The following is a 71,909-nucleotide window of genomic DNA, read 5'->3' on the forward strand; positions in this document are numbered from 1 at the left end:
GCGCAGACTAAAAAATTAGGAATCGATTTGTCTTTTCTCGAAGTATATATATCAACATCTAATTAAACCCTTGTTTGGTTTCTGCCTTATTTATTGAATTATTATTTTTTAAACTTCTGTAAAAGAAAAAAGTTTAAAATTTGAATTATTTTCTTGTAAAGTTTATATATATAACTATATTAAACATAACAAGGAAATAGAAAATAATAGAAACAGAAAGAATTAATTAAAGATGATACAATGCACGCAATCTCAATTATTAAGTCTCAAGTAGTCCAACCTTTTGACTTCATCGTCTTGAAGTCAATAAAGACATTAACATAGCAAATTAATTAAGGTCAATAGTGGCATCTTGGACGGAGTGAACAATAGTTTACATAAAGGGGAATAATGGAGATTTCCTTAGCTGCTTCTTTGTTTTTTCTTCTAAACTTTTAGTGTGGTGTATGTTTGGCCTGCTTGACGGGTTTCATTTTTCAAAAGAAATATTGTAATGAGGAAATTAATAAAGAAATATTGTAATGTGAGTGTATGTGAGCATTGATAGTTATGAAGTGCAAATCAATCTTCACGTGTATTTTGGTTTCATCTCATGTTATTTAAACATATAATAATATAGTCTCAATTCTCAAACTACTTGATACTCATTAATATCTATCTATTAATCTATGTATATGTATATATATGCCATTTTGTTAGATGTATTGCACGATCATCTATAAAACCTTCTTCCTGAGATTAAAGGAAGACATGTTCTTAATCCACACTTGAGCACCATACATAAGTTTCACATAATTAGCAAAATATTGATTATTTATTTCTAATCAGCATTGTGTTTTAACATTCAAAATTAAAGAGACCAACTTCATATAACTATCAATACAAACGAATTTTCTTATAATATAACATAATAATTAAGTCAGATAGATACTCAATATAGTCAGATAGATAGTATACACCGAGGTGGTCTAATTGCAAGTAGGGGTGGAAGTGAGTCAAGCCAGCTCATGAACTAGTTCGAGCTCGATTCGTTAATAGTTCGATAAGTTAAGCTCGTGAGCTAGTGAGCCAAGCTTGAGCTTGAAATTGGGCTCATAAATTAAATGAGCCGAGCTTGAGCTTGGATAAGCTCAACTCATTAGCTCGTGAGCTGACTCGATTATATATATATAATTATTAATACACATATCTTATATGCATTTAATCTATATTTTTAATATTATATATATACATATGAAGTAGTACTATATATATATATATATATATATATATATATATATTAATGATCTTAATTATTTAAAATTTTATATTTATTTTTTACATATAATTTTGACGTAGGACATAAATAAAAAATTTATAATTTATTGATAAATAACAATATATAAAATTAATCTTTTAAATATTTTTTAAAATATATAAGTTATAATTTATTGATATAGAATTATAGATTATGTATGTATTTATGTTTCTATTATTTGAGCCAACTCGTGAGCTCGAGCCTGCTCGTGAGCTTTCGGTGAGTCGAGCTTGAGCTTAAGAAATAGGTTCAATTGTTAATGAGTCGAACCGTGAGCCAAACTCAATTATTGTGAGTCGAGCTTGAGTTTGGTCTAGCTCGACTCAGCTCGGCTCACTTCCAGCCCTAATTACAAGGAAAACAAAATTTAGATTTGTGTTTGTGTATATTTTATGTTATATATATATATATATATATATATATATATATATATATATATATATATATATTTGGTTGTGATTTTTGTGTTTCTTCTGTCGCTCACCTCCTCTATTGGAAATTTTGTGAGTTTAACAAAAAACAGGAAGACTTGAATGCCGATTTTTAAGTGAGTATGAAGAGACTATAACATTTGAATTATAGTCGTTGGCAAAAAAATTGTATGTTATATAAATGTCAAAAGGGTAAAATTATATATTGGTACTACATTTAACAAAGTTGTATAAGCACAATCGTTTGATTGGACAATAGTGTACGTATCAGAAGTTCTTACAGTGTACATATCATATTTTCCTTTGTTCCTATATTTTAGAACTTTTTATTAGTATAAAATATACATTAAAATATAAAAGATACATAAAAAGATATTCAAAATAATGTATATATATATATATAGTTACTTATTTAATAGCTTATTTTTAATATACATATAATATTTCTTTTTTTGGACTGTAATATTTTTATTTTTCAAATAAATCTTTGTTCGGTTATAGTATAATACCGAACAAAATCTCTATCTAAACAAAAAGGAGAAATTGCCATCAGTTTGTTACTTTTTGGGCCAGGATTATTATGGTTCGGATCATAAATGGGCTATTACACAGAATTCAGAAATAAACAGGCCCATAAAGATGCAAGTTTTAGAACCCGGCCCATAGTGGGTGATAGCATCAGGGTGTTTTGGAGACTGAGCTCACACAGCTCCCCAAAAACAGCATCTCTTTGCCTTTGCCGTTTGGTGGCCGAGAAAATCAGCGAGAAAATTTCAGAGCGACAGAAAAGAAAAGTAAAGAAAGAGGAAGGAAAAATGAGCGGATCGGTGAAGAAGGTTACCGATGTGGTGTTCAAGGCCGGAAAGAACATCGACTGGGACGGAATGGCGAGGCTCATCGTCTCCGACGAGGCTCGCAGGGAGTTCAATAACCTTCGTCGTACCTTCGACGAGGTTAACTCGCAGCTCCAAACCAAGTTTAGTCAGGTTCGATTTCTTCTCTGATCCTCACGGATCTCTCTCGTTTTCCTCGCATTGAATAATTTCGATTGTGTATACAAAAATTCGTATTGTTCCTGTTACTTTTAGATCGATTATATTCTAGAGCGAAAATGAAAAAGTAATCACTTATTTAGAGTGATTTCTGACTTGTGTGTTATTCTGATGTGAATTCGGAAATATTACCAATTCGTTAGTGTTCTTCGTCATTAGTTATTATTATTCTAGGGATTAGATGTTTGGGACACATTTCTGAATGATTGTTGTACATAATTTATTTGCTGTTATTTTTATTGTTTTCATTTGATATTAGGGTTTTGTCATTGGACGTGATTAACTGATTACGCTAGAAATTTTTTAGGACCAATGGAGACTTAATTGAAAAATCAGAAGATCTTGTGTGTGTAACGGAGGTTGCTTAGTTAATCATTGTTCAGGGGAAAAAGGTTATTACTTTTTTTTATTGTTATTTTGGATTGTGCAGGAGCCAGAGCCCATAGATTGGGAGTATTATAGGAAGGGAATTGGCTCTCGTTTGGTGGACATGTACAAGGAGCATTACGAGAGTATGTTCATGAACTCTGTTTGTGAATGCCCTTTCATATGTGTTTGTTGCTTTCTTTTAACATTCATAATATATTGTTTATTTAAATGACCAATTTAGTGGGGACTGGAATTTGAAATGCATGTGGTTTCATGTAAGCTCGGGTATTTCTTGTTACTTCAATGCTGAGTAGTACTTCAGCATTATACTCTGATTTCCTAGCAGGCTAGTGCCTAATACCAGGCTCTAATTTGGTTTGGATCTGCATTTGAATTTTGAATCCAGTGATGGATCTAAAAAATTTTGACTGTGGGGGCAAATAATTATCATAATAATTTAATATAGTGTGGTCAAATTTAATAACATAATAGGGACAAATAAATATCACTATTATGTACTACTAAATAAATTTCCAAATCCTAGTGGAATTACTTGCCCCACAATGTTACACATGAATCCGTCTCTGTTTGAATCCCTATCAGGCAAAAGTTTGTTCATTGTTCAAACTTGGGCCTGATATATATGGATATTCCTACGAAGGGTACCAAATACCCTCTATTGAATGGTGGATAAGGTTTAGTAAACTAGTGGTGAATTTTCTAACTTGAAACATATTTTAATGTACATTGAAAGAAATTGTTAATGTGGCTTAATGTAGCAAACTAAACTAGCAATTAATTAAGATTGGGATGCTTGTGAAAATGAGAGTACAAACATTCTTACACGCATGAGATTATTGACACAACCAATCGGATCTAGATTTGTGAGGTAGTTATCGAAGAGGTACAAAGCTTTGTTGATGTTATAATAGTGTTGGATAACTTTTTTACAAATTTTTTTTTTGCTTTTTCTTTTAAGGCAGTTAAAATTGGATCTTTGTACATATTTATATACCAACCAATTCAAGTTCTGATGTTTTTTGACGGTTCTCCGCAGGCATAGAGATCCCCAAATATGTTGACACAGTGACTCCTCAATATAAAACTAAATTCGATCAACTAGTAAGAACTTTTGTCTAAACGATAATAGTTGTTCATGTCTCTCAGTGAAAGACATTGTCAATTTAAGTGCTGTATGTGTAATTCTGACGCAGTTAGTTGAGCTTAAAGAAGCCGAGCAGAAGTCTCTCAAGGAGTCAGAGCGTTTAGAGAAGGAAATAGCTGATGTACAAGAAATGAAGGTAATTAGAAATCACTACACAAACTTTTTCATGTTTAATAAAATTGAATGTTTTCTCACACGTCTTTTTGACAGGCCAAGATTAATACCATGACATATGATGAGTACTTTGCCAAGCATCCTGAACTGTTGAAGAAGTATGAAGATGAAATCAGGAACGATTACTGGGGCTATTAAATTGTTCAAAACTTCAGTGTGTAGCAAAACATCAGAAGCTGGTGTTCCCATGCTGGTTTAATAATAATTACTGCAGTGATTTCTTTGTAACTCTGTTCTCTTTTTTAACTTCCAAGTTCTTTATATAAACCCATTTTCGGAGTTACCATAATTTTTGTGCATCATTTCAAGAAAATACTGCTTTGCGCTGCTCTCAATAAAATTGTTTTTTCTTTCGGGTCTGTTCAACCGATTAGAAATCGTAGATTCGGCTCAAGCTGGCAATGTTTCAAGAGATGATTATAATTGTTATTAAATAAATACGGAGGTTGACATTCTGATGGCAATGGAGAGAAGTTTTCGAAAGAAAACATATTTAATTGAAACAGAAAAGGTTGAATACATTTTCCGGACGTCTTAATCGTTACTAGGCTTAAATTCATGAAATAGGATTCTATGGATGTTGTCAACATTCTTCAACTATCGATATCAGTAGAAGCAATCTCCCCCAACAACTTGGTTAAAACTATCATGATGGCCTTCCAAGGGTAATTGAGAAAACCCTTTCCTTCTCTCGTTCGAATATAAATGGCTGATATTTAACCACAGTTCTGACAGGTTTGGTTTAGTTTACAATAAGCGAAGCAGTCTACTTGCTGGTTTTAATTCCTACTTACTGTTATTTGGCTATTTAGTTCATTTTGGGCTAAACTAGCAGGCATGAGGGCAGTAATCTTAGTTCTAGCTGTTGTCTATAAATAGTAAATACTAGTTCATTAGTTAGTTTTTAATTTTGTGAATTTTCTATTAATTTGTTCGAACTAGAGAGGTTGAACTCCCTCTACAATTGGTAGTTCCAACTGTGTATTCCATTAGGGGACTGTGATGTGCAATCTCTAGTTCATTAATAAAGCCTAGCGATTCTGTTAATCTCTAAACCTTTCAACTGGTATCAGAAGTCCTCGGATCTTGAAAGCTTGTGGTGAAAAGTGCAACGACGATCGCAAAAAATGGAAGAGCGAATTATGTGATGGAATTGCGATTTGATCGCCGAAGATCTCTGTCGTGCATTGCAGGAGATGTTGCAGTGGATCGACGCGCGCGTGGATTCCATGGAGAATAGCCAGTCCATCACGAGTGGGGATCTTCGGGGTTGCATTAGATTGTCGGTTGCTCACAGGAAACTAGAGGCGCGCCAGAGCAATGGCGGAAACTCGAGCTTCCGATCTTTGTGGCTAGGATGCGATGACGTAGATCGAGCGTATGGAGCAGTTCTTCTTTCTCAGAGCAGTGCCGAAGGAGGAGTAGCTCGTGGTGGTGACGTTCGCCATGGAAGGTCGGGAGTTCACGTGATTTCGGTGGTGGGAGGCAACTGCGCCGACGCTGCAATGGCAGTCCCTCCGCATGGCGTTTCTGCGTCATTTTCAACCTGAGCGGTTGCAATGTCCCTATCGATCGTTTTTGAAACTAAAACAAGTATGGTTCGAGACTACGTCAATCAGTTTGTGTTGCACGCTCGTCCCCTTCGAGGTCTGGCTCCAAAATTGTTGATTGACTTGTTCTTGAATGAGTTGAGACTTGAGGTGAGTGAAGAATGCAGGTTGTTCTCGTTCCAGATCGTGGATGAGTTGATGGAATTGGCGCAGAAGGTGGAGAATCGTAGCATGGCACTGCGGTCCCAGCATCTGTAGCACCACAGAACTTCGTTATTAACATGCCGGTGCTTGCATCTGTAGCGACGGTCCCAGCAAGCAAGGATGTGGAATCATTGATGGAGCCTCCGAAACGGCGGGAAGTGAGGCATCTTAACAATGAGGATTACAAAGCTAAACGTGCACGAGGGGGATGCATTTTCTGCAGTGAACCTTACTCAGCGAAGCATGTGTGCAAGAACAAGGAATTCAAGTTGCTGATTATGGAACCTGAGGCTGAGGAGGGGATTGGTTGGAGCAAGAAGCTGTTCCGAAGGCAGTGGAGCAATTAAAGCTTAAACTTCCGAGCTCTAATTGCCACCATAGGTCGTTCAAGGCGTGGGACGAGGTGAAGGGGTGTCGTGTGCGGGTGCTGGTGTATTGTGGTGCCTTGAATAACTTTATAGAACCAGAAATCACAGCGGAGTTGGGTCTGATTGTAGATACCACACCTAGGTTCTCGGTAAAGGTGGCAGATCGGTGCAATTCAGGGGACAGGGCAGATGCAAGGAGGTAACACTGAGCTTCCAGGGGCTGTCCATAACCGAGGTTTTTTACCTATTTCCCATCAATGAGGCTGAGTTTGTTTTGGGGCTGGCGTGGATAAATAAGCTCGGGGTCATTTGAGCCAATTTTAAGGATTTTCGGATAGAGATATTCAAGGGTGGGGAGGCTTTGACCTTGAAGGGTGATCCGGAACTGTTTTATGGTGGTCTAACTCTGCACTCAGTCTCAGTCACAAGTGTTCCACAACCAATACAAATGGTGTTGGATGCACATGATGCAGTCTTTCAACCCTACTAGGTTTACCGCCGCATCAGTCACATGATCATGCTATTCCTTCAAAGGAAGAAGCTGCAGTCCCTAATTAATATTAGGCCTTACTGCTTTCCACACCACCAAAAAGCGGTGATTGAAGAAATGGTTTGGAAAAGGTTGGCTTTGGGAATCATCTGGCCTAACATGAGCCCTTATGCTAGTCCCATCTTGCTGGTCAAGGAGAAAGATGGGTGTTGCAGGTTTTGTGTGGACTACTGCGCTTTAAATGGGATAATCTTGCCAGACAAGTTTCCGATTTCGGTCATTGATGAACTTGTGGATGAAATGGCTTGAGCCACAGTTTTTTCAAAGCTGGATTTAAAGTCGGGCTATCACCAAATTAGGATGCGCAGCAAGGATATTCAAAAAACTGCTTTCTAGACGCATGAGCAACACTACGAGTTCATGGTATGCACCGAGTTCATTTTAAGCATTAATGAATGACATCCTTAAGCCACTGTTACGGAAGTTTGTGTTGGTCTTTTTGATGATATTTTTATCTACAACCGAGACATTGAGAGCCATGCCGATCACTTGCAACAAGTCTTTCACATATTAATCGCTAATAAGCTTGTGTTAAATGCCAAGAAGTGCACTTTGACAGTAGTTTCTATTGAATATCTAGGTCATATCGTCTCGATTGAGGGAATTGCTGCAAATCCTAGCAAAACTGAAGCCATGTATGCTTGGGCGCCTCCTAAGGACCTACGTGCCTTGCGGGATTTTTAGTCCTCATAGTGCACTATGGTCAGTTTGTGCAAGGGTATGGCACTATTGCCAAACCATTGATAGATCTGACAAAGAATGCTTTTGAATGGAATGATCGGGCTATGACGGCTTTTGAAAACTTAAATCCCTCATGGCAGCACTTCCTACATTGGTTGTCCCAAATTTTACACGAGAATTTGTCATAGAGACCATCGCCTCAAGCGAAGGGTGGGGGCTATGTTATCTCAAGAGGGGAGACTGATTGTATTTTTAAGTCAAGCCTTGTCACCAAGAGCTCACCCAAAATCTACTTATAAGAGGGAATTAGTGGTGGTTGTGCTTGCTGTCCAGAAATGGCGGTACTACTTGATGGGAAGTCACTTCACTGTGCTTACTGACCAGAGGAGTTTGAAATCCTCACTGATCAGCGGTGATGGAACCGACTCATCTCAAATGGACAACAAAGCTGCTGGACTTGGACTTTGAAATCAAATATCGTCTGGGGATGGAAAATAAGGCTGCAGATGCTCTTTCCCGGCAGATGATGGCCAATGCTGCTTCGGTAATGCACGTGAGTCTATGGAAAAATGTGGATGCTGAGATACAAGGAGATCTAGAGCTGCAAAAAATAACAATGGCTTTGCAGCAGGAATCTGAGGATTTTTCAGGCTATTCCTTAAAGAAGGGGAGGTTGTTCTGCTTCTATCAGGGAAGAGCAATTTTGCCGGCAAATTCTGCTCAAATACCCTCCTTATTGCCCGAGCATCATGACAGTGGGTTGGAAGACATTCTGGATATTTTCGAACTTACAAGAGACTCATTGTGGCTATCTATTGGTAAGGGATGCGGCAACGTGTGAAAGATTATGTTGCAACTTGTTCTACTTGCCAACAAGGCAAGTCACAAGTGTGCCGCTCTTAAGCCGGCAGGGATGCTGCAGCCCTTACTGGTTTCGGAGACGATATGAGAACATGTGATGATGGACTTCGTGGTCTGTTTACCCAAGTCGAAGGGCATAGACACCATTTTTGTGGTGGTCAAACGGCTGAGCAAATATGCTCATTTTATTTCATTATCACACCTTTTCTTGGCGAAGGAAGTGGCTGCGTTTTCATTGAGGAAATGGTGAAGCTTCATGGGTTTCCAAAATTGATTGTTTTGATTGTGAGGGTTTCATGAGCAGATTCTGGTCGGAATTGTTTCATGCCGCAGGCACTAAGCTGAAATACAACACCGCATTTCATCCGCAGACCGACGGTTAGACAGAGGTGGTGAATAGGTGCCTCGAGACTTACTTCCAATGATTTGTGGGTGGTGTCCGAAGAGGTAGTTGAGTGGTTACTATGGGAAGAATATTGGTTTAACACGACCTTTAACGTATCCGCCCAGACTATGCCATTTTAGACCGTGTAGTGTCTCCCCCGATTATATTCCGTGGAAAAACATACCCTTTGCATGTCAAGGATGCGATTTTAGCTGAATTAAAACAGCATTTGGCTCAAGCTTAATTAGAAAGAAGCAAGCAGCGGATAAGAAGTGAAGGGATGCGGAGTTCGAGTTAGGTGATTAGGTCTATCTCAAGCTTCAACCTTACCGAATGTGTTCTTTAGGTCTATCTCAAGCTACAACCTTACCGAATGTGTTCTTTAGCTCGGAGGATGAATGAAAAGCTCAGTCCCTGCTTTTATGGACCCTTTCAAGTAGTGGCGTATAAAAGTTGGCACTCCCAAAAGGGTGCAAGCTCCACCCAGTCTTCCATGTGAGCAAATTAAAGAAGATTGTCCCGAAACCACAGCAACCTTAGGTTTCACCCTTAATGATGGCAGAAGATGGCGAACTAATCATGCAACCCTCGTTTTTTGGCGTCTCGATCGGAAAGGGATAGTTCCTTGGAGTACTTGGTCCGCTGGCAGGGACTTCAGTTGTGCGAATACAACTGGAAAGAGGTTGCCGCACTGCGGTGCTCCTTTCCTGAGTTCCACCTTGAGGACAAGGTGGTTGTCCAAGGGGGAGTAATGATAGAAACAAGTTTTATTTAGTTTACAAGGAGAGGTAAATAGTCTACTTGCTAGTTTTAGTTCCTACTTGCTGTTATTTTGTTTGTTCTATTTGAGCTAAACTAGTAGCCCTGGGGCAGTAGTCTTAATCCTAGCTGCGGCCTATAAATACTAATTGATTAGTTAGTTTTTAGTTTTGTGAATTTTCTGTTAGAACTCGAGAGGTTGAACTCCCTCCACAGTTGGTAGTTCCAACCGTGTATTCTAATAAGGGGTTGTGATTTGCAATTCCTAGTTCATCAATAAAACCTACCAATTCTATTAATCTCTAAACCTATCAAGTAGACAGTAGTCTCATGTTAATTAATTAACAATTTTGATTGCATAGTACATACTACATACAGTGCATAAGATGTTCATAGTGAAGATCACTAATGCTCTAATAATAATAATAATAATAACAATGACTTCAGGCAGTGCAAAATCAGACGACAATTAAGTGAGCCAGGAAATCAAAAAGAAGAAACCTGAGAAAGATTATGATAGATTTAAAATCTATACATTAGATGAAGAAATCAATTGGAAGTACAAGAAAATTTTGTTGATTCTGCTGCTACAAATGGCAGACTCAAAAAAAGTACAAAATGAACAAAGGAAACAAAATGTGAATTTCAGTGCAGCATCAATGACCAGCAGATTAAAGAAAATCCAGGCATGAGCTGCAATTAACTCAGTAAGTGCTAAAAAATTTCCCAGTAAGAAATTCCCCAAGGGCTGCAGCTAAATTCAGGTTTTAATTAACATTACTCCGAAGCCTTACCAGCTAGCTCCTCATTCTTATTCATGGCCTTCCTTGCTAACTCATAGCCTGCAAAGTTCATGGCACCTAGGGGAGCTATCCAAAAGAATCTTGGCACTGCTCCTTTAAACAACCCCAGGGGGCCCTCATGCCGTAGTATAGAGAAGGCTATTATGGTCATCGACACAGACCGACCCTGCGCAGTCATCATTCTAGTTTTCATGACATCAAATGGCGTCGTGACAACGGCAGCCAACCCCCCGGATAAAGCTCCGACTGCTATTGTTTCCCAGGCCTCTAGTTCCCGCCCCAACAGTTTTTGGACACCCTAAAATCAAAATGAAATACCAGCATGACACATTGTCAAAAATATCAATTACCACAAACCATTATATTTATACCATTTCAGTGTGGAAATATATAAGGATACATATAAGGCCAAGTCTTCAAGCATCTTTTATTTTTATCTTTTTTAGGTTTGCTCTGCCACTTGCCAAGAGGGGACTTCTTAAGTGATTGCATTGATGCAGTTTGTTGCATAGGGAATATATGGAATAACTAAACAATAAGATACTATTTGTTATTGTCATAACTTTTTGTTGTACCAACTTTACATCACTTCAACTACTTCATTTGTAGGACCCTCTAAAGGGGGGACCAATAAGCACCATCCAACATGATTAATGAATAAAATTTATCTTAAACAATTGACAATGACCTCCATATAATGAATACTAATATAGGACCCTCTAAAGGGAAAGACTTGACTTACCTAAAGAAAAGAGGGAACAAAAATGTGTAATAGGCTAATAGCTTAGTTCAGTGAATAACTTGAAAGTGTTTTTTCATGACAGTCAAAATTCTTATACATAATCCAGCTGAAGTTCCTCTTTATTTGGATGAACATGAAGGTTCATTTTAATATACATACAAGAGCTTCAAACAATTTTATAATTCATAAACCTCTCAAAGTGAATTCCAAAAACAAACGCTAAGATCATGAAGCAAGCTGATGAAGGAAATTAGATACCTTTTTAGACTCTGCATAAAGTCCCATGCCGGCAACATAAAATGGAACCTCACGACAAAGGGTAGCCCCGGTTCCACGAAAGAAACCCCTAAGACCATCCTGCTGCCAAGTCCCAACAAGAGCCTCACCAACATTATCAAAAAGACCAGCTTGCAACCGCTGCTTTAATACTTCACATGGAATCCGCACAGCTGTTCCCAAAAACGTGCTACAAAATGATGCTATAGATTGTACCTACATAAATGATAATGTGCAAAGCTTATAAGTATAATTAGCTGAATGCAAAGGAATGGAGGTCATTTACTTTATGCTCTCTGCATTTCAGACATCATGGAACTAAGAACGTAATGCATAATCAGGAATTGCCGAGTATATAAGTAACAGCAAATAGGATATACAAATTACCTGGAGTTCCGGTAGGTTAGGAGCTACATTTACCAACACCAATTTACTTGCTTCAAATATCCCAGTTCGAAGGCCATGGCTACAGTATAAATAAATAAATAAATAAAACTAACATGAGCTTGCAAGGAAAATAACATCATTATGCGATGATTGATTGAAAGCATTAAAGAAGTTATCTCCTATGTAAAAATACCTTGAAAACTGTCCAAGAATTGCAGGGATTGATCCCCTATATAAACCCCGAACTCCAATCTGTGGCAGCTTGGCAATGATTTCAGGGAAGGACATGGTTGATGCTTGTACTCGAGTCTAGCATGCCAAATAAGACAATGATGAGGTCTCTCAAAGGAAACAACAGATCATACAACTATAAGAGAAATACGGAATCAAGGGTCCATATTGAAACACGATATTCCTAAGAACAAAGGAAGCCATCTAGTTAGAGAATTTACCTTGATTGAATCAACTGGATGCAGTAATGCACAAGAGAGGGCACAAGAAAGGCCACCAGCCAGTGCAGATCTTAAAACACTTCCAGCAGGAATTTCGACAGGTGGTGGGACAGCGACTACAGTTGCAGCTTCAAACCATATACTCCTGAATATATAGCCATAAGCACATAACAATATTTCATGAATCTTAACCAGTGACTGATGGTAGATTGGATAATAAGGAAATTAAAATATGTAATGTTCTTAATGTAATTTCCTTGCATTTTAAGGTAACCACTACTTAATGAAATAATATTAGTCCTGCAACAAAAAAGGGGACACACACTTTGAAAGATCTTTGTGAGCACTAGCAAGAGCCATTTTGTTGGTTCATTGTTGAAAAGATAGGGACGCCCTTCTTAAAGCACTTTCTAAGAGTTATTTTGGAAAGGCACAAGAGAGGGCAAGGATTGAGTTGTCTTCGTGTAACTTCACTTGAAGTCATGACAGCCACGAATGAATTTATTAGATTAGGCTGCCCACATTACATCCTTTGGGTGCTTGCGTTCCCTGGATGCGTTACACCGAGATGCCCTTTTAATAGTTATAATAAAGCTTCCATAAAAGCAAGGATTCCAAATTGCAATATGTAGCTTTAATTCTTTGAATCATTTGGTTGGAAACAGAGGTATACATCTTAAACGAGGATGTCTCTTGGTCATAGGAATTAACAGGCGATTTCTCTGCAGTCTGTTTTGCCCATGTCTGCTTCATGTTCCAAAATGCATTTCAAATTTTCTGATGAAAGGATTGAAAATTATTTTTCTATTGTTATGTAGTAGAGACGCCATTGTTTAATTTAATAGGAAATTAAATGCAGGCATGAACCAAAGTTGAATAGCTACTTCACAGAAGGATATTAAGACCAACCCCCCCCCCCCCCTTTTTTTTTCTCTTTCCCAAAAAAATAAGAGAGTAATGATGGACTTCGTATCTAATATATGAAAAAGAATAAGAGAGTAATGATGGACTTCGTATCTAATATATGAAAAAGCATAAATAAAATAACCAGATGACCATATTTATCTTACCTAGGATCCTCTTGAAGACGGTCAGAGGGAAGCAGAAGCATGAAATTACGAAAATGTCCATAAGAAATAGATTCTTCTGTGTCTGCCCTCAGAAATCGCATCATAGCTACTGCATTGTCTTCATTTGCAGGCAGCCCTGCATTCTTTAGTAATTCCAATATTTCACTCTTCTTCAGTGTCCCCGATTTGGTTAGACACAGAGAAGTATATGCACGAAGAATTGTTGGCTCCTTTTGTTCCATAAATGACAAGAACTGCTTCCATCCAAAGGACCGAGAAAACAAATGACTTCTTGTACGGCTCATAAATTCTTTGGCATATCTTCGTGGCAGTTTTCTGTCTCTCATTGCAATTTCTAGATCTTCCAGGGTTACTTGGCCATCACCATCTCTATCCAGCTCCTCAAAGAACCTCCTCCCTGTAGAAAATAAAAGTGAAAACTGTGAATTTGTCATTAACAACACAAACAGAACAACATACACAATCAATTAACAGTTAATATTAGCTTAATACTGTAAACAAATACGTCAAACAGAGCAGCTAAAAGATGTCCTACAACTAACAATAACTGCAAATTTGTTCGTGCAGGGATTGGACGTCACAATTGCAAACACTGTTCCGGAAAATGTATGTTGGTTGCTTTTTCTGCATTCTTTAAGGTAAAAGAAGACCAACAAAATTATTTTTGATGTATTGCTTTATTAACTGATCTTAACCTTCAGAAATGGAACTTTAAATCCTGTCATATCTGTCAATGGTATATGCTCAACTATGAATTCTGTAACTATGAATAAATATGCAGATGCTAGTGTTAAAAAATGTCGCTCTTTGACCATATACAGAGTCTATTGGGAGAAATCAGAAGAGTGAATCCCATCATTCTCTTCTTCCTGCACATTTTCTCTATATATATTCATCATATACAGTCATTCGCCATATACATACGTGACTATATATTACCAACTAACTAATCAGTTACTTCCATGAATATCTAGTCTAACCATCATTACTGACTGAGCTCATCTATCAACAAACTTATAACTTACATTGATGCTTACATACTACGTAAGCCGAGCAAGAGGTCGTACTTGGAATAACTTGAATATTAAACTAGATGTAATTAGTCACTACTGACTAGACAACCAAAATTGATAATACTAATCCATATTTGCCTATATGCATCATTACTGTTGAGTATTAGGAATATAAAAGCAGCAAACAAAAAAAAATGAAACTAGTAGCATACAGATTTTTTATTATCAACAACCCTTGCAAGCACAATTATAAACTAGTACCTTCAGCCTCTGTGTACCTAAAGAAATCTTGTACAGAGATCAGTTTCTTCTTATCAGGGTGTTCTTTCGATGCTCTCCTGAGCTGTGGCAACAGCTCAACCAATTCTGTCAATGAAACAGTGGAAAGTGTAGACCTTAGACGCTCCACATTTGTTAGAGGAATACTGAATATGTTAGAGGCAACCTTCTGCGGCGAAATCCCTCCAGCGTCCTCCTTGTTATCATCATTACCACTATTAGCATTATTACCATTATATCCTTCTTCACTTGATAAAGGGCTTTCTTCTCCAGCTACACCCGATGGCACACCACCTACCTTTGCAAAATTCAAATTTCCCAAGAAGCTATTCACATCCATTTTGTGCCCTTCCAAGAAGTTTGTGAATGCATTGACATGGCCAATCTGAGGTGGTATAGAAGGTTGTGAAGTTTTCACATTTTCAGGGTCATTTCCATGCAGACCATGATCAAGACTCTGAATGGTTTGATTCAACTGATTAAAGATTAAACCTATAAGACATTCAAGTGAGACATGTTTACCATCCTTCCACTTCACACCTTTTTCCTTAACTGTCCTAATAAACTGGCCCTTGGTCTCATCCTGCGTCACTTCACTCGATGAAACACTTGGCTTCATGCATGAACATACCTTCCCATCTTCATCACCAGCCATTTTCTGAGACCTCTTTCTCCCAGCTTTGAAAGGAGCTGGGAGAGCCTGAAGGAAACCATTAACCAGCAAAGACCAAGTCACTGCAAACTTCAAGCAATTGGTGCAGGAAGAAGACCCATCACCCTTCTTATCCACCTCATCACCATTCACATTCACATTCCCATTACCACTCACTGAGTTTTGTGAGAAAATACCCAAGAAAGCCTTCAAGGGAACCTTCATTGACAACCCTTTCTTCTTCCTCACATCGCAGATCTGAAATTCACCACCTTGCTTCACCTGGGCAATCAAACAAACACCTTTCGTGCCCTTATTCTTGTGTCCTGACAGGAAGCAGTGCTCAAGATCCTTTGCAGCTTTCCGAATACCCACTTCCAAAGGGGACAGCGATTCCTTCACAACCTGAATGGAATTGAAGAAGGACTCAACTGGGTCGTTCCCAGACACCATTTTTCGATCAACCCTTGAAGAAGTCGCAGCCTTTGAGTGTGTGTGCAGAGAAAACCCAAATCAACACAACTAAACAAAAAATCAGAATTTTATTGAAATGAGGTGAACCAATTAAGCTCAGAAATTAACAAAAAGAAATCATTTTTTACAATACAGAATACATGAAGATTTTATTACATAAAGGTCCATGTTTTTTTTTTTCCTTTTCGGGGTTCAGAAGAAGATAGCTTTATTGGTGTTGGAAGCAGAGTGAGAGAGAGAAAGAGTGTAAGAAGAGAAATTTGCGGGAAGAATGAATTAGGATAAGATTGGGAAGAGATAAGAGAGAATCAAGCGGTGGTTTTGGACAGAGTTTGCGTTGAGACCGATATTGTGGCAGAGGAACAAGAAAGCAAGAAACGAAGAACATCAACTCATTAACACAGGCACATTAATATTAATATATTATTGAAGTATTTATTCTGGATAATTATTGAAGTATTTATTTTAAATTTAATTTAAAATTTTAATAATTTTATTTCTTGAGTTATCATTTGTGTTGGAACTTACGAAGTTACGAGGGATTTGTCTATTAATTATTATTATTATTATTTCTCTTTTTTTTTGGTACATTGTCTATTAATTTTTTTCTCGAAAGAAAGCATTAAGCATTTCGCGAAATAATAATGGTTTTTCTGGGGCCTAAATCATTTGTGATAATGTCAAATCTACTCTGGGAAAATACGGGCTATACTCCAAGATTTGGCCCAAAACCAAACTACGGCAAAATAGTTAAGAGGTTGCTTCACTTTTGGCTTTTTTTTAAATAAAAAACAAATTTCATACAAAATAACCAACTTGGGTTGATCGAGAGGTCAGCTCACTTGTCATGTAGTAATCTATTGGCCAGCGACAGACTCTTAAATAAAGTTCAGATTTTCATAATTAACAAGAGAATGAGATGAAATTCATTATTTATGCTCCTATTTTATTTCGTTTCATGTTTTAATTTAAAATCTTTGCGGGGATTAGTGCATGGCGAGGGAAGCAAATGCACAGCCACAATTATAGGACACCTGAATCTTTTCAAGATCAAGTATGTGCCTGCTTCCTTTGCTTTTTGACTATTTGCAAAAGCATTTTTTGGCCAGTACTATACTACTAATACTCTCTAACTCCACTGAAATATCATAATCCTTTTTGGGATTCAAGGCTTAAATTCTTTGGTTCGTGGAAATATCTTGTTGCTCTACGTTTGATATTTTTCAGCATATCGCCTCCATTATCTCTTTTTTGGTTGATTATCACCATCATTTTTGGATAATCTAATCTGGTTTTTCCATTAAAATTATGATTACTAGTATCCAACATTTTATTTGACAATTTTTCTCTTGAATGGTTTATCTTACGCGCTGGTATTTGTTGCACATGCAGATTGATAGTGTTCATCAAGATGGTCGTGTGGTTTTCAAAGATGGAGACACAGATGGTGCGAAAATCATAGTACATTGCACAGGGTATTTTCAGCATTCTCCATTTAGTTTTATTCAAAACCCTGCAATTGGAGAAGAGAACTAAATAAATGTTGATGATTGATGACCATTTTTGTTCGTTTAGCAGGTACAAGTATGATTTCCCATTCCTTGAAACAAATGGGGAAGTACGTGTAGATGACAACTGGGTAAGACCATTGTACAAGCATGTTTTTCCACAAGCATTGGCCCCACGGCTTTCATTTGTTGGGTTGCCTTGGAAGGTTGTTCCCTTCCCCATGTTCAAACTGCAGACCAAATGGATAGCAGGAGCTTTGTCAAATCGCCTTGCACTTCCTTCCAAAGAAGAAATGACTCAAGATCCTGAAGCATTCAACTCTTCACTTTGAAGCTTCTGGCACTTCTAAGCGTTACACTGATAATACGGCCAATTACCAAATGGTGTTCCTAAAGTTAAAACTTAAAAGCAATGAATGTTTTTTAGCTTGTCTAAAATCATATACTTCCTTCCCCAATTCATAGTAACAGTTGTCTTTTTATTTTCTATTGCATTTATAATTCAATGGACTCGTAACCAATTCTAATTTAATGATAATGATTAAATACATCAAAACGAAAATATTGTGAACCGGAAAGAATATATATCAGCAAGACTTATATTGTGTGTTTGGGATTATATATGGTAATGACAGTGGAAATGCTATAACTGGATTGCTAATTAGTGTAGGATTCGTGGTGTTGAAGAATGGAGGATGGAAATGTACAAGTTTGCATCTAAGAACAAGAGGCTGCGACCTGAGTCATACCGTGACGAATGGGATGTCGACGAATTGGTTCTAGAAGCTCAACGAGATTTTTCTAAGTATTTGAACTGATATTGTGACAAGTCAGTTGAGAAGTCTCAAGCTGAGCTATATTGCCATCTGCTCTGATCTCAATGCCAGAGTTATACAATTACAACACAGTTGAGTGAATTAGCACATGAAAGTAATAAGTTAGGCATACACGAAAACAAAAAATAGTTGTTTCATTCACTAATAAAATTGATGATGTTCAGATTACTTGTTTCTATAAATGTTTTCTTTGATGGTAATTCGCTTTGGCAATGCTTCAATCACGACTTGAATTCGGTGAAACATGTGCAGTGTTTTTGTCAACCCTAAATTTAACACTACCAGTTATGTATGGATGTATTAGCTCTAAATAATTTGGTTCTTGCCGTACTTTGGAGCCATACCGGTCCAAAATCAAAACCAATCAACTACAAAAATGCTGGTGTGCTAAGACAACAAATAAGACAATATAAGACTACCTTTTTAATTTTTTCTCAGATGAGTTCCTCCTAGCTTTCTTAATCGATCCTTCTTCTGTGAAGAGATTGCTATATTTCTCCAGTACCCTCTCTTTCTCTTGATGTAAGCCCAACATCTCGTATGCATTTGCTACTTTCCGAATGATGGTTTTATCTCGAGGTTTACGATCAAAAGCTTCCAATCCCTTGAAAAGCTGTTGATGAAAGAACACAAAATTATAATGCAAATGTCAATGCGTCAATCTAACATAAAATATCAGTGACGGTCCAATGACATTGTAATAGAATATTTGTGCAAATTGTCCATAAGGATCAAATGAGCATCAGTAGAAGACAACGAAATTGTAGTATATGGTTAGTTTAGAAAACATACCCGAACAAGATCATCCAGCATGTTGTTTCGGTAATATACGGATATCATGAGATGACACAACTGCCAGGGAACCGAATGCAAATCAGTGTCGATTTTGGTCTGCCAGAATTTGTGCGCTTCTTCCACTCTATGGTCCATATCTAAAGCTCGTATCAATTGACCATATGTTCCCATTGTGTTCCCCTGCCCCTTGCTCAGCATCCATTTAATCACCTAAAGAAACAGTAATTTATTGAATAAAAGTGAGGTTAGGCTAAATTCCATTTAATCAGCAACAAATCATATCATGTACCTGAACGACCCTATGCCACTGTTGTTGCTTCTCGAGAGCATTCAATATGAGTTTCAAAGAGGCAATAGGGAAGTTCTGCTCCCATGCAACCCACGCATCAAGGGCACCATAAATCGCTTCCTTAGTGTCGTTCAGATCAAGAAGCTGTGTGGCATCGCATTATTTGGTATTTAAAAAAGCAATTCAAGAAAACAGACGAGCTTGACTGGGCATGACTAGATACTTACAGTAGTGAGAAGATACTTGTTTTTATCCTTCCTAGAAACGTTGTGGCCAATATAATGATTTGGTGCATCTGTATGTGTAGGTTTTTGTTGGGGAGGGGGATTAGAAATAGCCTGCGAGAAATGCGTTATTTTGTAGAAGTATTTAAGAGTTAGGGGACAAATAGTTGATGAGTGAGTAGAGTACCTGTGATTGTGAGGGGTTGAAACGGGATAAGTTGTAGTAACGGTGAGAGGCATGCTTAGGATGAAGTTGAGTGAATCTAGCAACCTGTGGAGAATAAATATCCAAGGCAAGCTTAGCACGCTAGTTTCATTCAGTTCAGTTGGACAAACAAGAAACATAGAAGAGAGGAGTGGGACTGACAAGATGAGAAAAGCGAGGTGACCTCCACATCATTGTTCGCAATTGCAACGATGGACGGGATCAACACCGCAACAAGAAATGAACCTTGGCAACCGGCTACCCACCACGCCCAGAAGGAAGATTAGAAGATTGGAAGCAGATTGAGGTAGCGGCGGAGTCTTAAAGTTAAGGAGGCAATTGGAAGCATACTCTTACCTGTTAGTCACCTTGTTGCCAATTGAGCAGCAGGTGTGGGACTCTCTAATCCAAGGTTCTGAAAACCGGACCGGTCATCAAACCACTTTAATCACTGGTTCACTGGTTCATTGGTCCAACCAGTCCAACCAGTCCAACCGGTGGTTCAACCGGAAAAACCGTTTTAGAACAGCAACGCGTGATGGAGAGGGAAGATTGTTGGCTATTTGTCCATAGTTGATTCCAAAATCAGAACCACTTGTCTGTATAAAACTATAAATGTCTCTCAGAAAAACACAGTTTTGAAATATCAGAAAAATAAAATGCTTAAAATCCTATGCTGAATAAGAAGAATAAGTACACAACCAAATTGATAGAATCATAAAACTAAAATGAATAATATATAAATTAATTAATGGTTTTTGATTCCTCCGAGGATGCAATGTAGTTTCTCTTTCATTCCATGAAGCTAAGAAGGAATAACATTCTGATCACTAAACAACTAGACTAGAATGTTCCATTAGCAAGAAAACATAGACAGAAACAGAATAAGATTACCCCAGATAACAAAATCAGTTTTTTTCATCAACTTTGTGTGGAATCAAAAGAGAATCATGCAGAAGTATACAAGTTACACACCAGAAATAGTGAGAAGCAGCATAAGCAGTTTGAAGTAGGAGGAATAATAACACATATACAAATTGAAAAAGTACAAAATTTCAATAAACATTACTAAACAGAGGCAAGAAAGAACAATCATCATTCAGCAACAAACATTACAAACAGTAACAAGTAATCACACTATTACCAAATTCAAAAAGAATGAAAACCAGATAACCCCAATCATAAACACCATTACCAAATTAAATAAAAAATTAACCAAAAATCACCTTGCAAATCAAAAACTCAGTCTCTTGAACTCAATAATTACATCAGTTATCCAACTAAATAATTGCATCACAGTTATCATAAACTGATTTCAAAGCCTAGAAGCAGAGTGAAATTAAAAACATGAAGCATATAATAAATCAAAAGATCACCAATTGCAAATTTTTTAATAAGAACAGAAGTTAAGAACAATGAAAAATGAAAAAAGATTCAACAGTTTTCAACCCAATTTTAATAAAGCTCATCACAATGATTAACAACAACAAAAAGTAATGAAGGAACAGTGAATCAGTAACACGCAGTGCAAATTTAAAATTTAAAAGTTATCGATTTAAAATTTATCATCAAATACAATCAGTGAGCAAAACCAATCAACCAAGCACTGACTGAGTATTCTGTTCTGATTCTGTGACTGGTAAGCAACAAATTCAGCAACAAATTCAAGTTACAGCAACAAATTTAACAAATCCAAGTAAAGTCCCGATTTATAGCAACATTTAGATTAGCAACAAGGCAAATTTGATTAGCAATTCAGCAACATGCAAAAATACAGGGAGAAGGGAAATCTAAAAAGAGAGAACAGGGAAGCGATGGTGCAGGGACTCACCAACGGTCGACGGCGAGTCGGCGACCACCCCACGGAAGGCGACGAAGCAAGAGACAACCCCACGAGTTGCTTCTGCCGCCGGCGACGAGACAGACGAACCACGAGATGCCAGTGACTGAGACGAGACTCGAGTGAGACTGGGAGGCAGAATCGAGCAGAGACAACCACGGACGACGAGCAGCAACCAACACGCACAGCTCGAGCACTCACTGGCGGAGGGAGGCGCGAGCAGCCGAGCACAGAGGAGAACGGCGAGATGCGAGCACCCGACGTGGAGGATCCGGCGAGAGGCCCGAGAGCACGAAGACGGAAGTTCTTGAGTGCGACAGACGGCGGCAGCAGTCTCTCACTCCGACAGACGGCGAAAACTATGGGTGGAGGCTAGGGTTTGCTTTCTTTGGTGGAGGCTAGGGTTTGCTGAAGGAAGGAGTTGGAGAAGGGGGAATGGGGTGGGGATAACGCGTGCAACTTTTTCCCTTTCAAGGAAGGGGTCGTTTTCTGTAAATCGGCCGGGTTTCGATCCGGTCCGACCTGCCGGTTCAGCGGTTCTTGAACGGTTATTTTATTTTTGCGGTTTTGCACACTAGATCGGACTTTTTTTTGTCGGTTATCGGTTGAATTGATTTGACTGGTCGGTCCGGTCCAATTTTCAGAATATTGCTCTAATCGTCGAAACTGGAAGAGAAAGATGTTGCGCTGTTTCTATGCAATTTGGGAATGTATTGCGGGTTCTGTTCTGGGTGGGTCAGGTTTTTTCTGATACATTCCATTGTCCAAAAAAACAGAACATGAGATGTGAGTTAATTATATCTTCATTGTGATTTGTGAATAGATAAAAAAAATAAATTAACCCTAAGAAAATTCAAAACAACTTATCTGTAACTTAACAAATCAATCCAAAAGAACATATTTTAAGAGACAAATCTTTTATTCTATATTTTCTAAATGTAAATTTGACATCACATTTTGAGTATTATAGCTTATTAACAATGCAAAAATTATTATAGTTATACATTCATATTATATTCTGCTAGTGATAATGATTTCATTATTAACTGAAATTTTATACAACACAATGGATTTATTTGTATTACATTTATGACAAACAATGTATCCGAATGATATTTTATTTATGGTTGCATTTTAAGAGTTTTTTCTGGTGACTTAATAAATTAGAAAAAAAAAATACCAAAATAGAAAACAAAGTTCAATAAGCTGCAGATTCACAAGAAACAATTGAGCAGAAGTCTTCCCCCTCCCCCTTATGGATAGAGTAATATTACACGTCCAAATCTTTTTATAAATAGAATCGAACCGTAAATTGACCAATCATACGATAGAATTATCGGGTCACCAATTCAACTAGTGAGTCACTAATTCACCCGATTGACCTAATTATAATTAAATAAAAATATAAAATCATAAAAGTAAAGTTAAAATCAAAAGTTAAAACTTAAAATCTATGTCTTCACAAACATATTAATAATAATCAAGTATCAATTTTTAGACATAACTAATTATGTAAAAAGAGATAATAAACTAGTCAAAAGTATAAAATACTTTTTCAAATTTAAAGAATAAGAGAAAACAAAAAATATCACAATCAGTAAATCAAATCCAAGAGGTAATCTAAAAATGAGCATATATATCTTCATAAGACAAATTTAAAACTTGACCAACAATTTCTACATTTTGATTTGCATCTTTATCTACATGTGTGTATCTTTTCACAAATCAATACCAAGAATAATTCATAATAATACAAACAAAAAGTATGAGAACAACAATTTAACTGAACAATTTTATTCTAAATTGCAGAGAGCAAAAACCTCATTTTCAACAACAAATTAACTATAATAATTTTCAAGCAACAAAAGATTTAGCTCAAAAGATGATTTATAGATTTACAGCAACACAAAATTTAACCAAGTGATTATTTCAACAAGACAACAATAGATTCAATCTTCAGTGATGATAATAAATAATAAATTCAACTCAATGATTATTTTCAGCTAACAAACAAATTTAACTAAGTGATTATTCAACAAAAACGACAGCAAATTCAAGGTTCAATCAACTCAGTGAAGATTGTCGGCAACAAACAAACTTAAGCTAAGTGATGATTTCAGCAAAAATATGTCAATTATTAATTGTTGATGAAAAATTGAAGAACAAAAGTTGACTTATACCCCAATTACTCATCCCAATTAAATAAGCCTAACAGCTGGCATTGACCCCCTAGAATTCATGAAAATTTTCTCATCAACTTTCAACCTCATTAACAAATGAGTTCAAGAAGAAACAACGCATTTTTTATTCAGAATAAAAAGTTAAGAGAAGCAATAAATAAATAAATAAATGAAGTCTAAAATATTATTATAAGTTTTAGTACCTTTTACATGATCAGAAGTCTAGAATTTCTGGTGAAACCTCAACGATCTCATAATCAAAATGCAAAAGTTGCCACAGTATATTGTCAGCTATGTTTATTTTCTTGTTCATTTGGACACATTGATACATTCAAATTTACTTTGATGTCAAAACAATGTTGTCTTTTATATTTGAAACTGAAGAAAGAAATACACATGCCGCCATTAAAATAACAATATCTATTAATTTTAAGTAATAGACTATAATTTGAGGATCACATTGAAAATAATAACGGTAGCAATTCTTTCTGTCTTTGCTCAAGCAGTTTGCTATTTAAATCTGACAACATATAAATTCTCACATTTCAACCTTAGAAAAATTCATAAGACTACAATCTTAAAGTAAAATAGAAAATAAGAAATGCTTGGTATTAATTACGCTAGAACTGAATCTATGAAAAAATTACGCTTTTAAAAACAACAAATTTAAGGTTTATGATAATCAGTAAACAGCAATACATTCACAACTTTCAGCAACAAATTACTTCCAGTAACAAAATCAAAATGCAGTGATACAGCAACAAAATTGAAATAGAAAGAAGAGGGTAATACTCACCAAATCGAGTTGCGTAAAGGAAGCTAACGGTAAGGGAGAAACTGACGGCAAGGCTCCAAGCAAGAAGACGACAATGAAGACCAGCTCACCGGGACCTGCTGCCTCTGCTGCTGGCGACGAAGATTGCAGGGAAGGCGCGCGTTTGAGTGCGAGACGATGACGAGACAGAGAGCGAGGACGACTACCAGTCCCGCGGCGGCAACGATAGCGGAGAAGGCGCGCCGAGACGGTGACGACAAAGAGCGACAATGACGACCAGGTGCGAGACCGAGACAGCGAGAAGCAAGAAGACGACGACCACTACCACCCGAGGGGCCAGATGCCGGTTCTGTCTTCTTCTGCCGCCGGCAAAGCGAGCGCAGGGAAGGGAGTGCTTGAGCTGACGAGAGCTTGATAGACCGGAGACGGGAGGTGAGGGACCGGAGATGAGACTAGCTGACGAGAGCTTGAGCTCGTGGAAGATAGTGGCGAGAAACTGAGAGTCGGGAGAGGAGACTGGATAAAGCGTTAGTCCCTGAGATTCACACTATTATTCATTTTGGTCCTGAGATTCAGCATCTAGTATGGCAAGAAGGATGCTGCCATTTCAGTATTTTATTTATTTACAGCCTGATTGGAATGCATCTGATTTGAAATTATAGATGAATTGAATTCTATTCCTTGCTTTGGAATAGAAAAAAAAAACATGAAGTTGAATTTCGGTGAGAATTTCAATTCTCATTTTACCCCATTTACGGAAAGAGTTGAGAGATTCCGTTGGTGCCTAAATTTAAATTTGGAGGATCAATATAGATAATTTTAAATTTTAAGGACTAAAATAAGTAATTGGCATAAATCTCAAAGACCAAAATGAAGATTTGGTGATCTTCAGCAATTAGCTTTTGAGGGAGGAAAAAGGAGCAAGGGCTGAGGGGGATGAAACGGCGCCGTCCATTCTTTTCTTTTTTATAAAAAATATCATGACCCCTGTCCAATCATATAAACCGGTTGGGTCACCGGTTTTGCTGAAAAGTCAACAACCGGCCAGGTCAACCCGGGTTTTAGTGTGTTCGATACCTGATCGATCCAACTAGTGGTTCGGTCCGATCAGGTGGGCGGATAACGGGTCGAACTGAATTTAATAACAATAAGTCCAACCAAACATGATCACAGCTTGAAACTAGATGTATATATGCAAATACAAATCACACAATCAAAATAATTGCACCGCAGAAGGTAACAAGTGATATATCATATCATATCTACATATGTGTTAAGAAAACAAGAAAAAAAAAAGCTGTTTATACATTGATTATGAAAACAACTGAATGTATGAACTGAAAGAAGAGAAAGAAGGCTGATAAATACAATTATCATATACACCACCTTTAACTTTATAGTTTCTTCATGGTTAATTCAGTCATGTATATAGTTTCTTCATCAATGGTGATGGCATAATAATCTATCTGCTCCCTCCTTTTCTTCACTTTCTCATAGTAGCACCAGCAGCATTGCTCTTGTTGGAAATTGTCCCCACCTTGCCTGGAGTAGAAAGCCTTCTTGAATTTGAAGTTGGAGATTGAGACAAAGAGAGTCTCTTGTTTACTGCAGCAGCAGGACTTGATTTCTCAGATGAGCTAACACTGCTCTTTGCCATGTTGAAGGATTTTGAGGCCTTTGTTGCTGCTGCTTTCTTTGGTGATCTGTTCATAGGTGAGTTAAGGAGCTCATCATCCCTCGCAGGCGAAATGGCGATGCTGTGCCTACGGTTGCCCTCCCTCCTAATGCCAAATGCATTCCTCTTGTCTCCATCACCACCCCAGGAACCAAGTTTAGGACTAGCTGCCCTGAGACTCCTTGGAGTGGGGGAAGCTGTGAAAAAGGCTGTGGACTTTGATGGGGTGAGTACATTTGAGGGCGAGTTAAGGCCGCTGCGCGACCGGCCTGTTTTTATGGCCCTAGGGGAGTTCTTGCTAATGTTAGCATCGTCGCGTAGAGTATACAGTTTGGTTATTTCGCCAACTGATAGCGTGCTTCTGGCTGTGCTAATTAGAGGTGCAGGCTCATTGTGTTGGAATGTGCTTTGTCCCTCCCATGGCCTTACAGCCATCCATCTCTCAAGCCAATTCCAGCCCCAGTGAGGATTGTTTGGATCCATAAACGAGGCATTCGTGCCTGATTTTAGATTGTTCCTCCAAGTTTGCTGTTGGAGAAAGTGATTCAGTTATCCATAAATGAAAAAATCAAAGAAATTCTTTCAAGTCTGTTTATGCTTCTACATGAAAATTAGTCTAAAATGTAGTATACCTGATGTGTCATTGAATAAGCCAGAGCCTTCTCCCTTCTCATGGTAGCAATTTGCCTGTGCAACAATTTTGCTTCAACTTGCTCTTTTGAATCCTTTCTATGATCCCATTCAGCTTGCTATACAAGTATTTATCACTTCATCAGTAAATAATGTAAAAGAAACATTGAAATCACATATCATGCATTCCAAGATTTTGTTAAGAACAAAAACCATAATGAAAAAACACCAGAACAAGAATGCTAAGAAACATTCATAAAAATCATAAAAATGCAGCTTACAGCAGCTTGCAACTTCTCAAGCTCCTTCTCCCGTTTCTGCAGGAGCTGGCGCTGAAGAGCCTGGTTCTCTTCAGACATTCTGATCTTCCTCGCGCGAACTTGAGACTGCAGTTTCGAAAGAGTCTGCATGCATTGCAAGGTAGAGGCTGATTGTCTTTTCACAGATTGCCCTCTTACCAATGTTCTCAACCTCGACAAACCTCTCAAGCCTCGCAGTTTTTTCCTCGCCTAAAACCACCAAAACAATGATTGTTTTATTGAAAAGAAATCAAACCAAAGTGCTGTTGCTGTTAGAGACAATATCTACTTGAAATTGTTATGATCATTCCAATACAATCACTGAATAATAGCATACAACAGATCCTAAATACATATTATCCATCAACCAAAATTTTGTTTGGTAGAAAGTTAATTGGAAGTAGTCCTTCAAATGAATGCAAGAAAACTCAAATGTAACAAACTTCTTAGAGCAAAGCAAAATGTATAATAATCCCCTTCAACCAATAATTGATGAACAAACTTCATCAATTGTTCATGCAACATGATCCAAATAGGATGGTAACAAGTCAATACCAGATATCCACGGAAGGCTGTCTGAATCATGATTGCTGCTTCATCATCCTTCAGTTTTTCACGGCGACGAGGCGTCACAGTCTTGGGACGAGTAGCCTCAGCCGCGGCCGCGACAGCAGCACCTGCTGCGACAGCAGTAGCCAAGACCAAAGAGAAAGCCTGCTGGTCCGGCTCATTCTGACCTGCCACTCTTGCTTGTTTTGGTTCTTTCTTACGCGGAAGCGCCGGAACAACTACTATTCCCTGCGCTTCATTTCCGGCTTCATTGTTATCATGGTGTCCAAAACATCCTAATTTGGACTTACTATTGCTATGGCTATGGCCATGACTATGGGTTTTCTGTGGTTTTGTGTTCTTTTCCTGAAACAAAGACAAAACGGTTTCAATGAGAATTGAGAAACTAGAACCTTCCTTTGATTTCCAAACAAGATGAAGAGATTATTCAAACCTGGTCCTTTTTGTTTTCAGAACCAAAAACTTTCTTCACAGCAGAGAACCAACTCCCTTTCCTCCCCATCTCCAATTCCTTTAACTTTAAGAAAATGCAGAAGGAAAAATCATATTTTGATTAACATAGAAAGGACCAAGTTCAATCAATTAAAGGAAACCAAAGCGAATTTGGAAGAAGAAGCTTGTGTTGAAAGTAATTAAATTCAACCACGTTACAAAACCATGTAATACTTACTAAATAAAATCTAATGCAGATTGAATTCAATTCCAAGCAAAAATGTTATAAGGAAACAGAAATATGATTAGAAAATGGAAACAAATTATGAAAGAAGAACAACCGATGACATGCATTCATCCATTTCAGTAATTCAATGAACAAATATGAAATGTAGGATGAACCCAGATAACAGATTTCAAAAAGCCATCAAACCCAGGTCAAAATTTCCAATTTTGAACAATAAAACCAAAGCAATGAAACAAATTTTGGAAGTAATAATAATCATAAAAAAAATAATAACGCAATGAACAAATAAATGGGGAATTAAGAACCCACATAGCATATAATAATCCAATGGGAAAACCATGAAACTAAATTGAAGGTATAGATGGAAAAAGAACACACCTTTGCATGAGAATCAGAGAGATGTCTCTGCAAAATGAAGGTGAAGATAAAGAAAGGACAAAAAGGGAGGGAAGGAAAGAAAGGAAAAAGAAAGAAAGAAAGAAAGTTTCAACAAATGGAAGAAAGAAACCTATTTTACGTTAATAAACACGAATCATTACGAGCCAGGATTTGGTGTTAGGATCCCTTGTTCCCAATTGTGACTACTAATTTTAACCCTGATTATTTTCTCAATTTTAAATAATAAAAGTTAACAGATTCTTCCAAAACAAATGGACAGAAAATCATCATGTAACTAAATTAACAGTTTCCTAAGTTGTCATTTTCTTGGTTCGTACAACTTTGGCTTCTTTTCAAAGCCAGTTACTTAGAAAATCTAACAGACATTGTTTAGAACTCAGCCTAATCTTTGTTACACACTTGTTATATCTAATTAACTAATTAGAGCATATAATTAGAAAACGATGTTATAAAATAAGAATTAGATTTTATACGTTGATAGTGTAAAATATTTTATATTATCTAATTTATATTTGTTTTTTTTAGATAATTATTTACATATAATCGATATAAAGTGTAGATGATGTTTTATATTTGAATACGCATATAAAATTGTTTTATATTATTAGTGCATTAAAATTAAATTCATTAAAATAATAGTATCAAAATTAACTAATTAAAATATATAATGTATCAAAATTAATTTTTAAAATATAGATAGACTTATCTAATCTGACTCTTGTATATAACTTTAAAATTTATTCCTTGCGATCAACAGAAATATTAAAAAAAATAGTGGGTGAAATTTTTTGGTTAAATATTTAAAATTGGTTTAATTACTCTGTTGGTCTTTATAGTTTTGCGAAATTTTCAATTAGATCTCTATATTTTTTTTCCTTTTAATTGGGTTCCTACACTAAATTTTTTTTCAATTGAGTTTCTATTTTTTTTTATTTGAGTCTCTACACCAATTTTTTTTTCAGTTGGGTCCTATACAATTAAGTCAATTACTACTAAAAGAGACCTAATTAAAAAAAATTGGTGCAGTGACCTAATTAAAAAGAAAAAAATATAGAGACCTAATTGAAAATTTTGCAAGACTATTAAAATTTAAACAAATAAAAACGTTTTTCCTAAATGTCGATGGAAATCACTTTAATTTTATAATATTATTTCACCAAAAGTAAAGTCTTCAATGGATCGCCAACGAGTTATAACTCAAATGACATAATTTCTCCGTACTCACTTAAAGGTTATGCGTTCGAGTCTCTCTAACTTTAATAAAAAAAAAAATCTTTAATGGATGAAAATTTAGACGGCCAGAACAGTGTTTTGATCATGATAACAGCATAATATATTAAGGGAAAAATTATAATGGGTCATTGATCTAAAAGAGTATAAGCTGGAAAATAATTTGCAAGTATTCTAATAAAAGTAATATGAAAATAATAGTCAAATCTCATGGACATATACAATTATACATAACGTATTCACACACGACAACACACGTATAAATATATGTATACGTATATGATGTATCCATAAACTAAATATAATGAAACATCTTGCTCAAATATGTCACTTCTGAAAATCACATGCATAAACCTGCAAAGTGCAAATTGATCAATAGAGTTTAAGCATTTTGTTGCCCGGTATCATTCATCATAACATATATTAATTTAATTATTTGAATTAAATATATTAAATTATTTAACAATTTTCCGTTATATATAATTTTTATATAAAGATACTTTTAAGCAATCACTATATATATATTTGTTCCAACAAACAAATGCTATCTGCCCTTCCCTCGGCTACCTTGATTTTTGGCTTATATATACGTGTAGATAATTAATATTTTAATATTGTTATCAAATTTGGCCACTTATTAGGCTAGCTATTCTCTTTAATTAATTTGAAGTTTGAAGCACGTGTCCTTTTTTTAAGATAAATTCTTAATTTTGTAAAATAAATAATGTGTAGTTAAAAATTATTAAAAATGGTTATAAATTTATACAGCAATCAACAAATTAAATATTCGCCAAATCGAAAAAAGAATAGAAAGAAAAAAAACTCGTCACAATATATACTTACTTCTTAATTAATAGTATTTGTTAAAAGGGCTTACAAGGGGATAGTAGAAATTAAAAAATAATAGAGAAATAAGCTCAAATTATATTCATCTTTCAACACAAAATAACGCTACAAAAAAATATGATGAATACCATCGAATTTATAGTAAAAAAATCGAATAAAATCTAACAGTATACAAACGTAAGATTTTACATCGGTATTTATCTACTGGAATAAATCTCGTCGATAATATAATACTAATAGATTTTTTCGTCCGATGATAATTTCTGTTGAATATAGCGACGGTAATTTCCGTTGAATATAGCAACGGAGTACGCTTAGGAAGCAGAAGAGATCTATTGAACATTACTGTCAGATTACGTTGGCGCCATTTAATATGTTTCCGTGCCATCTTACTGTCGGATTATGCCAACGGAAATTTAAAAAAAAAAAAACAAAATTGGCTAGGCTATTACTGTTGGTGTATTCCGACGGTAGGCTTTTTTAATTTTTTTTTATGAAATTTTCCATCCATATGTAATGTACCCTGATAACCAATAATTGAAATAGAACTTTAAACCTGCTGTGAAATATTAAACATACAAATTATGAACACGGAATGATGGTAATTAAAATATTTGAAACCATGTTAATTATATTACGTTCTTCTCAAAGTTTGGTAAAAAAGTACATATCATAGAATTATATTTACATTAGCCCTATTCAAATTCATCATTTTCGTCCTCTGGTTCACCATCCTTCTCTTCTAATGTAGTTTTCTGATCATCGAACTTAGCTTCCTCCTCTTCATCTCCATCGACTCCATCTTCTTGTTGAAGATTGTCGTCCTCTGGTTGTAGTGCGTCGGCTTGTAGAATAAGGTCAATGATGTCATCATCTATAACAGCCGACCTAAGAGTGATCGGCTCACCAATATCAACCACTGTTTTTGAAAAAGTTGGGTCATCAATCTGGTAAGGTTTATGACCCTCTGTCCTATCATCAGACTCGATGCGGCCTCTTGACTTAGTCTTAACCACAACCATCCAACTAGACTTGCATGAACCCGGATAAGGCAAATAGTATAGCTGTCGTGTATTTTGAGGTAGAATAAAAGGATTGTAGTGCCTATATTTCATGGTTACATTAACTTTAGTGATATCTTAGTTCTTGTGCTTTTGTGTTCCTTGTCGCGAACTTGGATCATACCATTCATATTTAAACACACACACCTTGTACGTAGTGCAATAGAAATACTCTAATTCAATTATGTTGTTCAACACACTAAATTTAACCAATCAGAATGACCCTCGCCTGAATCATCACGAACCCAAACTCTAATGTGGATGTTTTCTTAGCTAAGAATGCTTCGCAGATGCTGCCCTCAATCCAAGCTCTGCTCTTCACGGCGTGCTTGAATGAACCAATCACCCTCTCAAATGGGTACATCTACCGAAATTAAACCGGTCACATAGTATTACTTCATACGGTAGGTGAACTGCTAAGTGTTTCATAACATCAAAAAAGGATGGAGGGAATATCATCTTTAGCTTACGAAGTATGATGGGAATGTTATTGTCCATGACTGTGAGATTATTAATGCTAAGTTTCATAACACATAACTTCCTAAAGAACTCACTATTTCTGTGAGGGGTTTTCATATGTTGGTTGGAAGTTTTTTGAACGCCGCAAAAAGCAAAGACTCCATGAAAATGTAGCAATCATGACTCTTCAACTCAGCAAGCCTACCCTGTGATACGTTTGTACACTTGCTCAAGTTAGAGATATAACTATCAGAAAATCTTAATCCTCTAATCCACTTACAAACATTTGCCTCTTGTCCTTCATTAGAGCGAACACCACCTTTAGTTTAGCCCACTGCCCGTTATCAAGTTTCTTTAAGTTTGGATCTGACCCCTTGCAAATGTTAACCAAGTCTAACATAGCCTTATCATTATCATTTGTTCTCTCATCGTCCATTACTACGTGCATGATGTTATCAAACACGTTTTTTAATGTGTATCACATCAAGACAATGTCAAACCGAATTGTCTTTCTAATAAGGCAAATCCTAAAATATACTATGTTTAATCAAATTATTCTCCCTGCTATATCCCGAAGGTCTCATACTTGCCCTGCTATCAACAATCCTTGACATTCTACTAACACGATGCCAAACTTGCCTACCACCTAACCTCACGGGTGCCTCTTGGAGTTTAGTTGTATATCAAACTACGAATTCTTACCGCCATTCATCAACCAAAATATCTTTGTATCCTCCATGCAAGTGGGACATGCCATTCTGCCCTAAGTGGACCAATCTGACAACATCTCGTATGCAAGAAAATCGTTAATAGTCCACATCAACGCATAACACATTTGAAAGTTTGTCTTTGTCGAAATATCATACGTTTCTATCCCCATGGGTCTATAGCTCCTTCAACTGATCCATCAATGGCTGCATGTAGACATCTATTTTGGCTTTTGGATTGCTAGGACCAGGTATGTTGCAAATTATGAACATGTATGGTCCTTCATGCACATTTTGAGACTCAAGTTATAAGGAGTAACCACTACAGGCCAACAAGAATACACGTTGCCGAAATTAGAATTCGGTGCCAACCTGTCAGAGCTCAAAGCTAATCTAACATTTTTTCGACTTGCTCGCAAATGTAGGATGGAGCCGATCAAAATGTTTTCATGCTTCTCCGTGTGATGGATGCGTCATGATTCCATCATCTCTATTGTTATTGCTATGCTAGGTCATGTGAGGGGCCAAACTCATTGATACATATAATCGTTTTAGTCTAGGAATTTAAGGCAAGTAGTGCATCTGTTTCATTAGAACTCTCTTTAACCGGCATTACCAATCTGTTATATTTCAACTTGAAACATCGATTATCTACAAAATCAGCATTCAGTTAGGTTTGTATCCCACTGTAATATAGCATACAATCATTCAAACAACAATCAATTTTCACCGAATTTAGTCTTAATTTCAAAACTAGTTTCTTTGCTTTATAATGGTTACGAGGGATGTCAATGGTCCCGACAAGTACCAGTTCGTTGCACATGGTGGCCCACTTATCAAAAGGCTCTTGGGTATGATTTGACTCCGACTTAATATTCATCATTCTAACATATACAGACAACTCCAAATGAATGCAACCCTCGAACAACAGTCTCACAGCAAATTATAATAGATGATAAAATCTATTTACCTCCGGGTTAGGCTCTTGTTCAATTTCTTCCAATTCCATAACACATGTTACATCAAACATCATCTCGTTGTACCTCTCTTGGTTATTCTCCCAAGCCATTTCTTCCATGTTTAGTTCTCTTACCATCTGAACCTTCGTTGATCGACAATTGGACCTATTCAAATTCGAGGTAGATTGGTTAATTCCCTGATCGTCCACTTCTCCGTGTGCCATCGACATCCAATACCCATCCTTCAAAATCGTTACGGTAGAGATGAAGCGTTATATCCACAAGTCCTAACCACTTAGTCAGCCAACACTTTTCACACAAACACTTGGAAAGCCCTTCAGATATAAACGATTCCATGTTGAAGACATGCGCAACAAACACGTCAATTCTCTCAAAAAATTCAGGTTTTAAACTCCCCTCCACCGTTATCCCTATCATACATCCATAGACGATGACTTGGAATCATATTAAAATACACACCATAGAAGTCAATGAACAACACAAATTATTATATGTTTTAGAACATTTGGCAGAGTGTACCCTATAATTAAAATCTTCTATCAAATGCAATTATCATTTTCTGATAAACTAAACATGTTTTAAAACAAATTAAACGAAATTGTGGTAAAACATTTCCTTAATTTAGAGACATCCATCAAATAAAGATAACAGTTTTCGTAGAGAAAACAACAGTTGACATAAATTAGAACAAATACGAATTCAATAACACGTCAAATCCTTACTATTCTAGTGCACAACCCCTTATAACTCCATAATTTTTCAGCAAATAAGGGTTTCGAGAAAGCGCCTCTACGTGACCTTTTCCCATTTCTGTCCAAAACGCCATCTTAGAAAAAATAAGTCCAACATAAAACTTAAACAAATTATTATAGTTAGAGATAGAAAATCTACATGGAACACGGATGCATAGAATACGATAGAAGCAAAATCCAATTGATTTCACGGATATAGCACCGTCCTAATAAAAAAAACTTATTAAACTCATAAGGTGAAACTAATTAATTCAACAAACTACACATAGTCTTCTAATAATGTCGATCACTCTTAATCTCACTCTACTTAATCTTTTGTTACTTAATTTAATTTCTATTTACATTAAATTAACATAAAAATTATAATAATAAACTTCATTATCCTAATTTAATCAATATTTGATAATAAAATACATAACAAAACCTTAAACTAAAAAAAATCTAAAAAACTAAAAATCCTAAACCAAATTAAACCCTAATCACAAATTTCATTATCCTAATTTAATTAATAATTTAATAATAAAATACATAACAAAACCCTAAACTAAAAAAAATCTAAAAAAAAAAACCAAAAATCCTAAACTAAATTAAATCCTAATCACAAACTTCATTACTCTAATTTAATCAATAATTTAGTAAAACAACTAACAAAATCCTAAATTCACAAAAAATCTGAAAGACCCTAAAAAAACTATAGCAAATCCTAGTCATAAATTTTATTACACTAATTTAATCAATAATTTCAAAAACAACTTAACCAAAAAATTCTAAACTCACATAAAAATCCTAAAAAAATAAAAAATAATCTAAAATTATCTTTGTTGGTCGCTGCAAAATGGTGGAGGCATGGTGGTAACAGGAGGCGGCAGTGACAACGACCACGTCCGTATCGTTGACAACAATGACCACAGACGCGAATAGTGGCGGCGTTTTCAATGCCTCCAGCACTGACCGAGAGCTCCAGCAGCGAGAATGTCAAGCGGCGGCGGCGGCAGCGGAGTCTCCAGTAGATGGCAACAACGCCGACAGGTTCAGCGGTGAGGAGACACCATGAGAGGAGAGAGAGAGAGAGAGTGAGTTTAGAGAAGTAAGGGGGAGGGAGTTCGCGTTTGAAATTTAACCCAATATTATTGTTGGATTTACCGGTGGAACCTTCTGACGGAAAATTGTTTAAATGCAGTGTTTTACTAAAGTGACTTACTATCGATGAAATCCAACTGTAGATCTGCGGCGGTATTCTTGGTGCAAAAAAAATAATATTTTGCGCCACTTATTACCGTCGGATTTATAGTCGGAACATAAAATCCGAGGTTAAACAATTCAAGTAACCAAATATAGCTTGTATCTGACCCAACAACTAATACTAAATTCGACGGTAATAGATACTATTAAATTCAACGATAATTTCAACGGTATTAAGTGTTTTTCCTGTAGAGTAAGTAGCACTTAATCATCATATATATATATATATATATATATATATATATATATATATATATAGAGTTTAGTGTACATACAAATTTTATGTTCTAAAACATCTTTTATTGTATTTAACCTATAGAAATACAGTTTAGTTATTTCTAATATTCGAATTTTTTAGTTAAGATATACTTATTTTGACTAATTTTATATTTTATATTTTTTATATTTTTTATTTTATAAGTTAAAAATTAATTTGTTAAAGATCTAAATTCTATTTAAGAATCTATTATTAACAAATGAATTGATATATATACAAATTAAAACAATATTTAAAATTTTAATATTTATTTAAATAGAGGAATGATGAGCTCATTATTAGAATTTTATTTTAATTTATAAAAAAAGTTGGATTGATATGCACTAGTATATATATAGTTTTCATTAATTAACACTGTGCTTTTCTATAACTAACCACTAAGCGGTTGACTTAAGGATAAATAGTACTGCACTTTGTCTCCTATCTATTCTAATTAACATAATGTGATATATAACATCTTAATCTCCTAATTATTTTTTGTGCAAACCATAACAATATTATTTTCTCTATTAAATAAGGTGAATGTTATAGTGTCTAAGAGGTGGTATTTATTTATTAAAAAAATTAAAAATTATTATTTAATTTAAAAAATATAAAAATAAAAAATTTTTAAAAAATTAAAACTTACTACAAAAAGTAAAAGTAAGTTAAATAAAATTTAGATAAAAATTTATAACCACCACAGAATTGACTATTAAATTAAAAAAAAAGTATATGATAAAATAATGACTGAGTTTTAGAGTACACAAAAAATATTTACACACAAGTACTTCTCGACACTAATACAATGCTGTAAAACACGAAAACATGACATTGGTATATAATGTGTGTGGAAAATTCATAATCACATAAAAGCAGCTTTCACTACTGCATCATTTGCAAGCTTACTACTCCTACACCCTAAACCATAGGAGATTGACCGAAATGCCCTCCACAACCCTTTGCAATTATTACTCCTCTTCTCCTTCGACTCCGGTGGTGCCACCGCGGCAAACTTCGTTCTGTGGCTGTGACTACGGCTGCGGCTCTGCCTGCTTCTAATGTCACTTAGTTCCATGCCATTGTTGCTGGGCAACCTAGACATGCCAAACATGAAGAATAACCACCTTGACTTTGTGGTTGACCTCATTAGGGACACCTTTCCTATTGATGAGTTCTCACATGTGAAATTACTCTTTTCACCCTTCTTTACTTTTTGGCCCTTCTTGGAGTTAATATCATCATTGTAATTCTTCCATGGATGAACAAGTGTACCCTTTTGATGATGAATGTTGTTATTGTTGTTATTCCCATCAGCTTCCTTGTAAGGGATGAGTTTCCCACAAAAGATTATGTTATCTGAAATATTAGTTTTGGTGGAGGTGGTGACAAATTCTTCACTGAAGAATTCAAAGAAATCATCATCATCGTCATCTTTTTCTTCTTTGGATCGTGATGACCTGTTCTCTCCATTTTTTGTGGAGAGATCAAAGTAATCATCACGAACCATTGAATCTACTGATGATGATGAAGAAGAAGAATTGTTGCTGTAAAGAGGAAGATCACAAAGGGAGAGAGCTTCATCATCATCTTCTTGATCTTCTAACAATAAAGGATCATCATCTTTTTCTTTCTCTTGAAGGAGTGTGCTTTCTTCTTCCAAGTAAAACTCCTTAGCCACCATTGTAGTTTACACTTTACACTAGTAATGAAGAAGAGACAAATAGAATTAGATAGAAGGATTAAATAAGGAATGTTAGTATATATAGATGTATGTGATAAAGAAGGTGCCAATTGAGTCCATTGTATGCATTCCAATTTTATATATAGTATATATATGTCATGGAAGAGAAGATTTATTAGATTATTATTTTATAAAGTAATAAAGATGAGAGAGTAAAAGATAGTGATGATGTCGATGCCTTCTATGCTTCTAGACGAATAGAGGAAAAATAAAAGAAGTGGTCATTAATCAAACGATTACAAGGTTCTTAAGTCCAACTCTTTATTTATTAGTCATCTAGAAGAAGAGCAGGCCCCGCTAAACGCCTAGAAGTTAAAGCTCCTCATATTATATAGTAGTTATTAACCTAAAAATGTTGTCAAATCGTTTTGTTATATATATAATTCACATAAAATAAATTATATATCTATATCTATATCTGTATTATATATATAATGAAAATTGGTAGAAACTCAAGTGTAGTCGACTTCATTTGAAGTTGATACTTGAGAACCGTTAGATGATTTGACTGATTTGACTAAATTTTTATCTAACGACTCTGAGGTATCAACTTCACGTGAAGTCGACTTCACCTGAGTTTTCACCATAAAAAAATGTGTAAGAAGATTTTTTTAAAATATATTTTATTATGTATAATCTATAAAAAAAATATTATTTTTAAACTCAAGATTTCTTATTAGTTAAGTTCAAAATTATTTATTATTTCAACTAATTTTATTTTTATTATTTTTACACATATTTAATGAATTAATAAGTAGGGTAGTAAACACTTGTATATATAATGAGAATCAAATTAAATTTGTGAACAATTTTTTAAAGATGTTTAATTTTTTTCATAATATTATTTGATAATTCTAAAATTTGAACCCAAGATTTAATCATAGTATAAGATGTTTGTCATTTTGATCAATTAATTAATCATCATATCTGTTCTTATTAATAGTTAAATACAATTAATAAACAAAGAGGTGGTTTTTTTTTATAAAAGCTAAATAAAGAAATAGATTAATAGACAAAATTAGGAATTAATATGTTGTTACACACACACACACATATATATATATATATATATATATATATATATATATATATATATATATATATATATATATATATGTATGTATGTATGTATTGTGCCCACAAATATTAAAGAAAGAAAATAAATGCGGCCTAATAACAAATTTCTATATAAATAATAACGCGCTAATAGCTTCTAGATGAAGGTTTGCATAGTGGTATGGTACCATTTTCTCTTTTCCTTTTATAATTATTTATGAGTGGAGGCTGCTTGGGATTGGCTCCACATGTCTTAGCCTAAGTTCATGTTTGGAGCATAGCACCCCAAGTCATATACCAAGGTCCCACATGCATGAAGCTCATACAGGGATTCCTTTGCAATAATATCTTTTATAAAGTTTGGCATATTTGACATTTTTGGAGCCGGCAACTGTAGCATATACTCTTCAATTTCTAGAGCTGCAATTCTAGATCTTTAATATTTATATTTCTATATTTATACGTGTTAAGTATAGTGCACTGACATTGACTCGTTTGGTTGGGTATTTCGTGTGCTTCATATTATTATTGGGGACTAAGATCTTGAATTGTCGTCTATGACTTGCTATGCAAGATGGAGTAATAAGATAAATATTTTGGAAAAGTTGTTAAGAGTGTATAAGTGATTTTTAACCGTTAATCTTCATTATATATATTATATATATTTTTTATAATTAAAATTAATTATTAAAAATTATTAAAATATAAATATATATACTAACTAATATACTTAAATTTTTTAAATATTTTATTCATATTATAACTTTAAGATAATCATGATCTAAATATACGAATCTAAAAAATCCAACAGATCTGCATAAGTTAATCTTGTCATTTGTCCCGACTTAGGGGAACGAGCAGTCCAACGCAATTTTTCGATTCGGCTTGCACATAAAAAAAAAAAAAGACTTTGTCAAATGACTATTATGAACCGTGCGCTCTTTTATTACTACTCCAACTTAAAAAAAAATCTAAATATTAAAAAAAATAATTATCTACTATTGTAAATACTTAAATTTATGAGTGATGATCAAACATCAAATATCATTTATCTTTACAAGCATTAGAATCCTTGCAGGTATTTCCACTATCTTCATTTAAGAACGTTGGCTACGTTGATGGAAAGGGGGTAATAACCCCCAAATTAATAATTTATTTTGATTTGTGGAAGGAACTCTTAAAATTGTGGTCAACTCTTCAAGCGAACATAATACAACATATTAGTAATGAACTGACAACAAATTTTTAGAATGATAATTGGGTGGAAGGAGAAGAAGTGCTGCGCCAGTTAGCTCTGGAGCCAGATATAGATATTAATAGCCTTGTTTGGAAGTGGACAGATAATAGAGGAGGATGGAACACTGATAAACTCAGAAGAAACCTCCTGGAGAGCACTATTCAGAAAATCACAACTATGCGACTTCCTGCTCAGGACAAAGAAGATGATAGAAGAAGTTGGAAATACACTGTAGATGGTGATTTTTCAATTGCATCAATATATAAGGCGCTGAACAATTGGACTAAGCCAACCAAAAAACTGTAGAATTGGAAGGGTCCCCAAAGAATTTTTGGAGGAAATTAAATAGAGACTGCAATCATTGTCAAGAAACTCCGGAGGAGCTGATACATGTCTTGAGGAATTGCCCAAAGACCTCTACAATTTGGATAAATCTTTTTAACACTAGTAAAATCTCTAAATTTTTTGAGCTTAATTGGAGGGAATGGGTGGAGGAAAACTTAAAAAATCAATTTCGGCAAGTCCAAGGAATGGAATGGAAAGACATATTCATCACTACTTGTTGGCGATTATGGTGCTGGAGAAATAGAAAAATTCATGACGATAATTACAGAAGACCAAACAAGCCACATATAGAGATTATCAAACAAGTAGCAGAGTTCAAACAAACAATGGAGAAAGCTTACCTGAAGGGGCAGTCGAATAAATGGAGAGAGGCACACGTTCGGTGGGAACCACCTCCGATGGGTTAGGCAAAAATTAACACCGATGGAACTCAGCAAGGACTCAACGGCAGGGCGGAATGTGGCGGTCTCATTCGGAATGATGAGAAGAAGTGGGTGGCGGAATTCACTCAAAACATTGGGTGCGGAACAGCTTTCAAGGCAGAACTATGGGGGATCGTCCAAGGCGTGAACCTAGTCTGGGAGTTGGGGTTGAAGCAAGTGACCTTGAAACGTGATTCTAGTGTTGTCATTAAACTGGTAAATGGAGAGAAATGTCATGAGAAACATCCCAATTCTCTAGTAAAAAAATTTTCTGAGATGAAAAGAAGAAATTGGAGAGTCCTTTTTGTACATACATATAGAGAAGGTAATAGGAGTAATGATTGCCTAGGAAAAATGAGTATACAGTTGGAGGATGATTTTTTATTTTGGGATAATCCTCCTGCAAATTTAGTTGCTTTCCTCTTGGAGGATGCTAGAGGGGCTACATTACCCCACCTTATTTGTAATTAATTTTCTCTTTTTTGGACTTTAGTCCCGTTTCAATACCAAAAATAAAAAATTATACGCATTAAGTCTCTAATTTTTAGTTTGGTTCTCTCTTAATTTTAAATTTTCTTCTCTTCTTATATTTTTTTGTTGGACTCTTTTAAAAAAAATTCTAACTCTGTCCTTGAATTCACCCCCTCTAACTTTTTATCTAGAATAACTTAAACCTACTGTTCATGTTCAAATCAACTTGATTTCAGGTATTTTTCTAAAATATATTTATTGTCTTGAATTTATAATTTAAAAAAAATTATAAAATATATTTTAATGTAAGAGTAAATAAATTTATTTGAGGATGTTCTGGTTGAAAGGTCAAAGAAATCTATTTGTAAATTGTAAGTTGATTTTATTCAGGGTATATTCATTTTTTGGGAAAAAAGAGGTAGTTAAAGTATATATTTTAGGGCAAATCACATAAACAAATTATTAAGGTTTTAATTTTATATAAATGTCTTAAATACAAAGAGTTGATGTGAAAGTTCTAAAATTATGTAAATCGAATCAATATAATTTGATTTACCTTCATAACTTCATTTCATATTAATCGAAGCAATGTAATTTAATTTGCCTTGATTTTATGTAAATTGAAGCAATACAATTTGATTTACCTTAGAATCGTGTAAATCAAATTTATATGATTCGATTTAGTAAGAGTGTCTGTTAAATGTATTAAATTGAAACAACTTGTTTCGATTTAAAAGAATTGGTAGCTCGTAGTAAATCAAATCTAATAGATTTGATATACTAGCAAAGGCATGCATTTAATCAAATCGAATTGATTTAATTCGATTTACTAAAGAGCGTGTGCTATATAAATAGGATCAGAACGTGGAGTAATTAATAGAGGTAAATTTACAATGGCTAGTGAAGATAGTTTTTTAGTTCTAGTGCAGTACAAATGCACGATTAAGAAAAAAATGCGAACGAAAATAAAATTTACTAACAAATATCTGTTGAGTGTCTTTATCAAACCTTCTATGAGCCTTGTTGATTTTTAAAATACCGTACTATAGAAATTGGGACTGCATGGAATGAAACAGGTAGAGAAGTTATATTATAAAATTTCGGTTTCTATTGTTTGCGATGGGTGAAGTACGACTCATTTGTGATAGACAGCGACGAGGATTTGATAGTTTTATTTCACTGTCGTTGCCAATTTCCTGAGATGAGAATCCTTGAACTCTTGGCCAAGCTTGTGGATGTGGTTTCTAATTCAGGAGAATCGATAACAACATCATGATGTACGCTCTCGCATACCTCCTGACTGTCTCCTCATCTGCGCCCTTAGAAAAGTCAATGAATGTCTCTTGCATCCAAATGCAGTTTACAGTGAACTTGTCAATGCAGTCCGTCGGAGGCAACACACCCAATAACTCCTCGAACCAAGTCCATGCAGGTCAGCCGCCCTCAATGTACCGCTCCAAGTCCGTCAAACATCTATTGACGTACTGTTTGTTGATTGGGAGGCCTAACTGGTACACAACATCCTGTGGCATAATCGTGCACTTCCCGAATGACATGTGAAAGGTATACATCTCGGGACGCTATTACTCGACAAATGCACTGACCAGTGACTCATCCAACTTAAACCAGTGATTATTGAGCCTCGCGAGATCAGCTAAGCCGGTCATCTACAGGTACGGTATGATCCTATCATCAAGGGGCCTCCTCATGTTGGTGATACATCGGTGAGGTTGCATGACGATAAAAAATTCTCTAAGAACCATAACAATTAACAAAACAATTCACTAAACGACTATTAAGTAATGCAGACCCTTTTTGACAAAATACACTAAACTCTAACAAATAATCTTACAATACTCATATTCCCAACAAATTCAAGAAAAGCATATCCAAGATAAATAAAAAATCACCTAAAATCGAGAATTATAATAAAAATAAACTTTAATATAAAAGATATTGCAACCCTGAATAGATAATCTAATATTTAAGAATTAAATTAAATTAAATTAAACCAAATTAAATTAAATTCTAAAACCGAGAATTATAATAAAAATAAACTTTAATATAAAAGATATTGCAACCCTAAATAAATAACCTAATATTTAAGAATTAAATTAAATTAAATTAAACCAAATTAAATTAAATTCTAACAGAACATATAACTAATCTAATATTTAAGATGTAAATTAAAAAATAAAATGAAATGAAATGAAATCAATTTAAACTGTAACTAAGTTTCTAGTGATATTTAAGAATTATATTAAATTAAATCTTTATTAAATTTTTACTCCTTAGTTAATCTAACATTTGAAACTTAAATTAAATTAAGTTAAACTCCAATAAAATTTTTAACCTAGTTAAACTTCTAACATTTAAACCTTAGGGTTAAGTATGATTTTGATCTCTAAGATATAGGGAAAAAAAATTTTTCGTTCCCAATCTTTTTTTGCATACAAAGTCGTCTTTAGATTTAAAACCAAATTTTAAAATCGTTCTTTTTACTTAAATATTAAAATTTTGGATCAAATTACCATAACAAAAAATTATAAAATAAAAAACAAATAAGAGAAAAAGAGTGTTTTTCTTCCTGCGAAATGGGAAGGGAAGAAGAAGAAGCTTCTACGATCTACCTCTGGAAGGGAAGAAGAAGAAGCTTCTACGATCTACCTCTGCCTCCACTTTTGTCGCCACCTTTGTACGATTTTGGTCCCTAAGGTAAGGACAATTTTAAACCAAGTTAAACCTTAGTGATGATTTTGTATGAAAAAAAAAAACAAAGATTCAAGACGAAAAAAAAATTTCGGCCTATACCTTAGGAACCAAAATTGTACTTACAAATTCTGACTGAACTTCTAATCACTATTCTAACTAACAGTTATTTATCACTCCTCCAACTTACATTTGTAGTTTCAAAATTCTAACAAACTACTAAATCACTACTCTAACTACCATTTATAGTTTAAAAATTTTAATAACGCATATAATAAAATTCTAAGCAACTTAATATCACAAACAATTTTTATTTTTTTAAATAAATTTAATTTACTGACTTCTTCATGGATAGAACCAGTAATATGGGTAATTATGTCCAATCGATAGATATGATACGAGTTGTCTTCTATTTTGGCAGTTTGAATATTGTGATTTTTTTCTCACTTTTTTTGGATAATGTGTTTTTGGGGATGGAAATTTGGTGAAATGTAATTTGAAACAAGTAAATTTAAATTTGAATTCGAAAGTCGAAACCATAGTAAATCAAAACTACTAAATTCGATTTACATATAAACCTAATAATTCGATCTTATTGATTCGATTTAATACTAGAATGGCTAAATCGAGTTTAGTAAATTCAATTTATATATAAATGTCAACGTTTTTCATTTTAGGATATTCATATAAAATTGAATCTTATTTAGTTTATTTAGGTGATATATTTTATTCTTAAACTTTTAAATTTTTAAAAGTTTGTATAATATATAATTTGATTCAAATTTTTCTTACATATTTTAAATGAATGTTAGTTCTATTTTCATTATTATTTTTCTAACCGTTAACATATGGTCAAATTGTTGCTGCCACTATTACTCTTATTGGCAAGTTTTTTGCTCTGAATTTTAAACTTTAATATATAGCGTTATATATTAAGAGGCTAAATGTATATAACAAAACGACAATCGTCTTAAATGTATACAAAAATAATTACCAAATTAATTATTTACATAAAATATATATTACAATATAAATTATATATTAAAATATGTAAAACAACTTAAATATATGCACAAAAATACATAATATATATAATTAATTTGATAGTTTATTTTTTTTAAACATATTTTATCTTTAAAAAAATATATTTTATATAAAGTTAAATTATTTTATCAATCTTTATATTTTTACTAAATTTATAATTAAATTTTTATAATTTAAAAATTTTTAATTGGACTTTTGTTTTAAATTTTGTAATTAAATAATTACTGTATTAAAAGATTATATTTAATTTTTAAGTGTGGATATTGTTAATTTAAAAAAAAAATTTTATTAATTATAATAGTTTTTTTAAGAATTTAATAAAATTTAAAATAATATAAAGAATTAATAAAAAAATTAAAATTATACAAAATTAATTATAAATTAGTGACATTATAAGGTGAGAGAATATAATTTATTTATATATATAACACAATAAATAAATAAGGAAACTATTACAAGTGGGTAAAGGATACTTTCATATAAATTTGATAATGGTATGTTTAGACTTTTTGATGAGATACAAATGGGAAAAATTAACATTCGTATGTTCATGTTTAGATATATGTCTTTTTCTTTTTTAAATAGTATTGATGATACAATGGACATATAGAGTAACAAGTTGGTGAAAAAGGAGGAAAGATATTGTATAGATATTTTGGAGGATCTGATACAGAGGAAATCTTTAAAAAGGTTTCTGAAATGAGCGTCGTCTATTAAAATTATTTTTAAAATTTAAATTGTATTAATTATATTTTTGAGATCGACAAAATAATATTATATTGGGGGATATTTCTATAAAGACGCATAAAATGTCTTTTTTTAAAGATATTTTTTAATAATTAAAATTTAATATATATAATTACTTAAATTGTGTTATTTTTGTCAAAATTAGGTCAAACAAATTAATTTAATCGAAAAATAGTAAATCAAATTTTGAATTGGTCTAAATTAATATTATTTTTTAAATGACTAAAATACTACTATTATATAAAATGACTAAAATACTCTTATTATATATATTAATTTTGAGAATCATAAATTCTAGTCATTTTCTTATCTATCGTTATAGGATTAGAATTTAAAATTTTTAAAATTAATATATATATATATATATATATATATAATATAGAATCTTTTAGTTATATTTTATAATAGGGATATTGTAGTAATTTTTTATAAAAAATATTAATTTATAGCGATTCAAAATTTAATTTATTAATTTTTTTTGCTAAATTGATTTGTACGATCTAATTTTAATAAAAATAATATAATTTAATTGATTATATGTATTAAATTTTAATTTTTAAAAAATATTTAAAAAAAAAATATTTTTTACATCTTTATCTAAGTGGTTCTCTATTATATTAATCTCTGATTTCTTTTCTGTTAATAATACTGATGTGAATTTTTAGGCTGTGTTTAGTTTTGTAGACTGTGTTTAATTTTGTAGATAAAAGAACAGAATAGGACATAAAACAAAAATACTAAAAATTATTCTTTATGTATTGTATTTAAAATAATGTATAAGACACTAATATAATATCTAATATTATATATATATTTAGATATACATGGACAAAATTAAAATAGTATACAAAATAACTAAAATAAACATATGATTTATATCCTCCTCTCCCTTACTCTTCTGTCTCTTATTCCTTCTTTACTACCTAATCCTTCTCCAAAGCACGGTGGAGGAATAATGATACTTGTTATATATATTTGCTAAACTCTACTTCTGCCAATTCAATTTTCTTGCCAAACTCAACCTTTAAATTTTTTTAGGTATAATCTATTTTTATATTTTTAATTTTTTTATTTTTATTGTGTAAATTGAAAGATTTCATAGGTGTTAGATTTTGTCTTTTTATCCCAGTTGAAGAAAGAAAAAAAAAATCATAAAAAAACATAAAAATAGAGAAAAAACAGAAAAAAAAACCTTTTGTATTATCTAAGTACCTCTTTAAGAACCTCTTTAAAAACAACGGAGAAGAAGTTTGAATTAGGGTTTTAAAAAAACCAGTAATTATATATGGATAAAAAGAAAAAAGTTTCATAAAAAATTCGTTACTCTCCCAAATTCTATGTTTATAATTGTTCTTCGTTTAAAATTGGACATAAAAATAAAAAATACTATCAATGTCTCTCTATCTAACTACTATTTAGATATTTATTGTTTATGTCTCTGGGTCTTCTCCACAAAAATAAACGCAGTTTTAGTGACACATATCATTTCATGGTTTGGCCACATATAATAGTATGATGACGGATCGACCACTGACACATGGCATGCTGTTAATTCTATTTTTCACAAATTATTTAAATATAAGTGTTTTATAAATTTCAAGATTTAGTTTTAATCATACAATTTTTTTTTCATAATAATTTAATATCGATAAATTTTGTAATATATAATTATGTTATTTAATAAAAAATTATATGATTAATTAAAAGATAAATAATAGAGAGACAATAAATTTAGTGTATAATTTATACAATAGGGATAAAATTAAATAATAATTAAATTAATTAATTACAAAGATTTATCTATATTAAATTTTTGTTGAAAAATATGTATATAATTAAAACTAAAATCTTAAAAGATTTTATAAATTCACTTGTATTTAAAAAAATGTGAACAAATATAATTCAAATTAATGTATTTAAAGATATTGAAATTTTGAATTTACAAAAAAAAAGAGAAAAAAATGGTGAAAAACTAATTTGGTGCACGACATTTGAGTTTAAGGACTAAAATCAATCACTTAGTGTAAAGTAAGAGACTAATTTGATACATCTGTAATGATAACATAGCGAATGACATGTAGACAAATAATATTGTGACACACAACACAAGCTGACACGTGGTCAAATAATATTTTGAGATGTGGCATAACCATCTGCGTTAGCTTGCCACGTGCCATTGACTGACCCGTCATCATACCATTACACGTGTCCAAATCATGATGTAATATATGTTACTACACGTCATCACCACATCAGCGCATCGTTAATAAAAAATAGATCAGGAATTAATGTAGTGCATTTTTACCAATTTCAAAGATATAATTGTGAGGTAATGTGACGAATTTGTTTGGATAGTTTGTTAGCATATTTTTTCTATTACTCCTTTTGTAGGTTGCAAAATAAACGTGCAAGTGTATATAAAACTGGCATCAACAATAGAATGAATGAGATTTCATCACTCTTAAAACAAGCTTTTATTTTTTGAATTTCTTTTCCTTTCATGGAGTAAGTTCTATTGTTTTCATCACCATTCTCTACAAGTTGAACAGAGATTTAACATAGTGCAATGAATATGGAGGCTTGCAAAAAGAGTGACTTGTTCACCTTATGATAGGATCTGTTTTTTGAAAATACGTGAAGGCTAGTTCTGTTAATTTGACTATCAATAGCGTCAAATAATCAAAAGGGAGTGGTGATGCATGCTTCTAATTATATGAGATAGTATAGACATTAATCTTATATGATTAGAATTCTTCGTAGCTTTCTAGTGTTAGATCCCAGATCATGCTATTCAAACTACTTCCAGATTTGAACACAATTTTTTTTTAGAGTAAACATCCAATCCGGTCCTTATCTATTTTTATAAAGGATAAAGCGATTCCTGTAAAAAAAAGGACACTTCGACCCTCAACCTTTTTATTTTGAGAAAATATGATCTCTCTATTAAAAAAGTTATTTAAATAATAATAAAAATTGATTTTATGGGGATTTTATTTGTATTTTGTGGGGGTTATAAACCTTCACAAAATTATTTTCAATAATATAGCTAATTACTACCACTACTACCATTACCTTCTTCATTCTCATTATTATCGCTCCTACTTCTATTATTTTTATGGGTTTATCATCATCATTATCTCCTCTACCATCATCATCACTAATACCAATATTATCAACATTAAAGTTCTTTTTTTTATTTCTTATTCGATGTTATTTTTTTTAAAGTATTTGTACTACAATTATTATTTTTTTGTGGCATCATTTTTATTGATAGTTTTTCTTCACTTAACCACCATTGGTACGGTGAAGGAATTTTTCAAAAACAAACTTATTAATAGTTTGTGGAGGTTTAAAACCCCCACAAAATACAAATAAAACCCCACAAAACTAATTTTTATTATTATTTAAATAATTTTTTTAACAGAGGGATCGTATTGTCCCAAAATAAAAAAGTTAAGGGTCGAAGTGTCCCTTTTTTTTGGACAGAAATCACTTTATCCTTTGTAAAAATGAACAAGGATTGAATTGAGCGTTTACTCCTTTTTTTTACTTCTGTAACAAGAAAGGCAATGATGATGCATGCTTCTAATTCTAATTCTAAGGTTTCGATTAATGCTATGAATACTAACAATTTTGGCTCCTATCACAAGAATGCTTGGGATCATTCTAAGACTACCAATGCAAAGACCGTAGTGGTAGAAGGTGAGAAAATAAAAGAAACTCATTTCGATTGTGTTCATTCTATGGTAAGTCAGGATATTTTATTGATACCTGCTACCAAAAGCATGAGTACCCATCTCATATGCAACAAAGCCAGTTGAGACAATAAAAAGTCCATCAACAACTATATGGCTAAAATTAATGATAAATACAGTCTATTACATACTTCTTTTTCGAAGGATGAAAAATTATTTTTGATGGTCTGTTTTCTGATAAGCAAAAAGAGGTGATCCGTATCTATAAAATCGGTCTGACATTATATCTTGGATAGACCATGTCTAACAAACGGCATAATTACTGCCAAGTCAAAATCAGATCACACGACTCTAGGAGAAATATCCGAGATTCAGTTCGGATAGAATATTAAGAATCTTGGACTGAAGTAACATATACACCTTTCGGGTTTAAATAGCGCTATACAAATAGCCTAAACACAAGATGAATATAGACAAAATACAAAGTTAGTCAGATGAACACACACAAAATACAAGACTAGTCAAGTTATCAGTATTATTAATTCTTGATCACAAACTGATTTAAATATCAGAATTTTTTTTGCAGGTTCTCCTCGAATAAAAAAGAAACTTACGGTGCAATATATCAAAAAAAGATGTCATAAGCACTTCTTCAGCTGCCACCGACCTATACCTCGGAACTAAATCCTAGACAAAAACAGGAGGCATTGATTGTTTTATTCCAGTAGTATAAAAGCCCTCTTTATAATGGATAATTGGCAATTGTATATTTTTTCTTTTTTTGCAAATATACATTAAATTATTTCTTTTTTAAGTCATGCTAAATTTTTTCATTGTTTAGGTATTTTTTTCATTATATTTTTTTAATTCATTAAATATATCAGTCTAGTAAAAGTTATTATGTCAAATGGTTCACACGCTGGAACAAAAGAAAAGAAAACCGCCAAATAAGCTGCTGCCATCCATGAACCAAAAGAAAACCGATAATATATACATTGCAATTTGCAATACCACCCAGGCACCCACATTTTCCGAGTCCAAAAAGCGATGATAAAGCGATCGCACTGACGCACTCCATGTTAAATCTTAATAGTTAATAATACGCATTTCTTTTCCTCCGTCATAAAGCAAGCACTTCGTTATTGACCTAACTGGAGTGTTCAATGTATCATGTATCATCAAGTACTATGTAGTTTGTGCCAAATCGCCATATTCAATTCAATTTCAAAACTAACTAGTTCATCCGATATAGTAATAGTAATAATAATCACATAATACTTAAGAATTAAGATACATCACATGTAATTGTAACAAGTATGACACCTAATAAACTAACATTACTGCTATCTCGTACGGTAATTATACACATTACTGATCTTAATATTTTCAATATTGTTATTTCAACAACCGCTTGTAAATATTAAAATGTATTTTTTTATTTTAATATTTTTATGATCAATAATTATTTAGAAAAAAAAAACACCCACATTCTATTTACATTTATTTGATATGTTCAAACATTGACCAGTGATAAAACTTTTCTCGTATTATATTATCTTCGCATCAAACGGCAGGAGCTCCACTTTAAATTGTATCCTTTTTAGTGCGCTATTCTTTTTCCCACAATAAAAATCTTTCTTATTTATCAAGTAAACGTCTATATTGGAAACTATATATATCTTTTTTCTACTTTATATATCATGTTATATTATAGGAAGGGGTTCTGGTATGGCACTATACGGAGCGGAACGTGATGTTCCAGTTCGTTCTGACCATGAATATATAAATTAAAATATATAAATGGTGCAGATTGATATGATGTTAGTTTGAGTGGACACCAAAAGAGAAAATTTAGGAAAGACCTGCAACCGGTTGAGATGTTGCCATATATAATAGGTTAGTAGATGTCTTTTGTGTCCAGCTTAGCCTAAAAGTGGGTCTCCGTAGGCGTAAAATTTAGTTTAGCTGAGCCAAGCTGGTCTATTATTCCCTTTTTGGTTATTATTTCTTGGCTTAGTTTGATTGTTCTATGAAGAAGGAATCCAAATTAGGTTGACCAAAATTGATTAAGTGGCGTAATTTTTTTTTGAATGAGTTTAAGTAATAATTATTGTAAAAAAGAAATAGTGATAATTTATTATCTGAAATTATTATATATTTTATGATAAATTAACAGTAATGAATCTAAAAATTTTAAATCATGAGAGTAAATATGCAACACATATAAAAATAATAAAAAATTATATAAATATATCAAAATATATAAAAATAAATAATATAAAAATATTAAATATTAAATATTTATTTATTTATTTATTATCAATATTAATATATTATTAAGTAATAACGTAGTTATTAAGTTAACTTTTTACAAATTAAATATATAATAATAATAATAATAATAATAATAATAATAATAATAATAATAATAATAATAAAATTGAGTAAAAAATACTCAAGTATATAAACTTTAAATAAATAAATTCATTAATTTATAATGCTACAGTAATGTTTTATTTTTTATATATTAATAAATTGATTTAATATTTATTTTTATCTTATGCTTTTAGATATAAATTAGAATTTAATTTTGATATATTGCGATAAAATATTTTACACAATTGTTTAATTGTCAGTTTATTTAGATAATCATTCATATGATTAATATACAAAATAATTATTTTTTATGATATGATATTACGTAATTAGATGCACGTGTAATTTTATTTATATCAAAATTTAATATATATATATATATATATATATATATAAAGTTAGCTAATTAATACTTTAAGAAAATATGTTAAGAGAATAATAATAATAAAATATTTTTTAATAATTTTTGTCAAACCTTCCTTTTGTTGGTACTTTTAAAAGTACCCTTACGGGCGGTTTCCAAAATTTTTAATATATTTTAATAAAAAATTTAATAGATAATTTTTTAACAATAATACTTTATATCTATATGAAAAATATATAGGGTATTCTACTATATAAATTGAAGTAGTATAAAAAGAGAAAATAATTTTTTTATAATTATTTTTTATTATTTTATTACTATTCAAAGTGTGGATCCTATCTTTTTCGATATCTCTTTCATCCCATAAAAAGATGATCTATAAACTTACATATTTACTATATAATTCACCAAAATGCATCCAAGTTATCCAAGTAATATTGGTCAGACGTAGGACTGTTCATGGATTGGATCGTATCCGCATATCCGCGGTAAATATCCGCATCCGATCCAAAAATTGCAGATCTGATCCGATCCGCAAAAGGTGCGGATCGGATATTTGCTCTACATCCGCATATCTGATCCGCACAATAATAATTAAAAGATAAATAAATATATATGTGTTTGGTATTATATTTACTTGTTTGTATGTTTTAGTTAGTAATTATTATTCATATATTGTATTATTTTATTTTTGTTATTTAGAAAGAGTTTGATTAAAAATATTTTAAGAATAAATAAGTTTAAAAGTGTGAAAGAAATATTTTTATTGAATTTTTTACATAGAAATATGATTAAAAAGAGAAGGTTTAATTATGTGGATATATCCGATATCCGATCCGCACGGATCGGATCCAGACACTAAAAAGCGCGGATATCATATCCGATCCGATCCGATAAAAATTGTGCGGATCGGATTGGATTGAATTTCGGCCATATCCGATTCGATCCGATCCGCGAACACCCCTAGTTAGACACGCTCCTCTCCTCTCCTCACTCGTTTGTTATACGCGCACTATATATAATGTGCTGCAACCTAAAGCTTTGCTCAACGTAACCTTCTTCTCTACTCGCGTCATCTTCTCCTTCTTTTTCTCTGCTCACGTTCTTCTTTATTGATCTGCATTGCCTTCGTCGTTCTCCTTTGGTCGCGTTCATCTTCTCGTTTTCTTCTTTCGATTTGGTTACGTTGCATTTATCTTCTTCCTATTCTTCTTCATTTTCTTCTTCGATCTGCACTTCTGAATCGAAACAATGAATGACTCAACTTCAAATCAGTTGAATGAGAGCGATTTGGTTTATTCTTCTGAAACGAATCAAACTAACGAAGTTTTGATTATTCAATTTTGAATCGAATTGAATGGACGGAGGTGTACTGAATTGAATTGAAATGATAATCTGTATTGTAGGCAAAGCTGTTTGAATTTGATTTTATATAATGGATTATGTTTCGTTAACTCAGTATTATACAATTGTTTCACCATGAGTACGTGTTCGGTTCATTATGCAGAAAGATGTTCGAATTTGAATTTATATAATGGATAATGTTCTATTCATTTAGTACTATACAATTATTTCACCGTAATAATATGTTCGGTTCATTTCTGTTATGCACAATTCAAAATTCTTCCTCCTCACCTTCTATTGCTTCTTCACCCGAGAGAAGGAGAAAAAAACAAAAAATACAGCAGCAACAACAACAAAAGAACGACGATAAAGAGAAAACACGTGAAGAAGAAAGAACGCGAAAAAAGAAGGAGGAGAATGAGGAGGAGGATGAACGCGAAGAAGAAGGTGAAGAAGAAGAAAACGCTTCGTGCATAAACGAGAGTGAGAAAAAGCATAGGGGAGAAGAGAAGAAGAAAAGAAGAAGTGTTGGGAAAGAACGGTTTTGTGTGTATTGGACACGTGTCTTTCACGTTTCATTTAATGGTATTGAGTTTTTTTAGTGTTGGGCCAACTTGAATAAACTTGAATACAAAATTACATAAATGTATAGCATGATTGATTTTTTAATAATATAGAAATAAATACAATTTTTTAATAATATATAAATATATATATATATATATATATATTTACATATACTTTTATATATTTTTTTAAAATAGTAATAGGAGCACTTATCCCCACAATCTTTAAAGTAAATCCATCATGTGAATTAAGTTAATAATATTAGTTAAAAATATGTAAAATAAGCCTTTTTAGAATGAAAAATGTTATGTGTCATATTACTTTAGCTTATGGGAGCATAAAACTTAAGAAATAAGAATCCACAAAATAACAAAGCTTGAGAAAATTAAATAAAGGATGAATATTGTAATATATATATATAATAGAATTTATATTAACATAGTTTATTTCAATTTCGAAATATACAATACTATAATATTGATTATAAAGAAAAAGAAAAACTTGGAGGTCCTCACCACACTATTAAATATTATAAGAATTTAAGACGAACGAATTTGTTTAACATTGATTTGTTTAATGTTTATAGTGAAAATTGATTATTATTTTATTATCGAATATGAAAATATGAGTAGCTAGAAACCGAAAAAAAAAACAGCAAAAAGAAAACAAAGTGAAATATTTGTTTTTCGAAGTGTAACAATAATATTTGAACTTAAAAATTAAAATGCTTCAATATATGTGAAGCTATACCTGAGACTACAGTGTATCCAGAGATAAAGGATTTTGATATACACGACTGCAAGCGCACTTTTAACTAAACCCTTTCTAAGCCATGACCCAGTAAATTTGTTTCTAAGCGGATCAGTTGTGACATATTACATTCGTAACCAAGGTTAATTTAGTCATTTTCTCAGTCACTAGCGGACAAATTAATATCAGGTTACGTGTTCGTACACAGAACACTATATTCTGCTGTTTCAGAACGGAATACCTGATAATTTTCCTATATTATATATGCATTATGGGAAAATCAACGTTAGCGATTATTATTGGTCAACACTATGGGTTTTGGGCCAACAGCAAGTAAAAATGATGGGCCCAAAAGAAAGGCCCACTTTTAAGCACCATCTAGTTGAATAGTTTGGATTGGTTGTATCTCGCCAATTTTCATATAATACATATTTAACAAAAGTGAAAAAACCAGGACTTTTGCCTCCGACTGGTTGTGGTACGTTATCACTTGAGTTATGGAATAATAAAAAACTTAGAGAAATTTAAAATGTTTGATGAAAAAACAAATTGACACAATGTAATCTTTTAGGATATTTTAACGTTTAACTTATGTTAGTGTGCAGCATAATATTTCATTTTATTTTTGCTTGCAATATTCAACTTAAAGCCATTAAAAAAAGGATAAACGGATAATTTGTGTGGTTTTAACTTTTGATAGAAAAAAAACTCACAATAAATTGAAAAAATTTTGCCTTCTAATATGCATATATAAGATTTATGAAGAAGAGTAATTCTGAGCATAGAAAAAAATTAAGCAATTTTTATATATTTTGAATATGTATTACAGAAAAAAAAAGTTACTTATTATAGACATAGCACTCTCCAAGATAACCAAGAAAAGTATCAAACTATTAATTATAAACAAAAACTTATTTAGAGATCTTTATTAACTAAAAGTAATTGATTAATATACTTTCTGTTTCGTCCTGACTGAGCCGAGGTTCGTAGCCTCCGGTTGAACACCTGGATTCGCGGCTGAGCTGAACGTCGTCCAGATAAAGGAATACGGACTTAGCCTCGGCTTTATGAAACACGGCAGCGGGAGCACCTGCACAAAGCACTCTGACGCTCAAGTAAGTGTGCTAGTTATAAGCAAGTAAAGAGTAATAATCAGAAGTAAATGTAGAACTTGCCTTTTTTGTGAGTCAGAGGGTTTAGTTTTATAGACGTTTTTGGATTAGTAGTGGGCTTCATAGGTTCCGATATTCCTGGTCAGTGCAGTTAGTAGTATCTTTTTGTTATGAGTGGAGACGTGTTTGGGTAGTGCAGTTTGTTTTGAGTAACGGTTTGGGAGATAAGGTTGTTTTGTTTGTTTCCGCCCTTTGAGGTCGGTTTGTGGCTGAATTGCGTGGTACACGTCATAGCCCCCCAGGTCGTTGGGTGTTCTGTATAGATCGGTAGACGAGCTTTCTTGTGGCTAAGTGTTGTTTTTGTGTTTGAAAAAATTTGAAAAGAGTTTATTTGTGTCTTCGCAAGTCGTGTCGCTTTTATTGCTTTTTATTCTCTTTTGGGTTTCCCACGTTCCTTAGTGGGTATGAATTAACTTACCCACTTCAATAGTGGGCTTGTAATAATAGGCATTTCTTTGTTTTGGAAATTACGCTGTGCTGCTTCCTCTTCTCTCTGTTTTATTTTCGCTATGTCTTCGAAAGGTTGGTATTTCTTGACTCTTCCTTTACTGTTTGTTTTTCGTGTGTTTTTTTATGGCGGGAGAGAAACTGAAAGAGAAATTGAAAGCTGTTGAGGTTAGGGAAGATGACCCATATTGCTGGGTTCAAGATGATGTAAAGACCCGTTCTTCTTCTTTTGTCAGTGTCGAATCCCTTTCTGGGTTGAGGGATATGGACTTTGTTAAGGGTGGTTCTGGTGTTGTCGTTGAGTTCCAGCCCTGTTCTAGTAATGATAGGGTTTGTGAGAGAAGGGGCGACTGGGAGTATTTCTATATGTATACTCCATGCATGGTTGAACTTGGTGTGAAGTTTCCTTTTTCTTCTTTTGAGTGTGACATCCTCACTCAACTTAACTGTGCTCCGTCACAGTTACACCCAAACTCTAGGGCGTTCCTTCGTGCTTTCCAATGTTTGATGGATTATCTCTCCTTTTCCTGTTCGTTGTCTTTGTTCTTCTCGCTTTTTCAGGCAAAGGGGGTTCGTAAGGGTTTGTGGGTCTGTCTCAGTAGTTTCCCGGGTCGGTCTATGTTTCTTCTTTATAAGTCTTCCTTTAAGAATTTCAAGTCTCTTTTCCTCAAGGTTCGTTCGTCCGAGTCCGAATATCCCTTTTACTTAGATGATGAACTTAGTGAGAAATTTCCCTTTTACTGGTGTTCTGAGCCGACCCAAATCCTTGAGGCTTTCGAACGGAGTGAGGAGGAGGAGTTTGTGATGAATTTTCTTGTTGAGAGTGTTGCTGCTGGGGAATGTATGTCCATTCCTGATATTTTGAGATTTTATGATTTGGGTGATAACGAGGGTTTGAGGGCGTATATAGGTAATGCCTTTGGTATTTTATATTGTGCTGTTCACTTGCCGAGCTTTCTTAACGATAGTTTCTTGCAGGTGGCCGAGTTCCTTTGTTAGACCCGAACAAGTTGCAATCTTTCTTAAATAAGAAAAAGGAAAAGGGGGTTGGTGGCTCTGGTGATCGGAAGGATGCTGGAGAGCAGGCTTTCTCGTCTGTTGCGCATCCTGCGTCTTCGTTTAAAAGAAAAAGGGATGATACCTCGTTAGAGGTTATTTCAGAAGGTGATCAAGGGGCTGTAGGTGGCGGTGGACTTGTTTTTGACCGGCAGAAGAAACTCCATGGTTTTATTGCTGGATCTAGTTCACATTCCCTTTGGAGCGAGCAGTTTAATTTTGCGAAACTTTCTGATAGGGCCTCGCAGTTTCCGGGAGATATGCTCATGACCCGTCGGGTTGGTGTGGAGGCGCTTGGTAAATTTATTCAGGTATTTTTACTATCGTTTTGTATCTTTTAATCCGTTATAGTTCCGCTCTTATTTTGTGAACGTGTTTGTAGGTGGTTGCTTCTCGTCTACTTTGTGTTGGTCGGACTACCGAGTTTATTGGTGCCGAGCAGCAAGAGACTATGGACAAGGTTTCTTCCTTGGAGAAGTCATATGAGACTCGGATTGCTAATTTGGAGAAGGCTGTGAAGGAAAAGGATGATGCTGTTACTAACGCTGTGGCTAAGGCAAAGGATGCCGAAGATGAGGTGGCTCGCTTGAGAGATCAAATTCGTTCGTTGCAGACTGAAGTTAAGGAGCATGATGTGGCTAAATGTCGGCTTACCTCTCGTGTCCATGAGCTGGAGGAGGCTGGGATGGAAATGTTCTCTTATGGGTTTGATCGTGCTGTGAGTCAGATTGCTTTGTTAGCCCCCGAGTTTGATTGTGACAAGCTTGATATTACCAAGGTAGTGGTTGGTGGAAAATTAGTTGTGGACGGCACTGTGGAGGAGCATGATGAAAGTGTTCCCCCTTCTTAGTTTGTTTTGCCTTGTGTAATTTGTACTCGAGACTTTACTGTTTTTGGTTTGGGTGACCGATCTGTGGTCATATTTATTTTTGAACTTTGCATAGTTTTGGCCGACGTTGGGCCGAGTTGACAATGTTTTGTATGTTACTGTCTATAGCATATGCTTTGTTTTATTTTGTTTTAGCATTGTTAGATTCTGTTTGAAGGAATTTGTCACGTTTATTTGAACATATTGGGTGTCTGGCTTCATTAAAACCCTCCTTATGCAAAACCCTTCTTTTGGGAAAAAGCTCTAAGGGGGAAAAAGAGTACCTTCATTTGCTAATTTGTACAAGCTATGATCTGTACATTTTGAGTGAAGAGATATTCCAATTTTCCGGTATGGTATTGCCTAGTAACATTTGGAGTTGATATGCCCCCATGCCGAGCACTTTTGCTACTCGGAAAGGACCTTCCCAATTTTTGGCGAGCTTGCCATGAGCTGGAGGTCGTCTGGCCTCCTCTGTTCATCTGAGCACTAGGTCGCCTTCCATGAATGTCCTCGGTATCACTTTCTTGTTGTACTTTCTTTCTGCCATTTTTTTCTGGGCTCTTTGCTTGATGGCAGCGATTTCCCTGTCTTCTTTGGCTAGGTCAACCTCGGCATTCCTAGCTCTTACGTTTTGTTGTTCGTTGTACAGCTCAGCTCTTAACATCGGTATGCCGACCTCAACTGGGATCAGTGCTTCTGAGCCATATACTAACTTGAAGGGTGTCTCGCCCGTTGTGTTATATACTATGGTATTGTAACTCCACAATACTTCTGGTATGAGCTCGGCCCATTCTCCCTTTGCATTGTCAAGCTTCCTCTTTATTGCCTGCAACACAACTTGGTTAGCAGCTTCGGCTTGCCCATTAGTCTGTGGGTGTTCGACCGAGCTAAAACGATGTTGTATACTAAAATTTCTTAGGAACAAACCGAGCTTATTGTCTGTAAATTGTCTACCATTATCTGATATTATTTCCTTTGGTATTCCAAAACGGCATATTATATTTTTCCATATAAAAGATCGTACATTTTCGGCTGTTATCTTTGCTAAGGGTTGTGCTTCTATCAATTTTGAAAAGTAGTCTATAGATACCAGGAGAAATTTTACCTGTCCTGGGGCCATTGGAAATGGGCCGAGGATATCGAGTCTCCACCTGTGGAAGGGCCAACTTACCTCCATGCTGTGTAATTCCTCGGCCGGCTTTGTCGAGATGGCTTCATGTTTTTGGCATTTGTCACATGTTTTGAACTTTGCTATGCAATCTCTCTTCATAGTCGGCCAGTAGTATCCTGTTCGGACTATTTTTGCAGCGAGAGCTCGTCCTCCTATATGGTTTCCACATACACCTTCGTGAACTTCATCCATAACTTCTTTGGCTTCATCATTATTTAAGCATCTCAGCAGTGGTTGTGAGAAACCACGTCTGTATAGTTCTCCTGCTATCTTTGTGTAGAAGCTTGCTTTACGCCTGAACTGTTGGGGGTTGAGCTCGTCGCTGGGTATGATACCTGCGTAAATGTACTCGAGAAAAGGTTTTCTCCAATCATGGAGGTGGTTAATATTTTCTATATATAATAGTTCAATGATGGGTTTTGTAAGTGTATGTTGTGATAATGCTGATGTTTGTGTGTCCGCCCTGACTGAGCCGAGGTTCGTAGCCTCCGGTTGAACACCTGGATTCGCGGCTGAGCTGAACGTCGTCCAGATAAAGGAATACGGACTTAGCCTGGGCTTTATGAAACACGGCAGCGGGAGCACCTGCACAAAGCACTCCGACCTCAAGTAAGTGTGCTAGTTATAAGCAAGTAAAGAGTAATAATCAGAAGTAAATGTAGAACCTGCCTTTTTTGTGAGTTAGAGGGTTTAGTTTTATAGACGTTTTTGGATTAGTAGTGGGCTTCATAGGTTCCGATATTCCTGGTCAGTGCAGTTAGTAGTATCTTTTTGTTATGGGTGGAGACGTGTTTGGGTAGTGCAGTTTGTTTTGAGTAACGGTTTGGGAGATAAGGTTGTTTTGTTTGTTTCCGCCCTTTGAGGTCGGTTTGTGGCTAAATTGCGTGGTACACGTCACTTTCTATATTCTCCCACAAATTCAGAGTAGTTTATTGTGCAACTTGAGTTTGTTCTTAAACTTGTCAAACAACATAATGAATAAGGGTTTAGTAAAAACATCAGCTACTTGTTTATTAGATGGTATATGAATGAATGATTGAAATTAAACCCTTCATTACAATTTCTCTAACAAAATATAAGTCCAGGTCAAAGTGCTTTGTTTGCTGATGTAGAAAGGATTGTTTCTAAGCAATACTGATGATATATTGTTGCAAAAATTTCTTGGTGAGGTGAGACAGGTCTATTGCATTTTAAGGGGTAAATTCTAAATCCAAGTTAATTCTGCAAAAGTTGCTGCTAGTGCTATAAACTTAGTTTCTATAGAACTTTCTATTGATTGAAGCTTGCTTGGTACATTTCCATGAAACCAGATTATGATCATAGTAGATGTAATAATCTATTGTAGACCTCCTATTATCAAGGTTCGAAGCCTAACATGGATCATTTGGATTATTATTAAAAGAAGACTTTAATTTTTTTTTAATAAATATATAACAAAATTAAAGTTTAATTTTGATGCACTAACAATATAAAATACTTTACATTATTATCTAAAAGTATTTATTTTTGCTAATGTAGTATTACGTAATTAGATATATATAAAAGTGTAAAACTGTTTTATACTAATAGAAAATCAAAATTAAATCCAACAAAGATGTTAAAAACTTAAACTTTATATTTGTTAGTGTAAACTATTATTTTTAACGACAAAAGATTTAATTGTTGTCAATTTAAGGATATAAACTAACTTGATACAAATTAAATATTTAGTTAGTTTGGCAAAACTATTCAAAATCACTAATTTGTTAGGTAATTTTGTCAAATATTTTGATAGTTTGTAATATTATTCTAATTTTTAATAAGCATTAAGTTAATTTAAATCTTTTATGATTAGAATTGTCTACATTCAATTTTTTTCATAATAAAAAAAATAATTTACTGTATTTTTTATGAAAACTGTTTCAATTAATAAATTAATACATCTAAATAGCTAATTTGGGTTAGTCGAGTGGTTAACTCACTCGTTTGCTTAAGGCTTAATTTGATAAATTTTTTTGAAAAACATAAACACCTAAGAAGCTTTTTAAAATTGGCTTGTGTTTATCAAAATTAAAAAGTCTAATATAACCTCATCTATTAATCAATATCCAAATTTAGTTTTTATATTAATGTGTATTATAATATTTTTAAATTTTAAAAATTATTTTATCAAACGTATTGTTATTACTTGTACATGTTGAAATTCATTTTTAATTTAATTTATCAAACATAGATACTATAATTTTTAAAAAACTATCATTCTATTTTTTTCTTGTCAGAAAAAAACTAACTTTCAAAAACTAGTTTTTATAAATTATTTTTAAAAAGTAAAAATTTTATTAAACTAAGTCTAAACATGTATCTAAAATTTAAATTCCACCTTATATATACAAAAATTTATGCATCTGAAGTTTTTTTTTTTTGGTATAGGAAATGCATCTATATTCTTTTTTTTGGGGGTCTTGAAATGCATCTAAATTCTAAACCCTTAATATATACCTACTAATTTAAACGAATTCAGCAACCCTAAAACAGGCCCATAAAGGAATCGGGTCGAACCTTTAACCCGAGAGGTCTCAAACTTGTGCCGCCGCTTTGTAACTTAACCAACGAGATCTTGGCTTATCGTTGGGGTTCAAATCTGCGCCAGATAAGCACAACAACGGGGACACAAACGGAATCTAATTCACAAATTTGAGGGCAATTACGTCAAAGTACCAAATTAGGTTCTGCTATATATATCCCTCTAACCCTTATCACTCATTCTCACTTTGCTCCCATACACTCTTCTCTCTTACTTGCGGCTAGGGTTTTTCGCGCATCTAGCTCTTCCAAGGTTCGATCTCTCGTTCTCTCTTATTTACCTTCTTTGATTTGCGCTATTCTTGTTTCAGTGATGTGATGTGATTCTGCATGCGATAGGGAATTATCGGTTTTCATATTTCATGTTCGTATCTCACAAATCATGATTTTTCAATTGATTTATGTTTCGCTATTTTTTAGTGTTATTTTTGTATTGTTCAGCTCTTCAGTTATTTTGTTTTAACGGATTTTGATTTCTGTCTTATTTATATTGAGGCTTTAAATGAATTGGCTTAGATTTATGACCTTGTTTAATTGAAAACGGTAGCGAAACACCTTTGAAAAATCATTTATATTTTACGTTTCGATTTTTTCCTGGTTATCTCTGTATAGATCTGTTGCGTCTTCTTTGAATAACATGTTTCTATCTTTTAAATATTGTATAGAGAATTAAGTATGAGATCTTATTTTATTCGCCCGATCTGCTGAAACTTTCTGTGTCTGCTTTATTTCTATTATTGTGTAGATATCGTGGTCTTAAATTTGTTTGAAGTTATTTCAAAGAGCATAATTAGGATTTGTTTAGGTTTTGGTTTGTTTATCATGTGTTGAAGATTGTTCCGAATACACATCTCACGGATCTATTTTATTTGCAGATCTTTGTTCGGAATCATGGGTAAAGAGAAGACTCACATCAACATTGTGGTCATTGGCCACGTCGACTCAGGAAAGTCGACCACCACCGGTCACTTGATCTACAAGTTGGGAGGTATTGACAAGCGTGTGATCGAAAGATTCGAGAAGGAAGCTGCTGAGATGAACAAGAGGTCCTTCAAGTATGCCTGGGTGCTCGACAAGCTCAAGGCCGAGCGTGAAAGAGGTATCACCATCGATATTGCCTTGTGGAAGTTCGAGACCACCAAATACTACTGCACTGTCATTGATGCTCCCGGACACAGGGATTTCATCAAGAACATGATTACTGGAACTTCCCAGGCCGACTGTGCCGTTCTCATCATCGATTCCACCACTGGAGGTTTTGAAGCTGGTATCTCGAAGGATGGTCAGACCCGTGAGCACGCTCTCCTTGCTTTCACCCTTGGTGTCAAGCAGATGATTTGCTGTTGCAACAAGGTGAGATGATTAAACAGAATACGAGTTGATTGTCCTTTTCTGATTAGTTATTCATTTTCTAATGGTAGCTTTTCTGTGCTATAGATGGATGCCACCACACCCAAGTACTCCAAGGCCCGTTATGATGAAATCGTGAAGGAAGTCTCATCCTACTTGAAGAAGGTCGGATACAACCCAGACAAAATCGCATTTGTTCCCATCTCTGGTTTTGAGGGAGACAACATGATTGAGAGGTCTACAAACCTCGACTGGTACAAGGGACCAACCCTTCTTGAGGCCCTTGATCAGATCAATGAGCCAAAGAGGCCATCAGACAAGCCCCTCCGTCTGCCTCTTCAGGATGTGTACAAGATTGGAGGTATTGGAACTGTGCCAGTGGGACGTGTTGAGACAGGTGTCTTGAAGCCCGGTATGGTTGTGACCTTTGGACCTACTGGACTGACAACTGAAGTTAAGTCTGTTGAGATGCACCACGAAGCTCTTACAGAGGCCCTCCCCGGTGACAATGTTGGGTTCAACGTCAAGAATGTTGCAGTGAAGGATCTCAAGCGTGGTTTTGTCGCCTCAAATTCCAAGGATGACCCTGCCAAGGAGGCTGCTAACTTCACCTCCCAAGTCATCATCATGAACCACCCTGGCCAGATCGGAAATGGCTATGCCCCAGTGCTTGATTGCCACACCTCCCACATTGCTGTCAAGTTTGCTGAGCTTGTGACCAAGATTGACAGGCGATCTGGTAAGGAGCTTGAGAAGGAGCCCAAGTTCTTGAAGAATGGTGATGCAGGTCTTGTTAAGATGATTCCCACCAAGCCCATGGTTGTGGAAACCTTCTCTGAGTACCCACCTCTTGGTCGTTTTGCCGTCAGGGACATGCGTCAAACTGTGGCTGTGGGAGTTATAAAGAATGTGGAGAAGAAGGACGCTACCGGAGCCAAGGTCACCAAGGCTGCCCAGAAGAAGAAGTGAATATTGCAGGGTTGTTCATCTGTTCAAGGGTACCAGCATCATCTCTTCAATAAGTATTTATCACTTGTTCGAAGCTTCTGTTCTCCTTGTTTAGGAAGCGTGTCGGTCGGAACTAGTTACAGGTCTCCACCGTCGTCCCGCAACTTTTGTTCCCAGAACTGGGTTCTTGATCGACGGTGGCAAGATGAGGCTTTTTTGATTTTGTTATGAATTTTATTTGCTGCGGACTTTTATATTTTTATGGTCTTTCTGAGGATACTTTAAATTGTGTAAACTGTGCAGTGAATTTTAGGATTAGTCCTACACTGCTTATTTGTATTTTAAATACCAACTCTTAATTATGTTTTAATGTGTTTAATTGTGTTTATCTTCATATTCGATTTTCTTAATAGTGCGAATCGTAGTTATTCGGATTAAAATTGTTATATTTTTTTAGGCTTCCTTTTTGGTAGTCTTAATTAATCGTATAATACAACTTTGGTAAATATATTTTAGTATTAATAAACAGGTTATTCTTGCTTTACTATCTATGTTAATATGCTAATTTAAATTATTTATTAATATGCTTTATCATCTCAACAAATTAGATCAATTCTTTCAATACATTTTCGAAAAATGATATCACAATATACTATATATCGGTTATTATTCTTAATTGCCTTTAAATTTGTTTTATAACACCAAGATATTGATGTGTTAAAACTTTGAACTTAGACCTCATCTCCTTCTTGAGCTAATGTTTATAACAATGGATTATAATAAAACGGGTAAGGGTAATCTCCGACTTTCCAATGTAAAACATTATTATTCATTGAAATGTAGCCTTAATTGGAAATGTATAATATTTTTGTTTACAGATTAATGTTTAAATTAAATTTCGAGGTTCATAAATATTAATATTTGATAGCGTATTAGATTTTACTTATCTATTGGCCTGGGTGTGTTGGTGTTACAAAAGTTATTTTATTATTTATTTTGACGTAATTTTAAGTTTTTAACCCTTTCTACTCACTACATTTGAGTCGGAGGATTTATCCAGTCATCCAAATGAATCTAATCTAATTACCTATACACAAATAAGTTATTTATGTAAAATATATAATATATATTGAAAATATGAAAAAATATATATTTATATATAAATATATAAGTTAATTTGATAAATTATAATTATATATATATATAATATTTTTAAAAATATATAATACTCTATTGAAAAATATTATAAGTATTAATTAAATAAATCTTAACTCTATTATATTTTATTTCAATAATTTAATTTAAAATTTGTTATTTTTTATTTTTTTTAATTTTTAATAGCAGGTTAATTTTCAAAAAACGTGCACCCTTTATCTTTTTGGAGACATTAACATTCCTTATTTCTATGTACCAATTCATCTCATTGTTTACACAGAATTTTTTTGTTGTTTATTTTTAATTCTAATTTATAAACTAAGAATGTATCTGTTTCATCTTATTTTCAGAAAAAATACTTTTTAGCTAAAAATTTAATTAATATATTTATAATTTTACAGAATAACCAAAAGTTTATCCTGAATTGAAATATAAAGGCTTATTGTAATTATTTTCTTTTTAAGAAAAGTCTTAGAATAATTTAAAGAGTTTACTTTGATTCCTTTTAGTTTGTGGTCTTACAATTATTATTTATATACTAAATATTTCTGATATTTAGATAACAATATAATTGTTATTAATTAACAAAACAAATAACATATATTAATTATTAAAACATATTAGTATCAATTTTTTTTTTAAAATAAAAGAGTTCAACACAAAAGTGGAGCGAAAAAGCAAAGAATTAAAACAAGTCAACACCAATAGTAGCCACCTAGCAACTTACAAGACTTAGAACATCTTCCGTTTGTCATTTTCGACATTACCATCAACAACAAAAGGGATCTTCACACATTCACTCCTGATAGCTAAGGAAAGATATGTTAATGGTGTCTTCCACACCTTTTTCTTTATTATGAAATAGTCTCCTGTTCCTTTTCATCCAAACGGACCAAACTACTGCAAAGAAACAAATAAACCATTTCTTGCGCTCCTCCTTCCTAATAGTTGCACCTGTCGAGTTTAGAAAATGTTGCTTCACAGTACTGGGAAAGGACCATTATCTGTTAAGATGAGATAACGATGCGCAGTTGCGCACTATACCTGCCAAGAAAATTCACATATAAGAAATAAGTAATGAACACTTTCAACATTCTTATTACATAGAACACACATATTATCCTCATGATTAACTATTTCGAGTCGACACAAACTTTCTTTTGTATTCACCATGCCTATCAAGACAAACCAAACAAACAGCTCCACTTTTGAGGGGACTAATCCTTTCCAAATAGTCTTAGTAAAACTATAACTTGTTACGTCATGCAACTAATTCACAAGTTCTAACTCCTATTGGAAGTTCCAAATCCACTCTAACCCATCCCATAACCCACATACCCCTATGACAGATCCTTTTTGGATTGAAACCGAGAAGAGCCTTGGAAACCTATCCTTCAGAGGGCCACAATATAACCAGACATTCTCCCAAAATCGAGTCCTTCTACCGTCTCCAACCTCCGTGGACAACCCAGTTATCATCTTGTCTCTTACGTGTTGCTTCTTAATTAGCAGCTGACAGATATCCTTCCATGGACCTCCTCTAGTAAGTAATACCTGGGTAGATAGTAGCTCGTTAGGATTGAGATTGTTGCAGGAGCATACCACCGTTTTTCACAACGGACATTCCTCCTTTGAAAACCTCCACAACCACTTAAACAAGAGTGCTGTATTACGGACATCGCATCTCCAACTCCTAAACCACCTAGCTTTTTTGGAGCCTGAACCACTTCCCATCTAACCAAAGCTATGCCATTCCTACCATCCTCCTTACTCCACAAATTTTTTTTTCTGTAATGAAATCAATTTCTCAACAACAGCTTTCGGCATCTTATACAAACTTAAATAATATACTGGCAAGCTATTTAAGACAGCTTTGATAAGCACCAACTTTTCCGCTTTGTTTAGCACCTTCGACTTCCATGAGCTGAGTTTCTCCTCCACCTTGTCTATTATTGGCTTCCAAGTCTTGACCAGCCATGGATTAGCTCCTAGAGAAATTTCAAGGTATTTGATTGAAAGAGTAGCTTTCTTGCACTCCAACAAGCTGCACATACGTATCACTCACTGTTAATCATAGTTAATTGGAATCAAATTGGATTTGTTAAAATTGATACTTAACCCCGACATCAACTCAAAACAACGTAGAAGTCTCTTGTAGTTTTTAATAGTCTCCTCCTCTGGTGGACAAAACAACATAGAGTCATCTGCGAACTGAAGATGCAACAATTCTATATTGTCTCTCCCAATAAAAAAGGGGATATACGTCCGTTTCTAACTACCTCTCCGACCATTCTATGTAGGACGTCAACAACGAGGACGAATAAAAAGGGCGATAGTGGATCAGCTTGTCTCAAACCTCTTACTATTATAAACGGCGTTGTTGTGAGCCATTTATCAATACTAACATCGAGGTTGTACCAATAGACTCCATAACCTACTCCTTCCATCTTCACCCAAACCCCATCTTCTGCAGAACGATGTCTACAAAGCTCCACTTAACTCAATCATATGCCTTTTGAAAATCTAGCTTGATAATTGCCGCTTCCTTTTTCCTTAACTTAAGCCATGCACAATTTCACACGCAATAAGTGCCCCATTATTTATTTTACAACCCTTGACAAATGCACTCAGTGTCTCCCCAACCAGTCCTAGCATCATTGCTCTCATCCTCCTAACTAGCACATTCGAAATCACCTTGTACACACATCCAACCATACTAATCGGACAAAGGTCTTTGATTTCCTTAGCCCTAATGAACTTTGGTGCCAACGTAACCCATGTGATATTAGAGTCTTTTGGTAGTCTTAAAGTCTGAAAGAAAGCGGTCACAACTGGCATAAACTCGGTCCCAATCTCATCCCAGCACTTCTCAATAAAGTTCATGTTGTACCCATCACTACTTGATACTTTTGATGATTCACAGTCCCACACTGTCTCACTAATCTCTTCAACTGACGGCAATACCTCTAACGCCATAGAATCCTCTTCAGATATTCTAGCCACCAGTCCATTCCTGAAGCCCACCATAGGAGACTTCTCTTGATGATACAGTTACTTGTAAAACTCTCTGATGGCAATCTTTATTCTGGCTGAATTTCTAACCAATCTTCCATTAATTACCAGCGCATCAATCCTATTATTCCTCCTCCTTGAATAAGCTATTTGATGGAAGTATCTGGTTTTTTTGTCCATGTCATTTGCATGCCTAGATCGTGACATCTGTTTCCAGTGCAATTCTTTTCTTACATATCATCTCTCACAGCAAGTCACCAACGCCTTCCTTCTTGCCTCCACTGTTCTGTCCTACACCCCACTGCTTACCATGTCATTTATCTTCTTTATCTCTCCCTCAAACTTCAGAATTTTCTTATCCATGTCACCAAAATTGTCCTTGTGCCATCTTCCTAGAGTAACAGTCAAAGCCTTTAGTTTATTTGTGATGCCTACCTCTCCTAGACCCCTCCATTCCTCTGTAACCATTATCAGAAAATCTTCATGTGTAAACCATGAGTCAAGGCTTATGAACGGTCTTGGGTCACCTCTAATCTTTGTATCTTCCACTATCATTGGATAGTGATCTGACAAACCCCTCGGACCTCCTCTTAGTCAAGTCTCTAGAGACTCCTCAATCCATTCCAAACTAACCATCATTCTATCAATTCGACTACATGAATGTCCTCTAAACCATGTATATTTACGGTCATTAAGCGACAAGTCTACTAAGTGCATATCTTGTATCAAATTCTTGAATTCTTCAGCAGTTACTGCAAATCTATCCGCACTTTTTCTTTCCTCCACCTGTACAATCTTATTAAAGTCCCCCATGAAATAGCAAGGGGCCTGGTATAATCCAGCAATATAGCTTAACTCCTCCCACACAGCAAGTTTCTCATTTCTAGTATGAGCGCCATAAACCAAGAAGAATACGCAACTGAAATTATTGTTTACTAAAACCCCTTCAACACACAACTACCACTCTCCTTTATGACAATTATTTATCTTAAACATTATTTCATCCCACATTAACAACAACCCACCCGATGCACCATCAGACGCAACATATTCTCATCCCACACTATCACACCCCCAAAGTCGTACTACATCAAATCTCGTCACAACTTGCCTTTTAGTCTCAATCAAACCTAACATATTCAGTCTACTTTTCGTCTTTAAGTCCTTTACCATTCTCAATTTTTCATCTCCCCTTAACCCACTAATATTCCATGAACTAAAAATCATTTTAAAAGATTATTACATGCCTTTTTTTTATTCTTGGGCCTGCATCGTCTTGCTTTCGCCTTTTGTTTTGCCAGTTCTTTTTTAGCATTTTTTTCATTTTGAACTTGAAGGATCACCATAATATCGTCTTCTTCATTGTATAACATTGCACCGAACTCCACTACTAATTCCCGTGTCCTTCTGTTTTCCATCGTTTGCTCTTTCACTCTTGAATTCCGTTTATCTCCCGCTCTGCCATCATTATCATCACCTACTCCCTCTGTTATAGTCTCCCCAATTTCATCCCCACCTTGCATCAAACTCTCGCTGCCTACCGTCAGGCCTCTACTTTTATTAGCAACATTAAATTCATGATCCACTTGCTCCTTTACCCAGATTCTACTTTCAGTTTCACTGCCAACATAGTTCTCCCCCTCCATGGCCATGTTCCCAACATCATCTCCCACATCGCTCACCTCTCTGATCCCTCCGGCATATCGACGTCCTCTTCATCATCACCATAGCCACTCGTCACTGAGCCTGCAACGTCCTCAATCCCAGCTTCACCAACATTCAGTCTGTCCCCAATAGGAATCCGTTTCGACAGAGCTTTAGTCTTATCCAACTCCTCATCGTCACCGGTTCCCTTATTTCTATGTACATTAATTGCTGCGTCGCGTTCCTCCGCGCCTGAGCTACTCGGGCAGACATCAACCCGAAGCACCATGGCACTCGTCCCACGGTTCGTCACCCTTGCTTCTCCGTCTCAGAATGACCAAGAAGCAGCGTTTGAAGCACCGCCTCCATGCCCGTTTTCTCCCCATCGTGCAACAGCGCTAGGAATGCGCTTCCTTTCTTCCCTGTTTGCACACTCCACCCGACCCGATAGAACACGGTGCAACCCACCCATACCTCCTGACCCAGCACCACTTAGGATTAGGTTTGAAGAAAGAATTGGGCCCAGCTGCAACATCAAGCCCTTCTTGTAATAGCTTGTGTATCTGGTCCAGTTTTCATTAGCATTAAGGATTTTTTTCCTTTATGACTCTCCCTCCCAGCCCATAAATCCTGTTATCAAAAAGTTTCGATCTGCATTACAAGAAAAAACAATATTTGTAACAAAAAAAATTGTCACAAAAAATCAGAATTTTAAAACAAAAGAATTTTGTAACAAAAAAGAGGTCGTTGTAGTATGTCCCATTACAAAAAGTTTTTATAAAAAAAAATGAAACTGTTACTGTTACAATTCAAAGTAATATTTTGTAATAAATTTTTCTAATACAAAGAACCAAATGTCATTACAAAAGTAATAACATTTTGATGTTCAAAAATATTTTTTGTGACAATATATTTTTTCTATCATAAAATTTTGTTATAAAATGTAACTTAATTTTGTAATATTTTTTTCTTTAGTTACAAAAGCAAAATAATTAATTTGTAACATTTTTTTAATACAAATTGCATGCATAATTTGCCAAATTAATTTTTTAATGATATGATATATTAACTATTTTACTGGATAAGTCAACATTTATATAATATGTAAAAATATACATAATTCAAACATGTTTCATTTGAGTATATTGATTAGTTCTACAAGTTATATTTCTTGCACAAGTTCAACCAAAAGTTAAAA

The 71,909-nt window shown here is 34.2% G+C and overlaps 5 protein-coding genes, 1 long non-coding RNA gene and 1 pseudogene across 8 annotated transcripts; 4 read left to right on the forward strand and 3 right to left on the reverse strand.

The window, feature by feature from the left end:
• The first annotated feature begins 2,399 nt into the window (after positions 1-2,399).
• LOC112712571 (ATP synthase subunit d, mitochondrial) lies at positions 2,400-4,841 on the forward strand. The gene is made up of 5 exons (XM_025765493.3): positions 2,400-2,714; positions 3,211-3,292; positions 4,207-4,271; positions 4,364-4,450; positions 4,525-4,841. The coding sequence occupies exons 1-5, from the start codon at positions 2,544-2,546 to the stop codon at positions 4,624-4,626; spliced, it is 507 nt and encodes a 168-aa protein (XP_025621278.1). The 5' UTR covers positions 2,400-2,543; the 3' UTR covers positions 4,627-4,841.
• Positions 4,842-5,232: 391 nt separating this feature from the next.
• Positions 5,233-10,145, forward strand: LOC140175442 (uncharacterized). Its single transcript, XR_011866244.1, has 2 exons — positions 5,233-7,523; positions 7,741-10,145. It is a non-coding gene; the product is annotated as an uncharacterized lncRNA (long non-coding RNA).
• Positions 10,146-10,363: 218 nt separating this feature from the next.
• Positions 10,364-16,423, reverse strand: LOC112712569 (uncharacterized). The gene is made up of 8 exons (XM_025765491.3): positions 16,172-16,423; positions 14,872-16,063; positions 13,577-13,994; positions 12,507-12,651; positions 12,248-12,363; positions 12,055-12,133; positions 11,650-11,883; positions 10,364-10,947 (listed from the first exon to the last, which is right to left on the reverse strand). Exons 2-8 carry the CDS (start codon positions 15,992-15,994, stop codon positions 10,624-10,626), a joined length of 2,439 nt encoding a protein of 812 aa, XP_025621276.1. The 5' UTR covers positions 15,995-16,063; positions 16,172-16,423; the 3' UTR covers positions 10,364-10,623.
• A 568-nt stretch (positions 16,424-16,991) lies between these two features.
• LOC112709624 (flavin-containing monooxygenase FMO GS-OX-like 4) lies at positions 16,992-18,341 on the forward strand (annotated as a pseudogene).
• A 133-nt stretch (positions 18,342-18,474) lies between these two features.
• LOC112712572 (pentatricopeptide repeat-containing protein At4g18975, chloroplastic) lies at positions 18,475-25,256 on the reverse strand. 3 transcript variants are annotated; one of them, XM_025765497.3, is made up of 9 exons: positions 24,689-25,253; positions 21,704-22,459; positions 20,230-20,471; positions 20,035-20,130; positions 19,855-19,938; positions 19,671-19,781; positions 19,444-19,587; positions 19,152-19,364; positions 18,475-18,972 (listed from the first exon to the last, which is right to left on the reverse strand). In XM_025765497.3, the coding sequence occupies exons 4-9, from the start codon at positions 20,065-20,067 to the stop codon at positions 18,775-18,777; spliced, it is 783 nt and encodes a 260-aa protein (XP_025621282.1). In that variant the 5' UTR covers positions 20,068-20,130; positions 20,230-20,471; positions 21,704-22,459; positions 24,689-25,253; the 3' UTR covers positions 18,475-18,774. The 3 variants fall into 3 exon arrangements, with proteins under 3 accessions (XP_025621282.1, XP_025621281.1, XP_072060075.1); XM_025765496.3 differs by having other exon boundaries at positions 20,230-20,481; XM_072203974.1 differs by having other exon boundaries at positions 20,035-20,481; positions 24,689-25,256.
• Positions 25,257-25,886: 630 nt separating this feature from the next.
• LOC112712574 (protein IQ-DOMAIN 3) lies at positions 25,887-29,225 on the reverse strand. Its single transcript, XM_025765499.3, has 6 exons — positions 28,899-29,225; positions 28,275-28,358; positions 27,827-28,186; positions 27,254-27,481; positions 26,975-27,091; positions 25,887-26,870 (listed from the first exon to the last, which is right to left on the reverse strand). The coding sequence occupies exons 2-6, from the start codon at positions 28,341-28,343 to the stop codon at positions 26,151-26,153; spliced, it is 1,494 nt and encodes a 497-aa protein (XP_025621284.1). The 5' UTR covers positions 28,344-28,358; positions 28,899-29,225; the 3' UTR covers positions 25,887-26,150.
• A 33,424-nt stretch (positions 29,226-62,649) lies between these two features.
• LOC112712576 (elongation factor 1-alpha) lies at positions 62,650-65,270 on the forward strand. Its single transcript, XM_025765500.3, has 3 exons — positions 62,650-62,855; positions 63,478-63,955; positions 64,040-65,270. The coding sequence occupies exons 2-3, from the start codon at positions 63,494-63,496 to the stop codon at positions 64,919-64,921; spliced, it is 1,344 nt and encodes a 447-aa protein (XP_025621285.1). The 5' UTR covers positions 62,650-62,855; positions 63,478-63,493; the 3' UTR covers positions 64,922-65,270.
• The last annotated feature ends 6,639 nt before the right edge of the window (positions 65,271-71,909 follow it).

This window comes from Arachis hypogaea, chromosome 9 (assembly GCF_003086295.3).
Source record: "Arachis hypogaea cultivar Tifrunner chromosome 9, arahy.Tifrunner.gnm2.J5K5, whole genome shotgun sequence".
In the NCBI taxonomy this organism is placed as follows: Eukaryota; Viridiplantae; Streptophyta; class Magnoliopsida; order Fabales; family Fabaceae; genus Arachis; species Arachis hypogaea.

Coding starts and splice junctions, on each gene's coding strand:
- LOC112712569 (XM_025765491.3), bottom strand. CDS start 15,994: ATGGTGTCTGGGAACGACCCAGTTGAGTCCTTCTTCAATTCCATTCAG. Junction 13,995..14,871: donor TAGGTACACAGAGGCTGAAG/GTACTAGTTTAT, acceptor TATTTTCTACAG/GGAGGAGGTTCTTTGAGGAG. Junction 12,134..12,247: donor ATTCTTGGACAGTTTTCAAG/GTATTTTTACAT, acceptor TTTATACTGTAG/CCATGGCCTTCGAACTGGGA.
- LOC112712574 (XM_025765499.3), bottom strand. CDS start 28,343: ATGGGGAGGAAAGGGAGTTGGTTCTCTGCTGTGAAGAAAGTTTTTGGT. Junction 28,187..28,274: donor CTGAAAACAAAAAGGACCAG/GTTTGAATAATC, acceptor TCTTTGTTTCAG/GAAAAGAACACAAAACCACA. Junction 27,482..27,826: donor CAGCCTTCCGTGGATATCTG/GTATTGACTTGT, acceptor TGGTGGTTTTAG/GCGAGGAAAAAACTGCGAGG.
- LOC112712576 (XM_025765500.3), top strand. CDS start 63,494: ATGGGTAAAGAGAAGACTCACATCAACATTGTGGTCATTGGCCACGTC. Junction 63,956..64,039: donor TGATTTGCTGTTGCAACAAG/GTGAGATGATTA, acceptor TCTGTGCTATAG/ATGGATGCCACCACACCCAA.
- LOC112712572 (XM_072203974.1), bottom strand. CDS start 20,067: ATGATGTGGAGGTCACCTCGCTTTTCTCATCTT. Junction 19,939..20,034: donor CACCTCGCTTTTCTCATCTT/GTCAGTCCCACT, acceptor TATTCTCCACAG/GTTGCTAGATTCACTCAACT. Junction 19,365..19,443: donor AGTGGCATAGGGTCGTTCAG/GTACATGATATG, acceptor CTGTTTCTTTAG/GTGATTAAATGGATGCTGAG.
- LOC112712571 (XM_025765493.3), top strand. CDS start 2,544: ATGAGCGGATCGGTGAAGAAGGTTACCGATGTGGTGTTCAAGGCCGGA. Junction 4,272..4,363: donor AAACTAAATTCGATCAACTA/GTAAGAACTTTT, acceptor ATTCTGACGCAG/TTAGTTGAGCTTAAAGAAGC. Junction 4,451..4,524: donor CTGATGTACAAGAAATGAAG/GTAATTAGAAAT, acceptor TCTTTTTGACAG/GCCAAGATTAATACCATGAC.